Source organism: Callionymus lyra, chromosome 9 (genome assembly GCF_982586985.1).
Source record: "Callionymus lyra chromosome 9, fCalLyr1.hap1.1, whole genome shotgun sequence".
Lineage (NCBI taxonomy): Eukaryota > Metazoa > Chordata > Actinopteri > Syngnathiformes > Callionymidae > Callionymus > Callionymus lyra.
This window is the reverse complement of record NC_141826.1, coordinates 6,471,762-6,543,850: the sequence shown is the minus strand read 5'-3', so window position 1 is coordinate 6,543,850 and position 72,089 is coordinate 6,471,762. Positions and strand designations below refer to the sequence as shown.

General features: G+C 37.8%; 3 protein-coding genes, 1 long non-coding RNA gene and 2 other non-coding genes across 7 annotated transcripts; 1 reads left to right on the top strand and 5 right to left on the bottom strand.

Moving 5' to 3' along the window:
- Positions 1-28,279: 28,279 nt before the first annotated feature.
- On the top strand, positions 28,280-34,453 carry tctn1 (tectonic family member 1). The gene is made up of 14 exons (XM_087799517.1): positions 28,280-28,573; positions 29,161-29,278; positions 29,499-29,632; positions 30,360-30,508; positions 30,580-30,682; positions 30,952-31,064; positions 31,832-31,852; positions 32,071-32,199; positions 32,269-32,394; positions 33,175-33,264; positions 33,522-33,658; positions 33,720-33,873; positions 33,950-34,081; positions 34,229-34,453. The coding sequence occupies exons 1-14, from the start codon at positions 28,297-28,299 to the stop codon at positions 34,373-34,375; spliced, it is 1,830 nt and encodes a 609-aa protein (XP_087655643.1). The 5' UTR covers positions 28,280-28,296; the 3' UTR covers positions 34,376-34,453.
- Positions 34,415-38,635, bottom strand: hvcn1 (hydrogen voltage-gated channel 1). The gene is made up of 6 exons (XM_087799518.1): positions 38,420-38,635; positions 36,573-36,778; positions 36,391-36,495; positions 35,430-35,661; positions 34,777-34,889; positions 34,415-34,697 (listed from the first exon to the last, which is right to left on the bottom strand). The coding sequence occupies exons 2-6, from the start codon at positions 36,750-36,752 to the stop codon at positions 34,641-34,643; spliced, it is 687 nt and encodes a 228-aa protein (XP_087655644.1). The 5' UTR covers positions 36,753-36,778; positions 38,420-38,635; the 3' UTR covers positions 34,415-34,640.
- A 1,495-nt stretch (positions 38,636-40,130) lies between these two features.
- LOC148071588 (uncharacterized) lies at positions 40,131-41,954 on the bottom strand. 2 transcript variants are annotated; one of them, XR_015712833.1, is made up of 7 exons: positions 41,900-41,954; positions 41,620-41,713; positions 41,271-41,320; positions 41,048-41,104; positions 40,726-40,836; positions 40,582-40,639; positions 40,131-40,305 (listed from the first exon to the last, which is right to left on the bottom strand). It is a non-coding gene; the product is annotated as an uncharacterized LOC148071588 (long non-coding RNA). The 2 variants fall into 2 exon arrangements; XR_015712832.1 differs by having other exon boundaries at positions 40,726-41,104.
- Positions 41,167-41,235, bottom strand: LOC148071590 (small nucleolar RNA SNORD63). The gene has a single exon (XR_015712881.1). It is a non-coding gene; the product is annotated as a small nucleolar RNA SNORD63 (small nucleolar RNA).
- Positions 41,395-41,590, bottom strand: LOC148071589 (small nucleolar RNA SNORA74). Its single transcript, XR_015712889.1, has one exon. It is a non-coding gene; the product is annotated as a small nucleolar RNA SNORA74 (small nucleolar RNA).
- A 1,379-nt stretch (positions 41,955-43,333) lies between the features above and the next one.
- Positions 43,334-46,397, bottom strand: cfap96 (cilia and flagella associated protein 96). The gene is made up of 7 exons (XM_087799738.1): positions 46,298-46,397; positions 46,010-46,229; positions 45,778-45,915; positions 45,148-45,223; positions 44,705-44,899; positions 43,919-44,076; positions 43,334-43,397 (listed from the first exon to the last, which is right to left on the bottom strand). The coding sequence occupies exons 1-7, from the start codon at positions 46,395-46,397 to the stop codon at positions 43,334-43,336; spliced, it is 951 nt and encodes a 316-aa protein (XP_087655864.1).
- Between the last annotated feature and the right edge of the window lie 25,692 nt (positions 46,398-72,089).

Below are 72,089 nucleotides of genomic sequence, written 5' to 3'. Positions count from 1 at the left end.
CTCCTCGCCGTTAATCGGACTGATACGACTGAAGAGCTTTGCATTATGCAAATCACTGGCCGGGAACAGGTGACATTTGTTGGGGAGCAGGGTGACAGGGCGATGGAGTCTGGCTGATTTAGACATTAGTCCCTGTCACAATGCAACACACACGCACACACATGCACATCCATCTTCTCTTATCTTATTCCCTTATTCTTACTGTACATGCACGGAGCATTGAAGACTTTTCTTTATCTAAAGATCAGTTTGCTTTTAATTTAGTATCTCACATCTGTATGTTCTGTTGGCTCGTCATCATCACTGGAAACTGGAAATACCAGGTTTAAGTTGGCATACGCCTAAATATTTGTTGTGAAATTGTCTTATATTGTTCCAAAACTGGTTGTTTTGAATATGAACGCCAAATACTTTATGTTATTAAGAAATTAACTTTTATCTTGACGATACCCTGTGAAGTGCCTTTAAGAAATATCGTACAGAAGATCTATCGGCCGACTTATTCATTATTTCTTTTAAAAGTAGTTTATCCTTTAGATGAGTGAAGATATAAACCTGTTCTCTTTCCAAAACAATCAGAATATTTCAAAATATGAAGAAAGTTCAGGGAACAAGGGACAAAAGGTTAGACCATTGTTGCCATTTTCAGTATTTTACTCTTCTTTTCAAGCACAACATATAACATAAACAAAGAAACCTGCCACGTATTGGTCAGTTTAGAAAGATAGCTGCACTGTGTGGAGCCGTTCCAAATCAACTTTGTCATTTGACAAGTGGAACTTTATTTGAGGAAAACATTCAAAACCAAAAGTGACACAACTACCATCCGTTCCTTTTTTATTTATACAAAAAAACGTATTTTCATTTCAATGTAGCGAGTATAGCTTCATCTATGTCCAAAATGGCGCACTTAAAAACTTAAGAACAGATTACTCTGAAACTAATCCCGACCTCAGACCAGACCAGACCAGACATCAAGTCTGACACTGTGGTGTGCAGTACAGGAGCACCTCAGGGGACAGTACTGGCCCCTCTCCTCTTCACCATCTACACTTCAGACTTCTGCTACAACTCAGAGCTGAGTCTCGTCCAGAAGTATGCTGACGACACTGCCATTGTTGGATGCATCAGGGACAACGGCGAAGACGAGTACAGGAGTCTGATAAGTGACTTTGTGGACTGGAGTGAGAGGAACCACTTGCAACTGAACACCTCAAAGACCAAGGAGCTGGTCTTGGACTTCGGGAGGTCCAGGACAAAACCACATCCAGTGTCCATCAGAGGCGACGAGGTGGAGATAGTGGACAACTATAGGTACCTCGGTGTGTGGATGGACAGTAAACTGGACTGGTCCTGCAACACAGACCATGTATATAAGAAAGTTCAGAGTAGACTGTACTTTCTGAGGAGGCTTCGATCATTTAACATCTGCAAGAAGCTCCTCTGCATGTTCTACCAGTCTGTGGTGGCCAGTGTCATGTTCTATGCTGTGGTGTGTTGGGGTGGGAATGTGTCCAAGAGGAGTGTCAACAGGTTGGACAGGTTGATCAGGAGGGCTGGCTCTGTGGTTGGAATGAAGCTGGACTCACTGGTGACAGTTGCTGAGAGGAGATCATTGAACAAACTACTGTCCATCATGGATGATGACAGTCATCCTCTGAACACTGTCATCAGTGAGCAGAGAAGCAGAATGAGTGCACGAATGCTCCTACCCAGGTGTAACACTAATAGACTCAGGGACTCATTCATCCCTCGGGCTAATAAATTGTACAATTCTGAGTTCGGGGGCAGGAGTGGAGTGAGAGTATCTGGATGTTCTGTTCCATGTTAGTCTTTGTATCCTTTGTCTTTGTTGTTTTTCTTTCCTTGACCTATGTTCTTTGTCTTTGTCTTTAGACTTAGATTGTGTCATCTTGTTCTTCCTCTTTATGTTCTTCTTCTTATTTTATTTTTTATGTATTATTTTTTATTGTTTATGAAAAATTGCTGGCTATTGGTAAAAAACAATTTCCCAAAGGAGACCTCCTGAGGGATCAATAAAGTTTTACCTTACCTTACCATACCTTACCTTACCTTACCCTAGGTCGTGTGAGGGTGAGTAGAAAATGAGTGAAGTTTGAATTTTGGGTGAACTAACACTTATTTGAGAAAGATTGTGATCTTTTGAGAAAGAGGACGAGATTAAAGGTTCACAGCAGCACCTGCTAAAAACATGTCTGCGTAGCTGAAGTGCTAGTTGTTTAAAATCATTTACTTGATGACACATGAAGACGCTTAAGATATAAGATAATTTAAATACTGAAAATGAATGCAAATTTCATGACATTTATCATGTCAGTAAACCAGGGAAACTAATATGTTTATTTAAGTGTGTCTTCAATAGATCTTGGACTCTATTGTGATCAGTATGTTTGTACTAAACTCTATTTTCATTTAAATATTTACTACGGAAAATCTGCTTAAGCTCCGCCCACGGAAAATTCTTCGTTTTTCTAGAGATGAAGTCTTGTTTACGATAACCACGCCTACTCTGCGGTGATCGGTCAAGCGTCTGGGTTTGTCACCATGTGTCATCAATCCCAGAAGTCTCAACCTCCAAGGAACTTGTTGTGCAAACAAAGCGGGTGTGATTACAGCTGGCTGGAGGAGGACTGAAGACATGATTACGTCATAATGGAAGCCACTCTCGTAACCTTGTTAGGCAAGATTTCAGACGGTTAAGAAACTTAAAAAGTAATACCTTCAAAACATGGTCATAACCAGGGACTTACCGCATCTTGGCGTGATGAAGTCATGAGATTTGGATTTTGACATTAGCTCCCCTAAAAGGTATTTTGGAAATTATGAACTCTTGTACAGTGAGAGACAAATATCAAATGCAAAAGCCAGTGTAGCATCATCATCCTCAGTTGCAAATTTAAAAAACGCTGGTTAAAAAAAATGTAGCTTCTTCTGCCCTCTGTAGACAAGAAATGCTCATTAAAGACCGTGGCATTAGAAAGACAACACAAGGATCTCCCAGTCCAAACAACCAGCGGCAGAGCTGAGGCCTGTTAATGATCTGTGTGTGTGTGTGTGTGTGTGTGTGTGTGTGTGTGTGTGTGTGTGTGTGTGTGTGTGTGTGTGTGTGTGTGTGTGTGTGTGTGTGTGTGTCTGCCCAGTTCCGTCTCTCGTTAACAACGGCCGTACAGCCAATTACCATAAATCCCTGTTAGCCACGGCAATTAACAGTAACGAGGCAGCATTGCATGTGTTTCTACTGTTGTAATTAAGCCAGTGTGTTGTTAATTAGCAGAATGTGAGTGGGAGGTTTTATGCTCATTAGTATGACCATTTCATTCAATTAGCACCGTCATTAACAAGGTGTCTCTGTTCCAACAAACTTACTGCCCGTAAGAGGCGGCTAGGCCCGATTAGCAAACATGAAGGCAATATGGCACCTTGCCCAGTGGGTGTGTGTGTGTGTGTGTGTGTGTGTGTGTGTCTGCATGTCTGTGTTGTGTAGCGTCTCAATAACACCAATTTATTTTAATGAAAAACCTTCATATCACATTTTTTATAGTAAAGTTTAAATTTCAATTTTTATTAACAATCTTTATTCGATATTCAGTTGAAATTAGTATTTTAACTTTTAAATGATCATTTAACCATTTGTTTATATATTTAAATGAATTGTTTACTATTGTACACTCATTGTGACTACATTGTTCGTTTTTTTTATCATCAATATTTGTCCTTATTTGATGTGAGCATCTTGTTTAAACAAGAATAATGTTCATTCGAATTTTCTGTTTACTTGAAATTAGAATTGTTTTGCCTCAGAAATTAAACAATTCTGATGATACAGCTCGAGACATGTTGGGAGATAAAGATAGAACGGCACGAAAGTGAGACAATTCAGAACATGATTTGTGCAAATGGGTCATCTTGAGAACGGACAACAAAATCAAAACAATTTAATTAACTTAGTCAATAATCCATTACCTCAAACACTGGCCTCTGAAGGGGTTATAGGCCGGCTCCTCCAGGGATGCACCTGGCAATGCTGCCTCTATCAGAACCACACAGCAACATATCTTAAGTATAAATCTTTAAGCATCTCTGTCTTGTCTAATGTAGCTTTCATGATTGACCGATAAAGTTGGTGTGATGGACCGTTCATGTCTTAATTGAGAGCATTTTAGAGATTCTAAAAAAAAAGGTTGTATCAACAAAGCTGTACCAATAAGTTAGATTTAAATAATTAAATTATATTTACAAACCTTGACAACGTTCAAGTTATAGTTCACCCAAACTTATTTTCTACTCACCCTCATGTCGATTAAGTGTTGGCATTATTTTCAGAGTAATCTGTTCCTTTTTAGAGATATAGACAAAAATGTTTGCTCATTTTAATGTAGCGACTGAGCTCCCAGGGATGAACTTCCCCCAAAAGAAGCTTAAAAACATTCCTTATACCTCCATATTGCTCGTCTGTAATATCCATCTTGCATTGAAGCTTTAGCACGAAGAATTGTTCCGGAAAAACTTAAACAAGTCAATTAAGATCTATGACTCTATGTACTTTTTATGCTTGTTTGTGGCAGAATAACAGCGTTATAAACCTGAATTTGAATGTGAACTGTAGACAGTACACTATTTGCCCTCTGGAGGCGAACGTTTTTACCCATATGAGCACCGGTCGCTTCATTCAAATGGATATAGATTTTTGCCTGTAACTCTTAAAAGGAATGGATTAGTCTGAAGATAATCGCAATCCTTAGTCGACATGAGTGGAAAACGAGTGAAGATGGAATTATCCCTTTAAACTTCCCCATTGGAAAATAATACTGTTATTATTTACTGAGTAAAACATGTTTTTTTAGTATTGAAAATGAAAATTATCTACTATTGCTCTTATATTTAAACTAACATGATATGATGATCAATGTTGTAGGTTTGTTATTATATAAAATTATAACTGACATATTAAAATGAATTCCTAATTTCAGTTATGCTGTCCTTCTTAAGGCTGATACCTTCCTGCTTGTAGTCTAACTATGTCTCAAGATCAGTCTGTTACACTAGGAAAAAAACAAACAAATAGTAAGTAATTAAAAAAAAGGAATTAAGAAGAAAATGTCTGTATCGGTTAGGATTGGGTAGAATAGTAACAACCAGTTCAAACATTGCTTTGTGACACATTTAAGATATAAAAAGGCATGAGGAACGTACATTAGAGAGAGCTCTTAGGCACAACAAATGACATGTGAAGTTTAAAATAACTTAACTAGCATTATCACATGATAAAGGACACTGAAAAATTTTGTTGAAAAATGTTGTCATTGTTATTTTAACAATGCTCTTCCCTTATTGACTTTGTCTGGGCCAGAGTGGATCAGATGTGTTTTTTTTATGTGGCTGAAGTACTAAGAGAAGTCACAGGGAAGATAACAGAAATGAAGTAAAGACCCTTTTATCAAGTGGCATAAACAGTAATGATGCAGTTTCAACATGTCAACACTAGAGGGAGCCAGAAACTCTATTTCAAAAACATCAGAGAGAGCATTTAACGACAAAAAGAAAAATATTTCAGAATCACAAATACAAGATGAAACTTTGAGTGTTTGGCATGTCAATGATGGCAAATAAAATGAAAAGTTGAGCTACAGCTATGAATCCCAGCCTTTTAAGCATACAGAATCTAATATTTACACCTGCCTAGTCCTCGGGCTATCATCTTACATGTATATCTTAAATCAACACAAAGATGCTTCAATCCCTCTATATCAACATGTTCCACTGTCCACATTCTTGGGGAAGCGTTCGTCTTCCTTTCTTAATTAAAAAATGTTGTTGGACAAGAGGTGTGATTATGTACAACCATTGATGCATTCGACCACTTGGGCTTTTCCGATCATCAAATGTATTAATGAGACAAATTCCAGCAGCAGAAGATCATCCCATCTCCTCCGAGTCTGGTTCCCTCATTTCCACGCTCGCTGCTGTCCAGATCTCGGCACCAGACCTAAGTATAATGGAGATAGATAGTTTTCTGGAAATGTTTTTTAGCATCTTCTCATCCATCTGGCTGCCACACTTGAGTGGAACACAGACTGTCCAGTGATGCATAACAGAGTAGAAGGTTTCTCTGTGAATGAAGATGACACCACAGAGATGATGTTCCTCTTTCAAATCAAGACCTCACACCTTTGGAAAGGGGATGACTTTATGTGGCCGGGGATATTGGCTTTATTATCGTCTTCAGCTCTTTATTATAATTAGAAAACCAGCTTACATCAGTGATATATGCCGTCGCTATTAATGCTCCATATAATTGAGGGTGAAATATGAACAGATCGTAATGAAAGAGTCACGCTGATGGTCTCTACAGTGCGGCTCTCATGTTAAAGTATATTTGCCTAAATTCCAGCCATATTTTTCCAACAATATCTAAGTAGTTGGTTAATCCTGGAAATATATTATCTCATATATGTTGGGAAGTATTTTCCTAATCTTAATTGCATATGAAATGTAGGCCTTAGATGGTTTTATCGTGAAACAACATTTAACGTTTTCTGTTTTTTCAGTGAAATCATTATGTTGGAGGTGTATTTAAATCCTAACCATTGAAACAATGATCAATTTTCATTGGTTCTGTGGAACTATGATGATTGATTCCTTAATCATAAGAAAATAGTTCCCTCTGAGCCCAATACAAGGGAGATACAAGAAAAACATTATTTTATCACAGCTCTATTTATTGGGATGAATTTTATTCCAGGATATAAGCTTATATCTTTTTTTGGGGGGGCAATAAAAGTACTTTAGAAGAACAAAAGATCCCAGGGAATCAACAATGAGTGAATCAAAGCATCAAGGAAAAGCTTCCTTTTAGAAGGTAGAAATCTCAAGCAGAACCAGACTCAGTTCTGACGGCCTCATGCTGTGACCGACTGGGAGGGTGGATGCTGGTAGGTAGTCAGATGGATGGAGAAAAGAGTGAGGGAGGATACAGTAGGAGAAAAGAGGAGAGTACATAGTGGAGTTAAATCTGGAATCGTTGACATTGTTGTAGAGGAGATCCGGGATCTAACAGCAGCTCCAGAGGAAAAGAAAAGTGTGGGTTTAAACCACACAGGTAATGAACATAATGCAAAAAGAAGGATTTACAAGGGGAGAGTTCTGTCTAAAACTTGTCCTCCAACCATCTAAGCCTATTACAGTATAAGAAAAGGGGATTGTTCAGACAGAAACTGAGTCTTAACTATAGGCTTCATCTAAAAGTAAAGTTTTAAGATGACTAAGCATAGAGAAGGGTTCTGCCCTCTGGACTGAAGCCGGTAGTTGGTTCCACAGGAGAAGGGCTTAAAAACAGATGGCCCTGGCTCAAAATCGATATACAAAAATGTGTGGTATAACTAATAGATGTGAGTTTAAGGATCGTAATGCCCTAGAAGTTTGATAAATTTGGATTAGATCTGTGATGTATATTGGTGCTAGACCATGTCAAGTTTTATGGGTTAAAATAATCCAATATAAAGAGGACAGCACAGGAGAAATGTGATTGTGCCTCTAAGTCATAGTCAGGAAACGAGTTCTGAACAAGCTGAAGAGTTCTGAGAAACTTTTTAAACCATCCTGACAGAAGAGAGTTTCAATAGTCCTGCCTGGAGATAACAGAAGCATGGATGAGCTTCTCAGCAACGTCCAAAGGAAGGAAATGCCTGATTTTTTAAATGTTACAAAGGTGGAAGTACGCAGTCTGGGATATTTGTTTTATGAGTGAGTTAAATGATCCTGATCAAAGAAAACAACAAGATTCTTTACAGTAGTGCTAGTAGCAGGAGCAAGTCCATTTTGGAAAGCTAAATCATAAGTTAGGGATTGTCTGAGATGTTGTGGACCAACTAGTAGAACCTCAGTTTTGTCTGGATTCAGTAGGAAATTGAGGTCATCCAGGACTTGATATGTATCATTAAACGTGTACCTGAATCAGTGAACACTGCTGTAGTTGGGTTAGTTCCTTTCATCTGGCCTGGTCATGGTAGCCCTTCATACAACTCAGTGCTCAAGATATCTCCCTCATTCAGGTTGACAACCTCTGCTCTCTATTCTTGATGGTAAAGAGATCTTTAAAAATGCTTGATTTCATTCAAATATAGGCCCATGAGGGGCAAATGTAGTGCACCTATTTAAAAGCTGAAATTTTGGACAAGTATCTCACATCAGATGCCAAAAAGAAAGCAAATACAAACCAACAACCTTTAAAGTTCAAATCTCCCCATGCCTTTTTTTCCGTCAATTTCACTCGTCTTCATTTTTACACTGATAAGACTGTTTTCTTTTGCTTTTAAGTCTGCGATAATGTTCAATGCTCTGACACATACTTACTTTTAGAGACACCCGGGAACCCCTATTGACGCTTGGTAAATAAGAAAAAAAACAAAAACAATTAGTAGATATTTTAGTTTGTGTCTCCTTATCTTGAACATGTTGCCACTGGATTTATCACATTTGCTACTTCACGCTACTGAGCGGTGAGAATATAATTCAAGCGTTGACGACATTTACTAGCTAACTGCAATGTTGTTACACAAGTTCCTTGAGAATTAAAAACCTGTAGGAGGTCGTCTGCTTTATGAAGGGCCAGAATATGTTGCATTGAGGGTCAGGTGGTCAGTTCCAAAGCGATGGATTCCAAAGTTTAATATTTATTTTAAATAACAATACACACAATAAAAGAAAAAGTCCAGCAAAAAAATAACAACAAAAACACCAGGGCTCATATAACATATATATATAAAATTTTCAGGTTTTATGGGAATGACTGGTTGAAGACTCACTATACTCTGGTGATGCATTCAGGGACACATCTTAGAACGTATGTCTCAATCACCTTCAGCTGCGAGTGCCTGTGAAGAGAGAGATGAAGCAAAGAGAGCAAGAAAACAACTAAAATGAAACAGTCAACTGAACATAGTCTCTTTGTCTTAGGCTTAAATGCTTTAATTGTTTGAACTAAGAAAATTGAGTAATTGATAAATTAAGTCAGATTTTTTTTATTGAGTTTTTCATTTGGATCAAGTGTTCTGACGTCCCGATTTGTTTAACCACCATTTTAATAGTAAAATCTGAATTCACTGCTTTTTTATCTAACAGATTATTTTGAAAGTAAACATGTGACTTATATTTTCCACACACACACGCACACGCTCCAGTCCGGTGTCTGAAGTGACAGGGTGATTATAAAGAGAGGAAGGAGACTAATGTGGTCAAATCCTCGAACAATACAGTGTGTGTTTCTGTAGTTTTGCACCGAACTGTGCATGTGTGTGCGTGTGTTGCACCTGATGTGTGTGTATCAGTGTATTGGCTGCTGATAAATGGCCGCCTCTTTAGGGAACTTATCTCTTTAGGTGTAGCCGCGGTGAGGGATGACATCATTTGGATCCCCCGGCTAACTAGCTGCCATGAAGACACCCCACCAACCTATCCATTTACCAGATGGCCTGATAGTGTTTGGGCATGCACGCACATGCACGTGCTCTCCCGTGCGCGCACACACACACGCGTTATAGAAGGCCATGTGGAAATAACAGCCAGAGTGTGTGGCAGCGCTGATACATACACACTGTTCTGATAGGAACACACGCCCTGATAACATACATCCAGTCATAGATGTCGTAGACAGACACTCGCTCGCACTAACGTCAGCAGCCCTAACCCATTACTTCTCTTATCAAGGCTCAGCAGAGAAAAACACAGCAGAGAGAAAAAATTAAGTATTGATCAAATTAGTCGTGAGGTATCATTGGTGTGTGTCATTGTGTGTATGTGTGTGTAAGTGTGTGCAGGAACATCATGGGGGGCTATAATGAACCCATCACATGACAAACTAAATTAAATGACCAGCCAAAGAGCGACAAGACTCGGACGGTGGGAACACATCGAAGTATATCAGTGCCATCAGAATATTGAATGGTTGAATTTAACATTTCCCAGAAACCTTGACATATTTTTATTGAGATGTTTAGCTGTTTTTTATGCAATCATTTCTATAATAAAATATTAAATTCGTTTTTATTTAATATATATTCAATGTTCAAAAATTGAAAATAAAAGTTTTAAATAATTTAAAAATTTAAAGGAATGTACTCGTTTGATATAACAATTCCAATTATACAATAACAAATGCTCTAAATTCATTATATTTTAATTCCTAGCCCTTTAAATTCAATTCAAAATGGTGGTATAATTGTGCTACCAGACATTACTGTTACTTTCGAATCCGCAATTAGGAATTTACCAGTAGCCTGGTACTCTTTTGCACTGTTATACAAACATTTTTATATTGAATTTAAAAGGCTACGAATTAAAAAAAATTTTTAAATAAAGAACCATTTAATTCCAATTATTGGAATTAGAATATCAAACTCTATGTGTAAAGAAAAAGATTAAAATTAATAATCCAAGCTTTCTATTCAAAAGATATTGAATTAAATAAAAATAAATTCAACCTTTCAATATAAAAGTTATTGACTTATTTTGTGTATTGGGAACGTGTTTTGCTAATGTTTCCTGTTCATAACAACATGAAGCTTTCTAACACATCTGTCTTTATATTTCATCCTCTCAGTTGACATCAGACCCTCATTTCAAATACCCGACCACACCTGGACTATTATTCATTTAAAAATAAGTGGTTTGTCCTTTTAGAGTAGCCGGGCTAAACCAATAGCTGCTGTCAGGGGCGAAACAAATGCTGCTGTTAATGATGAGCTATATGTTCACGGCGGAATATTCAGATGGGAAACAATACCAAAAACACTCCGACCCCCCTGACCTCACACACAGGCAAGGGGGGAAACTTATTAGGTTATTATCTTTCCGCCTCATAAAATAGGAATAACTTAAAGCAGCACAGCAATTAATAAGCCAACTATAAATCTGAATATTCCAGGAATATTTTTCTGTATTATAAACACACAGCGATCAGCCGGCTGTGCGGGCAGCGGGAGAATGATAAAGCCATCAGAGAAGGTTCTGGTTGAAGAGAGCTAAAAGTGAGTGTGTATTCAAGAATATCCGTGTGCACGTGTGTGTGTGTGTGTACTTGAGCCTCCTCAAGTCTGTTCCGCATGGAAGCTTTATGAATCAAAGCACTGATGCTTTCTCCATTTTCATGTAGTGGGAGCATTCCTTGAGGTATGTGCTGGATGCACTGGTTAAATCAATGCTCCAGCCGGTAACCTCTAACAAACACACACACACATGCACACACACACACACACACACACACACACACACACACACACACACACACACACACACACACACACACACACACACACACACACACACACACACACACACACACACACACAGAGTACTGACAAGAACATGCCATAATGCCTTACTGACTCAAATAGTGTGCTTTTCATGAAAAGAGTAGCATAATAAATATTATAACTTTTAAATGTAAAAATACAAACGGCATTGAGTAACTTAATGAGCAAAATATAATGTTGTTAGTCATTTTAGTTTTATTTAAATCTATGAAAATCATCAAGGAGCATGTCAATAATGAACGTCAACGTGAATTAGCCACACCCATGGAAAATGTTGTGATTATCATTAATGTTCACTATTCAAAAATACTGACAAAATTGAACTAAATACCTTTGTATTGTTTTTGAGTTTTATAAAAAGTTTTTAGTAATATAGCATTCATAAGTAGCATTAACGAATAATGATGTTTTTTTTACCCAAATTAGTCCAGCTGGTAGAAGAAAAAGATAGAAGCACTTATACAAATTGTTGGATATTACATGATACAGTTAATACTTCTTGTGATGTATAGGCTATAAAAAACGGTTGATGACCTTTGCTCTAAAAAGTACCTAATGATGGTTAAAAGTTCTTAACCCTTGTGTTATCACAGGGTCAAGGTGACCCGGGGGCAGAAAACAAATGTGTTTGTGGCATCTCTTGTGTTGTATCTGGGTCAATATGAACGACCTCCACCACTGCATGTGTAGTTATGGAAGCCAGGGTGGTCGTTCATCTTGTCCCAGAGACAACACAAGGGATACCTCAAACACATTTGTTTCCGGGCCTCTGGGTCAAGGTGATGGAGAATAGTGGTATATACAGATAATACAGGTACATTTATCTGAAAATAGGCCCACTAGGGGCTGGTGTAGAGATGCCTCATATAATTAAAGTATAATTAAAAACATCAACATACAATTCAGTTGAATATCCAATACGGATGATTTTTGCATGTTTTTTGTGTTCTGAGCGTGTTTAAGTTGACTTTGACAAACCCGATTAGGAAAGTAAGGACCACAGAAGGAGTCGTCGTTATAAGAAAAGAAAACTCTCTGTAGACACAAGCTCTTGCAAAAAATAATACAAGACATTAAGAGCTTTAAGTTTAATTCAAACATGAATTATATGTTTAAGTAGTTCTTTGAGTCCTAAACTAGATTAAGTCTTCATACTGTAGTTATGTTGTAATGTGCTATGACACCCAGAACATTGTCACTTTGTGACTAAGATAACCACCACTTTATGAATCTTATTATAAGTCATCATGTATGATTATAAACGTTAATATAACATTGTCATATAATGTTCAATACATATTATATATATATATATATATATGACCCTTTACTTTTAACAGAGATGGTGAAAATGGATGAAAACAAGTGAAAACCTAGACATTTAAAATGTACTTTTTGCACTTATTGTCAATTAAACACAACTGAGATGTTTTTCTTTCTTTGAGAAAAATACCGTGTTGCTCCGGCGAGGTTTGCAGGAACCTCCACGATGTGGAATAATATATGATGACACATTAGTCTATAAATAAAAGACTGGCGGTAAAATAAAAAGCAATTCTACTCCCTTGTGAAAAACTAAAATACTCCAAATGATCAGATGCTATCGACTTGAAAAGATGTGTCCCCCTTGACTATGCGGGTGAGAGCAGCTCATTTTTGTTGTTGCTAAGATTCCATTGTCTTTCCCTTTTGTGTCTCCATCCACTCGTGCTGATCTATGTCCTACAACTCAATCTTTCTGCTCCGACCTCTAGCTCCAATTCCCCTCATACAGATACGATCAGAGGAGCAGAAGAAGAGGCCGCCTGTGCACATATACACACTCCACAGACGACCGGTGTCATGACAGATGTGCCAGGATAATAAAACAGTTTGTAATGGAGGTAATATGATTTAAAATACAATCTATTAGTGCGGATAGGCTTGTCAAGTATCCGTCTGTGTGTGAGTGTGTGAGTGTGGTTGGGAGAGAGAGATGAAACGATGATGGCCGGGAGAATATAGGGCCGCACGTCTAAATCACAGAGCAAACATAAACAATGCAATTCTCACTATTAGACAACTCAAATCTAACCTCAGGCCAAGCAGATGAAGGCAGACACACACACACACAAGCAGACCCACAAACATACACACAAAGAGTAAAGAGTTGGATTAACACGTCACTTACCTGATAAGAGAATAAAGAATGAGTTTGAGCGCTGGTTATAATTTTAGTGTTCATGTCACTCTATTAGGTTTTATGTATGTGACACTTCTCAGCTACTGTGGATGCCACACAGTTTTTCCCATGTTCTCAACTTTAATTCAAAAATGTTAATGTATACTTTGTTATCTAAGTGAGTGGTCCCAAACCACTGGTCCAGGGCCTGATACAAGTCCGCCAACGCTTGATACCAGGCCGCACAGAAGGAAAAAATATTTCATTTCTGTTGTGTTGATGACTGCCTGTAAGGGTTTTCTTAAAAAGAAAGACAGGAAGACACTGTTTTGGTCAAGTTAAGTAGTGAAAAAAGGAAAACAAAAGCTTTCTACGCGACCATCTTGTTGCGGAGAAACCAGTCCAGTTCCTGCTGATTCAGCACTATAGTGATATGTGTTTTTAATTAAAAAACTTTTTTTTTTTTTTCAAGTTGTGCGATTTAATTTTTTCAGTTTTTATTTGAAGGGTGTCATTTAAGGGGCTTGGACATTTATTTATTTATTTAACTTAACTGAAGAAAATATGCAATTTTATCTGATAAATAGAATTCATTTCAAGTCTCTAAACCTTGGTTAGGTTTGATTGAGGGCTTGTTCAGTGGGAGGGAGAAGTGATTCTTTAAAAAATAATAACTGAAAGAAGAGAGGAAGGTGTGATGACTCAATGGTGCTATCTGAGGAAAAGGTGAGGGTTAGGGTAAGCTAGAATCCATAGCTAGTCAGGTAGGTAAAGATTGGTAACAGGTTGACAGCTAAGTCAATGAAACGTTATTACTACAATTCTTTATAATAAATTGACTTTAGTTGTGATTCTTTGGTGGAACGGAGCTCAGATCCGGGGGAGATAATGTTAAGAATGATGTTAAGACAGGAAAACGGTACACATAATTTTTTTTGTTTATTTTAATTTAATTTAATATAACGAAACACATCTTACCACCATTGATCAGTCCTCTTCATCGCGCAGCAGTTCAGCCTTTCAAAACCCCTTGGTGTTCGTGGACCTCACTCCTGTGGAGTGGATTTGTTGGGGGGGGCAAAAGTCTGAGCAACTTCCTCCCAGCATAGTGGTTAGAGGGGGAGATTTAAATGGCAGAAAACAGTAGCTGCGTTGTGGCCAGCTTGATGGCACCGTCTTTTTGAAGAACTATTTTCCACAAATAATAAAATAACATGGTCATTGTTATCTATAGGTGACTGACTTTAAGACAATTGTAATTTCATTCAATGTTGAGTCTTGTGTTGAGTCTTGCGCTGACAAATTTATTATACAAAAGGAGACACTGAATACAGATCCCTCATTTACTTATGGTGCCAAAAACAGCAGCACCATTGATCGTCTAAATCTGTCTTTTTTACTACTGTTTCATGTTCTATCAGCTAACCAAAATATTTTAAACAGCAAATTATATTGGCAACATGCACAGTTACAGCAACAGACACAAAAAAATTCATCAACCCAGTTTGTAATGTGGACAATCAGAAATAAACTTCGTCTCTTCGCCGTTCCCCCATGTATGTACAGGAAACAGCAACCATCAAATTTCGCTTGACGTGAACCCTTGCTCCCCCAATCATGTATTCGGTTTACCATTTTTGGTCTGCTGTTACTGAACACATTTGTTTGTCTGTGTTTTTCTTCACAATTGTAAATTAATCGGAGAATATTTCCACATGTGCCGAGGCGTACGCCGGACCCTGAAGCCTGTCCTGATCATTATTCAGACAATTACGGTGAAAGAACCAGAAGATGTTTTTGCTCTAACTGAAACTGCACGTTCCCAGCACTGATAAGACAGAAAATGGGGGACAATTTAAAGCCAGCAGGTGAGTAACGGAGGCAGAAAATATAGTCCCATCAGCATCAGCCGGTGATGTAGCTTTTAGAGTGCGAGCGAGCCCAGCAGACATATCAACATGGACAGAGAAAATAACAAAGCTGTGAAGAAACAGAGAGTGTTTGCACAATCCAATTGCGCTGACACTTTCAAGCCACATACCATTTTCTGTTGTTTAGAGCTTTATGAGCAGCTGACCCCCAGTGTACTGTGCGCTTTCGTGTGTGTGTGTGCGTGGTTGACCTGTGTGTGCTTGTGTGTGTGCATGTGATTGAAGTTGATGGATGTTGACAGCTGCTGAGAATCACTTTCCTGTTGGTAAAACAGCTTATTGACCCTGCACACGCAACACACACTGAGGTTAGATGTGCTGGAAGCCTGGAAGACGGAGTGCGGGTGACATCCAGCTGAGGGCCAGGAGGGGCCGAGGGGCAGATGGCCCTCACTTAATCGTACCGTATTATACTGACCCACAGAGCACGCTGGACACACACCAGCATACCACCTTCATGCCGAATGACCGGCACATTTATTTACCTTGTTTTAGGTGACAAGATCAGAAAATAAGTCAGTGATCATAGATCTCTCAACGTCATACCAGAAAATACGTTGTTTATTGGAAATTAGAAGTGAGATGTTCACATTTGTACAAAACTAAATGGATGCAATTTTTTTTTTTTGTAATATAAATGACGGATATTAGTTTTAATGCTGGATTTATCATATCATCATAATAATTCATTTAGTGCACAATTACTCATGATGATCAGTCAACATACATACATCCATGTATAAACATATATAGTATAGACCATGGGTGGGCAAATACATGTCCTCAGGGGCCACATTATATACTGACTGTTATAAGGGGCCGTCAAGCAAAAAGAAAGAACAACTATAAACAAACAAAAATAAATAAAAATAAATTCTTAAATAAGCTCTATTGTTAATCTGATTGTATATTATTCAATTGTAATACATTTTAATTAAAAAATGTTTAAAAGTAAGTAAGAATTAAAGAATATCAAACACATTATGCCATAAAATAAGTTTTCGAATATTTCATTTAATACAAATTCCATATTAAAATGTGATAGAAAAGCTCTTTATTTTCTGAAAATGTATAACATCACCAATAAAAATGACAGAAATAAAATACGAAATACAATTACCTTTAACAAGTTACATGTAGAACTGTTCTAGTAATAAAATTGTTGGATAGCCATCGGAAACATTTAAAAACGATCAGTTTTATAGTATTATTTTGACATTATGTGGGCCGCATAGATTCTGGTAGGTCTGGTATAGACTGCTTGCTCCGTCACCAACCTTCCTCGATTTGAGACAGTCATAAGTGCTATAGGTCCTTAGTGAGGGACCAGACAAACAGTGGTTCAAAACCATTGATTAGAAAAATACAGTTGTAAAATCGCTCTTGGATATATATAGGTTAGTGTTATTGTTTTTGGTCACCATAGCTCTCTTTGGAACTCCTAGACTGGCTCTTTAGACGTGGAACGTCACCTTAACTGCCCATGAAAGGAGTGGAATATATAGATCTGTACATTAAGAGTCCATGTCCACATCGTCAATATCAACTGAACCCAAAATATTTTCGTGTTGGATGCAGTTTTTATATCTACATGTCGTTAAAATTTGGAAAGTTTTGTACAAGTGTTGGGTAATCACTGCAATTGGAAATAACTGGAAACTAAACAGAAATCTTACTGTGAGGGCATCAATTACATCAAAAACATCAATGGCACAAGCAGTCATGAGCTTGTTTAGAGTTTCCTTTTTTTCCATTTGTTGAAAAGTGAAAGTTATCGATACACACCTCGTCGTTGGACCAAGAGGTCCAGCATCTGGTGATGTAAAGATGAACCAGAATAGATGATTAGTGATCTGGCATGTGGTTTTTCTAGATGTTGCATGGCTCAAAGCCGCTGCTGATTTAATAGCAGGTCAAATTACCCTCTTTAAGATTTTTTGCTGGAGGAATTCAACCGATGTCCACACAAATATTTAGATCAAATGATTATTTCATTGGATCAGGAAAAGGAATAGACTATCTGGAGGAAGAAGGCCCAACGTGCTATGGACGTCTGTTGGAATCTCCTGTCAGAACATTTTTACCTACGAAGAAGCTTGAACTTTATACAGAGTAATGATGGCAATCAAATCATTTAACAATGAATTGATAAGTATTCATCAAATCGATAATTCTGAGTAAATTTGACCTTATAATTAAATTATAGTCAGTGTGCAGCTCATAGTTGATTGTATTTATTATATTACTTAAGAAAAATGATTAGATAAATGAAGACTTTTGTGTTCCCTTTTGTCTGTTTCTTCCTAAAATAATAATCTTCCTTTTTAAAATAAATCTATTAAAATTCTGGTATATTTTTTAAATGAATAATATAGTTTGATAACTACTTAAAGGCTTTAAATATTAATTGGTGATCAATAGAGTGAAACTGTCACCAGCATGCAACCTTGTCATAAATAAACATTATAATAAATCAAATTAAAACATCACATATCACACTGTTTGGTAAAACTAAGACACTTCATTTCAACAGTTGATATTTCAGGAGGTAAACTATGAGTAAAAAGGTTTGGATTTTTATATAATTCTTTGAGATTACATTTCTTTATAATGTGATTAGTGAGGGGAGTTATATCTTTAATAGTTTATGGATAAGGAGATCAAGCCAACTTAAAATCATTACACATGTATAAAGAAAAGGGCCAGAAATCAGGCATTTTAATGACGAAAAGAAAATAGAGGACACCAGATCATAATGTGTATATTTGTAGAATTTAAGTGTAAAATGTTGGACCTACCAAACAGGAAAATTAGAAAAGGTGAAAGTCAAAACTGCAAAAGGGATGACAACAAATGCAAACAACGAACTACATTGTAAAACTTTCAGTTTGAAGTAAATGTGTTTCCTGAGCAGTGAGAGTAGCAGTACCACCCCCGGTGAATACCTACTGTTGTCTTCTGCACCGGCTGATGGAAGGTCAGGCTCTGCTGCCTCTCAAGACCCCTGGGTCAGATCCCTCTGCTGGGCCCGGCCTGGCCTCCAGAGCGTGTATAACCCTGTCTCCTCGGAGTGAGGCTGGAAATCACTATTTGTTGTTCACCTGCTTGAGGGGTCGACACACTCTCGAAGGCATCACCTGCTGTGGCTCCGGAGTAAAACAGTCAGGCATCTGATTGAGAGTTGCAGGGCCACTTGGATTCATGTTGCTGCTGTGTTTGGCCACCCAGGCTTAATAACAAGCTTGGTCAGCCAGCAGGACCCCACCCGCTGTCCTCCACTCTCCCGTCTGCCTCGACCCACCCAAGGTCTGCCCAAGTGTGTCATTTCAAGGTGGCTAACAAAGTGCTCATTGGCCAGTAGCAGTGGTGCTGGTGTGTGCGATGGCAAATGAAGTGTGTAGGTGAGAGGTTATTCACTGAAAGAGTGTTGGCGTGTGGGTGTAATTTAAAACAACTAGAGCAAATCCCTCTCCCTTGCCTACCCTCGCTCTATATTACACTGACTAGCACGCGGCTGATTGGTGGAGATTACTAAAACACCCTGCCTGTCTCGGCAACGACCTGCCAACACTTTGACATGGAGTGTGTGTGTGTGGCTGGGGTTAGTCATGCCCCATCACCCCATCTGACCGCAGGCAATATGTCCTTTAGCCACTTGCTCCCTTTCCCCCTTAACTCCTTTCCTCACCTTCCGTGTTCTGGAACTCCTGAGGCCGACTCGTGTCACTGGCATCTGGATTTCTGAGCATAATTTCCACTGCACGTAAAAGGGCATTTTCAGTGGTTTCAAATTAGTTTTTTATATTTTCTTTCGGCCAGGAAGATGATTTCTTTTACCACCATTCAGACAACACTGAACTATTACTATTACTACTACTATCCGTAATCAGAGCTTGAAAAGATCCAAATTTTATGTAAATTCAACAACTATTTCACTTCAAGTTTGACTTTTTGGTGTGATTTTTAACATTAATGTCACTAGTTTCACTCAGTCCAGTAAATTATTATATTTTTGGTCTAAATAATACGCTCATCCCAGCAGTGAGGAGGAAAACTGTTTTTTAAAACATTGGATCCAGAGTTGTTTTCATTACTTACCATTTCAACATGCAGTGGTCCTTCAACTCTTCAAGAAACCCTGTCTCAAATTTTGGATCGTGTTTGTCACTACTTGGAAAAGTGACTTTTACAAATAATGGGGGAAAATTGTTGTCATCATCAGATGAGATTGTTTTTCATTGTAGCCAAACTCAAACTTAGCCCAGTCACTGTTGGCCAGAGGTGGAGAGTACAAATATCTCAATACTTTACTTGAGTACAGTATTTGGGTATCTGTACCGTTTCCTGGTTGGCTTGTTTTAAGGGAGACTCAGGACTTTTTTTTTTATATAAAATGACAGTCATCTGTTATTTTATTTCCTTAAATCAACCGTTAATTAATAGACCACTCAACGGTTTCCTTAATTAGATTCTGAAAAATCCCCCTTTTTCCTTCAAACTTGTTCCAGGTTGACTCCATTGTAACAGCATTAGCCAGTAGTTCTTCACTTATTTTTGTTAAGACATTTTGTGTAGAGCTTTTTAAGGAACATATATAATCTTTATTAGCTTTTCCATTCATATTTTCCTCTAAAGGAAAATATGAATTGGCTACGATTGGCTACGATTCGACACACTTCTGGAGCTGGTATTGAAACAACCCTCCATTCACGTGGATCAAATTGACCATCTAGTGCTGAAATGTGATCAAAACAAATAAAAAATAGCCTTTTCAAATTATATGCACAATACACATTTGCATGAGAATTTTGCTATTTGATGAAGTGAATCCATCTTTCTACACTGTCAGATGGTAAAGGAATAAAGATCATAACATAACATATCTGTATTTTATTCATACTTATTTTATTGTATAGATAAGATGGAACAAATTTTGCCCAAATTCATTTTAACTTGAACACAGTTAAATCACACAAAAATCAACAAGATTTTCACAAGTTAAACAAGTGTGTTCAACTGTGTTCTTGAAACAAGAACATTCCCTAGTCAGATGAGTTTGAGACCCCTGATAAATAAACTAAAAGCAATATTGAAAATCAAACATTCCCTTAAAAAAAAGTAAATATGAATACACTTGATCTGTGGTTCCTCACTTGGACAAAAGGTAATTGATTCCTCCCCACTTTCTCCAAGGTCTGCCAGCACCGCTGTAGACTTTCAGTTAAAGATTTGAGAGGTGCACTGAAAGTAAGAGGAGTAATAAAAGATGTCCTCCATTCTTGGCTAAGTTATATTTCCTCCTCGAGCCGCTCTTGTCTCCTCTCCTCCATTAGAGTCGACCCCTACATAAAATACCAGTCTATAATGACACACTAAACTAATGCCATTCATCATCCCCTTTGCTCTGACACCACTCTAACCTCGGTGTTCTCTCTTCCCCAGTCGAGCTCGACGCCGCTGCTTCAATTGCTCAACACACCAACAAAGAAACACACAAACTGTTCATGCGGACGTCTTCAGAGTGGAGCGGCAAAGTGAAACTGGGCCGTGTCAGAACCAGGGGTGTGATGTGTGTAAAAGTCAACGGGTACCCTTCTTCCTCACCAAGTCACTGCTTACTTTAATGGACCTGTTTTCTGCTTAAATAACTCAAAGGAAGGGTTGAGAGTTTGAGTCCCCGGAGCAGTGGCATATACCACATGCATCTTAATTTTCTCCCCGTGTAGAACTTGATGAAGACTTGACTCCCTGACCTTCATGTCACCACAGTCCATTTCTCTGTATGAACTATTGACCAGCCTTATATTGATCTTCACACAATGTAACTCACAAATCATCCATTGTCGATCAATAGAGAAATCTCCCGGAAAATTCATAGAGGGAAGCGTCGTGGTCCAGCCGCTCACATTCAGAACAGGAGATATTGAATGCTTCAGTTGATTAATCGAGCAAGTTTAAATTTGACCATGGATAACGGTGGCCGGTGTAAATCAACACGCTGCCGTTTGTGATGGAAATGAGCTGAGGTCGGCACACGGTGCTGATGAGCGTAAATCAGCTGTTGGCTTTTTTTGTGTTTTCATTGGCAGTAATAACCAGTAATTACTGAATGGAAATGTGACATGACCAAGGTCCCGGGGTATGATGGATAATTGACTTCTGACTGAATGAGATGTGGCCAAGTATTCATGTAATGTGTGTATTACAGGGAGATTGAAATATTGGACAGGAGTTGTCATATATATATATATTTATTTATTTATCTTGGACACAGCAGACATTGGGCCACCAAATGTGCATTTTCGGTTTCGCCCGAAAAAAGATGTTTTAATGACGTAAGCAAAAATTAATTAATTAAGACATACAGATATATACATAACAGAATTGCAAAATTTTAACCTGAATACTCGTGATGGTCTGATGAAGCTTCATGAAGCAGTGTTGTGTTGTTTAGTGGTCAGTAGTTGGCGCCATCAGTTTAAAAATAATTTGATTATTCATCAGAACAGTATTTTTAAACAAGAAAATAGTGCAGAGACTGCCATCTAGTGGACTCTGAAAATAATGACACTGCTTCAAGAAGCTTCATCCGACCATTACTACTGAATACACTCCGTTTTCCTCCCACATTCCAAAAACATACATAAATTGATTGGTAACTTTGGGAAATTATCCGTAGGTATGAGTGTGTGCAAATGGTTGTGTGTCTTTGAGACCTGTAAATACACACATGTATAGATAGAGCTAATATTTTCTATAAAGAGACATTATTCTTGAAATAGGTGACGCTCAATTTTTTAAATATTTTTTTCAAAGAGCTTCCCTACAACATAAAAAAAGGACATTTGTCAGTGAAAGTGATTAAAAACGTTGACCTCTGCAACAGGATAGAAGACGTCCATGTGTTGTGAAGGTTTCAATTTGGCGAGTAGATAACGTGATGGTATCTCATGTGAGAGATGATGAACTGACAGGCAGGATGAGATAGTTAAGGACGGTACAGATAAAATGACATGCACAACTCTAGAATGTTCATATAATAAAGTGAATTAAACATAAATGTCACCCGGAGGTGCAGTACAAATTAGAAAATCAAATACAAACTATTGATGAAAAGATTATGCGAATTAATATAGATCAGAGTTTACATTGCTAACGTTGAACAGCCCAGTGTTGTTGTGTCGAAGTGAATGAAGTCAATCAACCTCTTTAGCTTTGTCCACATTTAGGAAAACATTTTGTAATCTCTTTGTCGTCTTCAGTTCTATTGTCTTTGCAATTATTGACGTTGTTGGTCAGGAGGATATATATGAAATGAACAAACTCAGGAACCAAAAAAATACAACGTCCAAGGAAAAAACTTCAGAGTGAGGCCAAAGTCGTCGATGGAAGAGTCAACACAATCTGACCGAACTGGAATTGCATGGTTTATGAAGCATGAAGGTTCGATATAAGATTAATTTTAGGTTGAGTGATAACCTGTGAAGAGGGTAAGTGATTATGAGAGTAATAAAAATAAAAGCAGCACAATACAGGCTGGTTGAATATGTTACAAATATTTCTGTATTTGGGTGATTCTATGATATGGTGCTTCATTATTCTTTTAGATAATCTAGGAATTACCTGAACAAAGAAATACTTATAAAATGATTCATTTTCTGGTAAACCAGGTGTCATTTTTTTATTGAATCGAATTGAAGTGAACACCTTTGAAAATATCATTTAATATGTTTCAATTAATGCTGCTATTTATTTTGGAGTCACTTTTGAAATGTTTAAGTTAAGTAGCAATTGCTCTTTTAATGGAGTAGATTTTTCTATTAATTAACTCAAGCAATTCCAAAGTACATTTTTCATTGCTGCATCTTTATGATGTCACAACACGATCTGGAGCATATAAACCATGTGTTTGTGTCTTCTTGTTTATACTATTGTAACAGTTTATTTTCGTGTCTAAACAAGAAGGAGCTGTCTCGCCTGCAGTTCATATAAAACTCTGCAGCGAAAATTCTGACCTGCTCTGGTAGGAGAACTCACATTTCCCCGATCCTTAAAATTCTTCAATGGCTGCCAGTTTCTTTCAGAATCAACTTTAAAATTCTGGTTCTTTCTTTCAGATCGATTTATGGTCAGGCTCCTCCTTACATCAGTGAACTGATCCAGCCTTACACCCCAGCTCGGGCTCTGAGGTCTGTGGGTCAGAATCTACTGATGGTTCTGGAACATTCTTCCGGACCAGAGGAGAGAAATCCTTCCAGGCTGTTGCTCCTAAGCTTTGGAACGATCTTCCTCTCCCTCTGTGTTTGATGATCTACTGACTCCTTCAAGAAACATCTTAAGACATTTTTATTTGTGCAGACTTTTCCCTGACTTTCTGGGAATCCTGTGTTTGTCTTATGTGTCTTAACCTTTTAAAGTTTTTGAATTTGTATGTATTATAACTGTGTTTTGTTTTTGATTGTTAAAGCGCTTTGTGACCCTGGTCTAGAAAGGCGTTTAATAACCTTTACTTACTTACTTACTTACTTGATTACTTTATTGACAGTTGTCATTGCAGGAACAAAAACAATAATAAATCCATTTAAAAAAATTGTAACTCCTTCAGAGATCGTGCACACCTGTGTTGAAGTGTGTTCGTCCTGTCTATAAAGGACACTGGTATCAGAGAGATGGAGGGATGGACAGCACAGACGATGACCTGATGAGAGATGGACAGATAAGTGGAAAGATAAATGCAGACAGAGAGCAATAGGTGGAGAGGATTATCCAAGCAAAGGTTCTGTTCTGCAACACTGGGCGATGATACACTACAGCAACAAGCCGAAGGAGGAATACAGCAGAGATACAGTAGTCTAGTCCTCCATGTCAGAGATAAACTTTTCCATATTTGACAGTTATGACAATAATATGTTCACCTTGTACAGGGGGTGACATAGCACAGATGGTAGAGTAGTTGCCTGCAGTCCAAAAGGTTGCAGGTTCAATCCCAGCTCCAGACAAGCTTGTGTCGTTGTGTCCCTGAGCAAGACACTTCACCCTGATTCCTCCTGATGGTGAACTTGGCGCAAGTGTGCATGCCTACTCACATCAGTATGTGTGAATGGTTGAATTTCCCCTCGCAGGACTAATAAGGGATTCTAAAAAAATAAAATAAAATAAAAAAACATGGTTCCAGTGGAGATGTGCAAGAACCCAGAACCTCCAAGATGCCAAATCAGTGACTGCAACTACACAACATCATGATCAAATATTCACAAGTGAAAAGTGAACGTGAATTTTTCAACATATGGAGGTTCTCATTTTTCTTGGATCAGGATAATATTCAATTTCCTCTTACCCTCAAAGCAAATGAAATGAATAATCCAAAATAAGTTAATGTCTGCAGACATGACAGTGTAAACAGGTAACATACTAACAGTACGCCATGGCAAACCAAGCTGTATTTAGCCCAAAGCTAACTGGTTTAACTAAATCCCCAATTGAGTTCTTTAACAGGTAAAATGTATAATTATTATTATTATTATTTATTACTTTTTTTTTAATTTAACAACCTGACCCCGTCACTGCAATGTAAAGAAAAAGATATACAACCATATGTTTTAATCAGGGGAACAATTTGGATTAATTGACATTAGTAATGTTAATTCATATTTTTGGGACAGTGTTTTTTTATGTTAATTACGCAGAGACTTTGTCAAGTTACCAGGAGGATTACCTGTTACCACAACAAGAGCTTTCATCTTGTTTTGTAAACAATACATTTATGACATTGCTGTTATACTTTTACAACACTCAGAGGAGCCAGAAGCAGTTTTTTTCAATCATTGTATCGTAATGATGAAGTAATGAATGCAATATCACATATCAGAAACTTGTATCGTCGTAAACACTAATATTAATATGAAAATAAAATGGTACCTTCGTGTTTTCTCTCTGATACAACCTTGTAAAATAAATGTAGTGTGAGTGTAGTTTAGGAGTTTAAGTAGTAGGTAATTGATCATGAAATGTTTGGATTTTAACCACATGGTAATGAACAACAAAGTAAACTTATTTGTTATGAGAGAAACAATATTCTCTGCTCTAGTTCACAGTATGATTAACTGCACCCATGTTTTTAAATACACCCATCCTGTTCAATGTTACATTTAGACCAAACAAAGCCAAATAAAAGAAGATAATGAACAGCAGTAAATGTAAGCACAGGGCTAATGAAGGCTCAGAAAACACAAAGATAGTTTGTTTGTAACAATTTGTAACATCACATATCACCATAAAGATGATTGTTATATTCATAAAGGAGGTGCTGACGGTGACCCAAAGGAAACTTTTAGTCATTCATTTATTGCCAGTGTTTCATTAAGTGGTATCAGAGCCAATCAAGGCTCCATTGCAACACATTTCAAAAAAGATTTTTGTGCTCATTTAATTTTATTCTATTTATGACTTAGTGATCAATTAATGAGGTAAATTTCCAAAACGGTGAGTTGTAATAATTTATTTTTTTTAAATATATAAGTAAAAGTTTATGCTCAATTTAAGTAAGTTAGTAAGTAATTTATATTTATAGAGCGCTTTTTATTTAATTTTTTTTATTTCTTGAATTTTGTTTATTTATTTTTAGAAAATGAATGTTCAAAAAAAGTTCAAGTTTTATGTTGTTTTTTGTTTTTTTTAATTATGGATAAACATTTGATTGTACATTAAATATTTCGAAATAAAAACCGCATTTTTATTTTCTGTATTTAAACATATGTATTTTCTTTTGTGTTTTATTATTCTATAACAAAAGGAAATAATAATTACATAAAAAGACATCTTTATGATTTTTTAAATGTTTTTCCAAGGCAAGTAATGGCACTTTCATAAGGGATCATACAGAGTATTTAATCAATTAATGCGTTATGAGGTTAAATCCCTTTGTGAGGAGACTCTACAGTAAAAGGTCCTGAAAGGTGTCAGAGTGAACCCATGGTACTCTATGATAAACTCACATATAGGATTAAATATTATTGATTTTTGCCATTTATTAGAAAATAAAAGACCATATAAATGTGAACATATTAAAACATGATCACAACATAAATGCAAGTTAATTAAAGTATAATTGGTAGATTCATTTGTACGAACAGTTTGTTGTCTCAGTGTGAGATCACAGTGGTGAGAGGACACACACACACAGACACACACACACACGCACACACACACACACACACACACACACACACACACACACACACACACACACACACACACACACACACACACTCACACAGGGAGGATGACTGTGTGTGTGTTGTCTTAATGGCCGCCGGATTTATTCAATAAGCCGTTTGCTTCTTAATTAATGCTCTAATTAGACTTCCTTCCTCTAACTGCCTGACACACTTACGCGCACGTTCACACGCACGCAGAGCAACTCAGGTGTTGACCTTGCGATAACCTGTGTGTGTTCATTGTATTCTGAAGGCACGCACACGCAGGTACGCGCGCGCACGATTCTCCAGGCCCAGTAGCTGTTTCCTCGCCTTGACATGTTGATGATAAATCTCGTGCAGAAAATATGATAAATATATTTATATAAATATATAATTATTCATTATTTTTTTCTAGACTGACATAATTGTAATACAAAGTCAAAGAGTCTAAATGAGAAAGAAGAGGAGCTGCATAAGGAGGAACTGAAGCTGGATCAAGATCAGATCTATACGTGAACGAAATATATTTAAAGCAAAGTTCGGGATTTGAGAGCAGATTCGTGAACGTTGTTTTCGGATTATTTCGATTATTACTTACTTACGTTATTAAATTACCAGAATCAATGTGATGGAATCTGAAAAAAGTATGTGTTGCATAGATATAATGTAGTGGATGAGGACCTTTCATGACAATTTTTCGGATATTTATTTATTTTCGTCTATTTTAAATGTATATAATATCAAGCAGAAGCTTAATAAATAATAGTGTCACGTGGGGACAGAGCCGCGATGTGGACGATTCTCGAGACACCGTATTGATTCTCGGTACTCTGACGCCATCGTGTGGTCATTTTGCAACACGTCTGCTTTTGATTTTTTTCACGAATATGCCTTGTAAGTAAGTAATAATTGTAGAGTTGTTATGAACATAAATCAAGTTCGCTGAATGTTAACTTGTTAAATATATATATATATATATATATATATATATATATATATATATATATATATATATATATATCATTATTATTATTATATATTATGGCTGATATTGTTGTTATTATTATTATTATTATTATAATGAATGTTGTGCTTACATATTTGTATGTACTGTATGTTAAATCTATTCTATATAATATATATTTTTCTATCTATTTTTCTACTTTAGGCTTCCTGCTGTAACAACTCAAATTTCCCCACTGTTTATAAATACAAGTAAATATGTGACATTTAACTTTTTATACTTGCATTTCTCTTCTTCTCTCTGAGGCTTGGTTTGAAACTCCTTATATCATATTTCCACACCATCATGTGAGAACAGGTTAGTAGGTAATATCATTATGTCCTTATGTGTGTTTTGAAAGGCGCCTTATAAATAAAATGAATTTTATTACTATTTTGTTCTAACACAAATATAGTTTAACTCAGAATTAGACTCACCAGTTGAAACTATTTATTATTTACGATGTAAATAGCAGATAGGAAAGTTAAAAAAAAAGACTCAAATAACAAAAATTAAAAATAAATGAACTTTGGAGAACAATGTTTTCCATCCACATATTGTCACTCCAGTCCACTAGATGGTAGTAATGCGCCTTTATTTTGCTCACCAGCCGCTAATGAAACACCAGAATAAGACGACATCCATAGCAACCGATAGCAACCATGTAACAAAAATGGCGTCTAATCTTATATTAGTTTATTTTGGTTGTTTATTTTTCTCTATCAACGTTCAAATCGTGTCATGCTTGAATGATACCCTCTCGTTAGACGAAGAATATTTTGATAATGCTACAGTTGGTGCTTTGAACGTCACAGGATTCGAAGATGGTTCCGAGGTTCAAGTGGAGAACACTACTGGACCACCAACAGAACCAAGCGGTACCGCAGAGCCGAACACCCCCGAATATCTGCTTCCTGTGTCTGGACGACTACCCATCCCCGTTAATGATGGTAATTCAATATTATAGAATAGGATATAGTTTTGACACGTCTATAGTGTATCTTCTCACAGGCCAAATCTTTTTCAGTTTATCCGAATCTGTTCGATAAATATTACATATTGTTGAAGTTTTTAATTGACGACTGTTGTTTGTATTTATTTTTTGTGTTGCACATGTTGTTGATTCTTACAATTTTGATGAATATCCATCTCATGACTTGCCTATCAGGCCAATACATGTATTGTTAATGGGAAGTTGGAGGAACCATACCATGTACAAATGTTAAGGGCAGGGTAGATTTTTATCAATTCTGCAATATGTTTAACACATACAGAGGATTTAAATGAATCTACTCAAAGGTCATGAACCTACTTTCTTCCCTATTCCTCCTGAGGGATCAATAAAGTTCTATTTCCTTACCCACTTTATTCCCAATGCTTGTGAGAAATTCAGCAACTATTCATTTTGATGCTTAACTGCATTGAGCTGATGCCGTCCTTTGACTTTAAATGCAACTCAGCTGGTGTACTTAATGGATTAGCCAGTTAACAAACGCAAGTGTATTATATATTTTTATTATTTTCATTTTGTTTTCAGTTGGAAAGCTGTGTCCATGCGACAAACAGCAGGATGTTTGTGACACCAACTGCTGCTGTGACAGAGCATGCAAGGATGACCTCTCTCTCTTCACTTCATGCTCGGTGGACTCTGTAAGGTCAGTGTCTATTAACATTTTCCTCTTCAATAGAATGCTTTTTATTTCTGCATTTCTGGGCACTTAACAGAATAGTGGATAAAACATGAGGATAATATTACGGTTGTTTATTTAAAGTTTATTTTCCAAATGTTCTTATGACAAATTGAATTACTGTAAATCTATTCCATTTTAATAGATATTTGGTTATTTTACAACGTGCTGTGTTGTGTCTTTTCAGGGGAAGCAGACAACTGTGCAGGCAGGAGGTGGCGCTCTATTCCCTCAGAACCACAATAGATGGATACTCTGAGTTGCAGTCTGATGTTCAGACAGAAAATAACCAGGATGTCTTCTGTATTCATTCTAAGAACCGTGAGTCTATGAAAATAAACCTAAGCCTTCTACTGCTTTACAAACCTCAACTTCACCAGCTCCTCCCCTCTTGTGCACCACAACACATCCCCTGAGTCCAGGTTGTCTGGGCAAAATTACTTCACAATTTTCAGAGCTGCCCTCACTCCCGCCATGCACATCCTTTTAAACTATCTGAATCACAATTCGGTCTCTCTTTTTCTTTTAATGCCTTTCAAATATGTATCTCACATTCTCTCTACTTGTTCATCCTGTCCTTACTACAGCGATCCATACTCAAGGCATCCATAAAAATGACCCCAGCCTTGACTACATTCACTGAGAAAAATAGTTACAACTTTAGAATAATGGCAACAGGTTTTAAGCTAACTCAAAATATTAGCATACGAATGACTCCTCTTTCAGTTCCTCTTTCCGTTTTCCCCTTAACTTTGACCAAAATTGTTTCATTCTAATTACTATCCTATGCTGCCTGGCCCTATCTAACAGTCACCTATCCTATACACAAATGTTTACTGCAGCTATTTGAATGCTTTAAATAAAATCCCCCACAATCTTTCCCTCTGTGCTTCCTCGTCTGCCCTGTACCCTTCATCTACATGCTATCATTATTCTCTTTCTTTAAGAAATGATCATGATTTCCTGTCATTAACATCTTCTCGACTGAAATAATGTCTGTTCTTTACTTTATTCTCTAAATCTCTAACTGAATATCTCTTGTGTGCAGGTGTGGACAGTTTGTCACATCGTCCTCCTATCCTTCCAACTGACCGAAACTTTGACTCGATATTTGATCAGTTCTCTGGCTACCTGTTCGGCCAGCAGGACAGTCCCCTGGAGCCTTCGGCAGAGACAGAGGAGACATCAGGATATAAGGAAACTTTACCTTTTACCTTCCTCTGATTGGTGACGGAAGTAAAATGTATGACTCTTGGTTCTTTTTGCAGTTTGGGGACATAATACTGACAGTTAAAAACAACGGACAAAAAGGAGAGTTCCCGCTGCCTGCACCGGGAGTGTCTGCTGACTGCCTGGACAGCAGTCCTGCAGGTAGAACAATTTTTTTATACTTGAAATCCACAGTATGTTTAAAAAATAAATATTGTAGTTTCGGAGTGAGTCTGTCAGTTTACAATGACTGCTGCCATCTAGTGGTTAACTGTAAAAAAAAAAATGTATACAGTTCTGTTTAAAATATCATTAGGGTATAGTAAAAACGAATATTGCGATATTCAGTTGTATCAATATTTCCTCACACCCGAGTTAAATGTCTGTGCTGTAGATTAGTTTCAGTAACTGTTTATGTTGTGTCATGCCAGGCTTCCTGATGGAACAGATCAGTCAATGCTCACGTCGCTTCTCCCTGGAGCAGGACTGCATTTCCCTGCCAGCCCTTAGCATGGACACTTTTACGAACATCCAGCTGAGTGGCGTGAGTCCAACCTCTACTCGCTCTCTGTCATGCACACACTCATACTGTGTATTCTCACATTATGTAGAAGACACTATGTTTCTCTTTCTCGGTTTGTAATGCATCGTTGCCTCATTCTGAGCATGGGGCTCTCCACGCTCCAAGGGGCAGATTTACATGATAAAAGTACAATCTTTGGTACTTGAAGCTGACTTAAAATGAATTTATACTTGGCACAAATCATCATGTTGAACTCTGGAGAGATACTTTGACCTCTTGGTCTCGCTGTGCAGATTTTCAACCGAGAGTGATGAGGGTGTGATGAAGTTCTACTCTTCTAAATCTATTTCCATGGTGCTCAGTCTGGAAAGGGTGAATTCAGTTTCCTTTGTGTAAGAGTTCAGGGTCCCAAAAGTCCTGTTCAAGAGTAGCAGAGAGATAAATAAAGAAAGTTACTAGCCAAAATAATCTTACTAGGAGGAGGTCCCGAGCAGACCCAGGTAAGCTCAGATGGCCTGGAAGAAGTCAGTTATTCCTTTATGCACTTTTAAATATATATGCATGTTATAGCATACATTCAAGACATCTCAAAAACAATTTATATTCACAAAAAGCAGAGTTAATATCATACTTTATCCTACCTAAAATTAATTTTGGAAGTTAATTTAATGTGTTTTTACTTCTTGTTCTATTTATAACTCTTGATGCGTGTCTCGGGAAGAGATCTTGTTGTGTTTGCATAATAACAATAAGAATCTTGAATCTAAGAGTTCTTTCTTTCTCAACAGGGGAAATGGGAAGGTGCACCTGTGAGTATACCTGCTGTTTAAAATATATATACGTGAAATTGTATTCATTTATTTATTCATTCATTTAATCACGTTTATTAATAAATTGAAGGATTGTTCAGTGAATCCCTCAGGATTTCTCTTATAGTTAACCAATAATAATAACAGCTTAAAATAATAAAAAAAAACGTAAAAACATCAATTAAGACAGTTGTTTATGCGTTTGAATGTGTTTTTAGGTTGTTGATATAGAGGTTGTTGCAGTCATCATACAGTATCCAGATGGAATTCTGGATGAACTCAGTGTAGAAGAAATCCACAAACCCAGCCTTATCAACACAACAGTGTGTGCAAATGTTGTTAAACAGGTGAGTTGTAACACATCTGCAACGAAACAACTGAGATCTTGATTTCATTGTCTAATTTTGTTTCCTCAGGTTGTGTATGTGCTAACATACAATCCAGCAGGTGAAATTGTGAATGCATCAGTGTCGGTGAAGCTGGGCTTTGTCTCCGAAGATCAGATTCCTCTTCAGCAGGACTTCCATGTGAAATTTGTTCAGGTCGGCCATGATCTCTGTCGGATAACAAACATCGTTATAACACAATAACACAATTCCAAAAAAATGGAGGAAACTGTTTATTGTTACTTGTTATTTTAGACACCATGACATAACTTTAAGATGAAATTAATTTTCTGCTGGAATAATACTAATGGATACTGCCTTACTGAGAAGCATAAAAGCTTAAGCTCATAGCGACGCTGAATTTTTGTTGTTGTCAGGGTCCTATGCACTGTAAATACACAGCCAGCTCTAGTGAATTAACCTGAGCTGTTACTCAACGGGCAGCAAAATAAGATAATAGCTGGGAGCTGAATACCGCATTGCTGCAGTTCCAGTACCATGTGATGAGGCTGTCATATCAATAAAAGATAATGCAAAAGTGCTGAAAAATCATGCATTAAAAAGAGAATCTTATAAGAGTTTAGGGAACTGCTCTTAAAATAGATATTATCTATTTGAAAAAGGCCCAATCGAATATATAAATGTATTTCTAGCTCCCCTGGTGTCAAAAAACCTGCAATGTTGTACATTCTGTTTCGTCTCAGGCGATTTTCTGTTTCTACCCATTTTTCACAAATAATAGAAAGGCACGTGTTGTGCTTCTGGTTTTATATTCCTTCTCTCAGTAACTTGTATGAAAACACTGTCTCTGAACATCGTTAAATAATAGCTGTATTTTTCCACTACATCAAAACATAAATGGCGTAAATAAATAATATTAATATCCTAATGTTGATTCTTGTTGCTTTAAAACAATCTTGCTTTCTGTTTTAACAGGAAGATAATGAGAATGTTGAGGTCAACCAAAGTGGGAATCCAGGTTACCAGGATGGACTGCCTCTTGTGTCTGCAAGGTCGACAGCTGCATATCCTTAAACTGAACCATAAATCTGTATGCAGGGTAGTCTGATGAAGCTTCATGAAGCAGTGTCATTATTCTCAGAGTCCACTATATGGCACTCTCTGCATTCTTTCCTTTGTTTTGGAAAAAAAATATCACATCATTTTTAAACTGATGGCGCCGCCTACTGAACTCTAAACAACATGACACTGCTTCGTGAAGCTTCATCAGACCATCACTAACTCACATCCTCTAGAACAGGTCCTTAACTGGACTCCTCACAGGCCTCACAAGAAGTATCAAACCTGAAGACACTTTGTCTCTGATACAACCTGGTGGGGAACAAAGCTGTCTGCGGGGTCCACATCAGTACTCTCCTGTCCTGTTCGCCGTGGACTCCATCTCCGGTTGCACACTAAGGTGAGCATTTATCACCAACTGTCTTCGCCTTTAATGAAGATCATTGTCCTTTACCCGACAGTTTGGTGGATGTAGCCGACTGCACCATGCTGTTTGAGATCATGCTTGAGGCTCTGAGAGGACCCAACTACCCTCAGTTTGTCGCGTCATTCGGCAACTCTCCTTTGGAAAATACCCTGGACTGGGTGCCTATCAGAACCTCAAAGATTCCTGCGGTAACTAATGCAAACAACAGTGATGTTCAATACTACAGAAACTAAACACAGTTGCAAAATGCTTGGTGTGTTGCAGGAGAGTGAAGGATGCAGCATCCCACTGGCACGCCATATTGAAATTGAATGGACCAAGTTTGGCTCCTTGATGAATCCCCAGGCGCAGATTGTTAGCGTCAAAGAATTCATCTACACCAACACGAGCCGCTTGGTAAGACCGTGACGCACATTTTCTTCAGGAGTCTCACTCTATATTTAGAAGAACATTTTCTTAAAATATATCTTGAAGAGAGCAATGAGAAAGATGGATCAGGTACTTCAGGAGATCATTCAATAATCCTTCTCTTCTACCACACAGGATCTGCTCAGTGGAGGCAGTAACGTGCTGCCAATCGTGAGCTCCGTGAGCTTCGTACCAGTGTCGAGCCCTGCTAAGGCTGGCTACAGAGCCACGCCCACCATTGACGCTAAACTTCCTGTTGACTTTTTCTTCCCTTTTGTCTGATCCAATGACCAAAACTGTCAACAAAGTCTACCATTAACATCACATTTGATATTTTTTTTAATAAAAATGTTTTTTACATTTCTTCTCCATCAATACAACACATGACAGTCAAACACACATTTGTGAAAAATATTGTGAAATTTATGCTTTAACGGATTGTTTTACAAGGCTAAGATACTTTTTTTTTTTTTACAATATAAATCTTACAAAAGGGTTTGATTCATTTGATAAACTGTATTTACATAAACATCTTCAGATTCATGATTCAGAAATCAATGCCATTCTTCCTCAGCAGAGCTTCAAGCCTCTGGTTCGTTTGCTCCTGTGAAGGAAAAGGTTAATAGTTTTCAATGCTCATCAGAGGTCGGACCTTGAAATCATCATGATTTTTTGTCTGTTACCAGTTTGTCGGTCTGATCCTGAAGGTAGGTGACTCTTTGCACAAGATGGTCGTAACTCTCTTTTAGCTTGTGCAGCTGCTGGTTTGCTCGAGTTTTTATTGACACCAAGATGCCTGGAAAACATTCAAGATTATTAGGTTATGTTCTTGGCAACAGTAATACTGCAACAATCGGCAACTAGGGGTGTAAGAAGATATTGATTTTTTTTTTCAAGATACTGTATCGATAACAGCCCTGTATCGATTTTTTTTATTATTATTATTGGCTTTCAGATCATTTTATTGTTAATAATAGTCTTATGGTTTATATTTTAATAAATTGTGTGTAAAATAAAATATATTTAATTAACAAGTAACATTCACAACTTTCAGTCAATAGATGTCATTACGTCCATTCCGGTGACTAAGGACAAGAGGATACAACTGCTTTAAGATGATGTATGGCAAGATTTTGGTGTCAATACTAAAGCTAGTTACGACTTTGTCAAGAACCATGCAGTCTGTAAATTCTTCGATGCCAGAGTCTAGTATTCGGACAATACATCAATGTCTTTCTGTCTCAGTGGCAGGAAATTAACTTCAGCCCATAGAGATGCTCACGTTCACATCCTCTCACCAGCAACAACAACGATGAAAAACAAACGTGTTACTGACCGTTGATGATCCGGGCCACCCTCCACAGACGAAGCAGGATGAGGAGTCCCATGCCATCGAAGGCATCCTCATGGAAGAGGAAGACGACGTCCAGCACAAACGATACCACCACAACAATCCCGTCAAACACCTCAAACTTGTGGTCAAAGAACTCCAGCCGGTACGCAAACAGCTTCCCCACTAGTTCCACCATGAAGAAGGTGAGCAGGGCCAGACTCAGATAGTGGAACACCTGAGACGACAGGTCACATGACAGCACATTAGTGTTGAAAGATAAAGGTCAAAAGAAAAGGATCCATTTACGCAAACCACCATTTATTTTGTTTCCTGTTGCCATACCATCCTAGTACTTTATATTTATTATGTTCTAGTGAGTGTATATTAAAGTAATTGAGGGAATGAATCTGGATTTTGTTGTAATTTCAAGCCCCTAAGTGACTAATTTTTGGACTGGAACCAACTTTTTTGATATAATACAGTTGATGACACTAGTTGGGTAACTTTATGGTAGATTGAAGTATTGTTGGTTGTTTTTTTTTGAACTGCAGCGTAGTGTCAGTCCTTAGATTCAACCTCTTTAGGTTGGTACAAGTCACAGGGATTGATGAGTCCAACCATTAGTGTTTTCACCTGTAAAAAGTGAAATCCAAGAAAAACTTAAAAATAAACCCATTTCTATGAGGTACAGAATTTTCCTTATCCTGATACATTTTACCATTTATTTGTTGGATTCTATTGAGCAGTTTTAAGTGTATAGATAATAACTAATCTAGTTAGGAAATGTTGATCCTAAAATAAACTTATTTCAAGTAATTTATATATATGCATGGAAAGAGAATTCCACTAATATTAGGCACGATTAAGATAAGTAAGTATTTGTGCCTTAATGTTTTGGCCAAGCCTGTAGTCTGTGTCTGTCAGAATCTCTAACACGTAAAAAATGGTCGACACGATCTCTGACCTCAGGTACAATATGTCCGTGCTCCAACTTGATCACTGACAAGTCTATGAGCAGCTCCGCCAAAACAAAGAAGGCATCCAAGACGACCAAACACACCACCAGCACCTGCAGGACACAGTCAGAGTTACCAGCTGAAGTATCGGAGGTGATTGTCAAAGCGTCCAACCCAACTATGAGCTCACCTGGAAACGATCGGAGCTGTAGAGTCTCCGCAGAGATGCTCGGAAGGTAAGGGGCGCGGGTAATTCTGCTGATGCTGGTTTCAGATCATCGCTGGCCACATGAAGCTCTTCTTCCTCTTCCTCCCACTCCACCTGGTGCTTATCACCCACCGTGGTGAAGTGCCTCAGGTACCGGGCCATGATGGACAGAACCCTCCTTCCTCAGTCTGAGAAACAACAATCAAAGCTGGACATTAAGAACTGATTGAATGAATGAATTTATTTTCAACCACAGTATGAACTATGTAATTATTTGTACATACAACAAAACAAAACAAAGAAATACAAATCAAAATAAAACCAAATAAAAGAAACATCTGTCATGATGGGCTGAATATAACACTAGAACCCCTTTCAGTCCATTCAAGCATGTTTAAGGGAAAATAAAATATTTTAAACCGTTCCAAAACTGCTCCAATTTTACCACCAAGAGGCACAACAAAGGAACATGTACGGAATTGTGAAAAACAAAACTATCAGACACGTATATTAAATGACGAATTGTGTATTCATTATTATTCAAATGTTTTAGTTCAAGATCAAATATTAACATGAATTGAAAAAAAACAAACTGTGTAGCATTCTACTCAGAATTTTCCACATGAAAATCCTTTACGTCAGTCAAGTCTTTCAGAACTCATTCCTTGCAATCCATTTCATCAGCGGACATGAATATTTGCACATCAGACTTCTGCTTTACAGATGCAATGGGTTCTTGAGAAAGTCAACCCGACAGATGTCTCGACACAGGAAGAGAGTGTCATAAGAAAAAGAGGGGGATCCAGCCGAGTGAGTCAATAACTGCATTTACTAAACCACTTGTTTGATAATTTTTAATAACAACACAAAAAAATGTCTTTTAAATAATGCTGAGCCTTGCAACAAGGAACATTAACTAACCACTGCAGATTTAGATAACTACATTTTAACCTCGGTACTTTAGTTAGGGCTTTTTTTCAGTGCTCAGATTATTTTATTCAATAATAATATACAAGTTAATGAGTTGCCTCTGCAAGACAAAAAAAACAATTAACATTGAGCTGCCACCCAAAAACAAATTAGACAATAAGGACACATTTGTCAAAATGAGACAGAAAAACTGTTTAAAAACTAAAGATAAGAAAAGGAAAATGTGCTGAAACCTAGTGATGGTCTTAAATATATTTCCATATTTTAGAGGGAATGAAAACCCATAGCACGCTTTATGTTTCCTTTTGAGCTAAACACACACACACACACACACACACACACACACACACACACACACAAAATTGTAACATTTCCAAAAACTTAACAAAGCCCTTTAAAATGGTATCATTTAATATTATTAACATTTAATATTAATATTTGTTTTATGCTCATGGTAGATCAAATCTTTACATACTTTAGAGCGGATGAGAACACACATACACACATGAAAGAAAAAATACACAAAAACTCATTCTCGTTTTACATAAATACGTTTTGTTATCCTTATATAATACATTTAGAAACTGCTGATATACTTGTTCTGTTTATACTTTATATATACTGTATATATATCATTTTTTTCATACTTTTTTAATTTTGTGTTGCATTTACAATTCACAAACGTGTTTATTAATTTATCTAAAATACAGTGAATTTCTTCAATTACTTTGTCTTTTTCTCGTAATGGGGTTTGTGAGAAAAAAAAGTGCATAATGTTACTGTTTTCAAGTTAAGATTTAGACTTGACAGGTTTATACAAAAACGAGACTTCGACCGTTTGTTTTAGCGTCGATAGATCGGAAACTTAAGATAAGTTCATAAATCCAGGAGAAACTCACTGTTCTGGTGTGAAGCGTCGAGATTTCTAACGGAGCTCCTGCTTCAAGTTTTCACTGAACTCGTGATAAAAACATCCGTCTTGTTTCTGCAGACACAGCAGCTTTGACTACACACTGTCGAGCGGACACTCTTCCTGCGACACGGACTGTTGTTGGTTGAAGATTTACTGCACTAGAGTTTAAGTGCTTCTTACTTTGACTCCACCGTAAACTTCAGATGCTCCTGTCGTCTTAAACCGCGCCCTCTTTACGTCAACATCTTGGACGCGCTGACCAACTCAACGAAACAGTCTGTTTACACAAAACATATTTTCATTGTGCGTTTCATACTTTAGAATAAAGCATATTTATAAATACGGTTTTCCAGCCTAAAAATGCTTTTCTCGTAGGTTTAATGGTATAAACTTCAAAATTCTTAAATTCAGTCAATACTAATTTTCCTTTTTTTAAGTGAACCTAACGTGTTTATATAGCTTCAGATGTATTTTCTGTTATCCCATTAACGGGTATGTTGGAAGTATTCTGAATTTTAAAACGTATAAGTCAGACTTGTTTCCCCAGAACACCCGTATCTTTAAAACTAAAGTCAAATTTAAATACAAACGGTGAACTCTACTGACATAACATGGATACCAATTTAAATGGGTCCAGTGCAAGTCAGATTATATAATATATATAAAAATATAAACGTATCCACCCTCTCTCCATCAGGGGTCGCTACTGCTTCATGTATTAGACCACCTGTGGAGGCTGTAGATACGTCCCCTATTAAAGCAATAATGTAAGTAATATATATTTGCAGAGCGCTTTTCTAGACCAGGGTCTAAATGGGATTAAACAATCAAAACAATACCCAATTAAATATGTAAAAGGTCAAGACAAGACTGAGAACACAGGATTCTCAAAAAAATCAGGGCAAAGCCTGCAAGAAAAAAAAAATTGAGATGTTTCTTAGACTCCATCCAGCACAGAGGAAGATCTAAAGCTTAGCAACAGCCTGGAAGGATTTCTCTCCTCTGGTCCTGAACCGAGAAACCATCAGCAGATTGTGATCAATGTGCCCGGATATCAGTTTGATAGTTGCTCTTAAAGTTTGTCCTGAGAGTATTTGTAAACTGCAGTCTGGTACATTAAAGGTTTTGAAAATAAATCAATGGCCCGAGGCTCTGGTTAGTCTAATACAGAAAAATATTCAGCAGGTGCCGCAGACATTTTAAATGTGCCACTATCATAAAATGGGCACAGAAAAAAAAAAAAAAGGGTTATTGCAAATAAAGATTTAATCAACTGTAGAAAGCTTACATCTCAGGGCTGGTCTCACAATACAAATCCTGAATTATGTTGCAGAAAACTTGATGTAAACTTTAATCGGTAACATTTTACAAAAGTAGCATTCATAAATTACTCTAGTTTAAGTGCTGGGGGTTTCTTCATTAACATTTGAAATTAATGTGCGATTTAGACATAGATCCAGTCTAACAATGTTTGATGCATTTTGAAATGTGCTGGGCAAACGGGTCATAACTATAAGTTTACTCACAGAAACAAAAACCTTTCTGCATGAAATGCATGGTTTCACCCCATTAACATCTCAACAATAGACTGGTACACCCACCCATCAAGTACCAACAGATGTCCCATCATTGAAGTGAAGATACAAAATGCATCAAGTCGACTGGACAACAAGTTAAATATGAAAAAAGGAAACAGATTATAAAGGCAACTTTATTAGTCATTTATTCTTCCACATTAGGGTAAAGCTGTAGTCACAGTCATTGCAGATCCAGAATCACATCAATTGCCTGTAATGTGACGGTGTTTGTGGTGAACAGGATGGCGTTCCAACTACAGAGGCGGTCATCAGTAGCACACAAGCAGCTTCAAACCTGTAAGAACGAGAGGTGGTTCAAAATACAAGTCAAGCAGACAAAGCTTATAAGGTAAGGCAAGACTTTATTGATCCCTAAGGAGGTCTCCTTCGGGAAATTGTTTATTTTATGATGGTGTCTCAGATCTTTAGTCAGATTCTGGTAAACGGTATTTACTGAACCTGTGCCAAAAGTTCTGAAGAATTTTCTCCCAATACTAAAATTCCATAAACAGAGAATAGTCTCTTAATATGGGAGTACTGATTGGGTTTCGGTCATGATCAAGGTACTTACCCGATATAAACCGGTCATCTTTGCTTCATGGCCAGCATTACTTCAGTGGCGTTCACTGCTATAAAGAAACCATTTTCAATTAAACCAAACAACAAAGAGGCCTAAACAACAATCAGGTCATCTGCTCAGACTGAAATTATTCACCATGTTTTGTAACGTCACATCAATTGCCTGTAATGTGACAGTGTTTGAGGTGAACAGGAAAGCGTTCCAACTACAGAGGCGGTCATCTGTAGCACACAAGCAGCTTCAATCCTGTAAGAACAAGGGAGGTGGTTCAAAATACAAGTCAAGCAGACCAAGTGTCTCAGATCTTTAGTCAGATTCTGGTAAATAGTTACTGAACCTGTGCCAAAAGTTCTGAAGAATTTTCTCCCAATACTAAGATTCCATAAACAGAGAAGAGTCTCTTAATATGGCAGTACTGATTGGGTTTCGGTCACGATCAAGGTACACTTAAACTTACCCGTTATAAACAGTCATCTGTGCTTCATTGCCAGCATCACTTCAGTGGCATTCACTGCTATAAAGAAACCATTTTCAATTAAACCAACTAACAAAGAGGCCTAAACAACAATCAGTTCATCTGCTCAGACTGAAATTATTCACCATGTTTTTTGTAAGAATGATGTGTTAAGTTAGACATCACAGCAGGAGGAGTGTTTAACCACAGCAAAGTCAGTTTTTACCTTCAGTGAGCACTAGTGTTGGGAGAACCAGGTCTGGGTTTGCTGCCATTCTGAAAGCAAAGAAATGCAACGATTTGAGGAAATTGCAGTCAGATTTAATACATGGCATCCAATGTTAAACGAGTTTGTGAAGCCTCTGACTAGAACAGTACTGATGGGACACAGAACAGATCACTCTCTCAATAGGCCTCCATTCTACAGATGCAACATAAGCCCACTTTAAAACAAAGCAGGCTGAGCTGCAAACTGTAAAAACTTGCTCTTCCAGCTCTGTAACACTGTTCCAGGCATAGAAGCTGGACAGCTGACTTAGAACTGGATCATACTTAATTTAATAATTTAAACTCACCACTGCCTCGAAACTCCTGAAACTTTGATACACAACGACAAGGCCAACCAAGTGTTTAGGGTGGATTCCATCTTTGCCAGTGATCGTCGAGATGCTTGAATAAAAATATACACAAAATATTTTTATAGGTATAAGAGAAACGCATACATCATACAATGAGCACGTGGTGGTGAAATGTTAGCAAAGATCGCTAATTTGTGTCAAGTATGGAATGAAGACGTTACATATATTAATATAATTAATTAGAAAACGTGTTATAAAGCATAAATGTAGTTCTCACCGAAATCCAACACATATCAGAAAGTCCACGCAGTTGCACCCGCTTCATCTTTGCGTGGAAGGAATGAACGGAAGTGACGCGAATATTTATAGTTCAACGCCGCAAAGCATTTCGGGAAGTCACAATTAAAAATGAATAAACGAAAGAAAAATGTTTACTAAAATTACTTGACGCAAAAATTAATAAAACAAAATTGAGATATTTTATTTTTCAGCGTTAGAAAACTAGAAACAAATATTTGTCGCCTCGGCGCACGCATGCGTAGTGGTAAATCTCCTGCCTCCCGGTTTCTATGGCAAAACGACAGGGTCAAACCAAATGGCAACTCTTGAGGAGACGATCCAATATGGTTGCCCCGATTGTAAAATCCATAGGACGTTATGACTAAGAGAGATGACGCCGTTTATCAAAATATCTAGGTATATCTAGGAAACGATGAATTTTACAACATCTGAAAAATGTAGTGTACATTGTGTAGCAGTTATTAGTAGAAGATTAACTGCCCCATACTGACACCTGCCGGTCATTTGTCATACATCAGTCCCACCAATGACCGAATATCATTGACCATTTATAATACTGTACAGTGCTATCATCTACAAATGTAGATTTTGTTCATATGGACTGCTTGTATTTTGAAAAAAAATACAAACTGAATCACTTATGAAATGGAAGAAAAAAAAATATTATTATATATTATATTATATAAATATATATGATAATTATCAACATCAGTACAGAAAAGAGGTTTGAAGATTAGATTACAGTTTGAGGGCACATATAAGCTTATTTCAAAATGTTTCAACTTTACTGTGTCAGTGATGATTTATTTCCCTATTTGAGCAAGCTTTTCCATAACAGATTAAGATTATTTGTAGACCAATAAGCCTTAAAACAACTCAACTAGTCATTGCTAACAAAGTGTGAGGCTTTGTTAAAGCTGTTGTCACCGTGGCTAGAATCTTCAACACCACTGGTAAAGTGAGGGAGCTTAAACCTGAGCTGCAGCCACGTGAGTTCTACCCAACAGAGGGAGTAATGGCAGCACCTATTGATTTCTCCTGTCTGGTAGATTCAGAAAGTGTCCAGTTTTGAGCTCCCCGGTGAGTTAAACAAACCTCTGTTATCTCTTTACAAAACTAAAAACAGACTTTTACAATTATTGTGGATATATATTTTTTTAAAACACCTTGTTAAACCTTATATTACGAGGTGATTGATTGTTGTTACAGCAACATTTCAGCAAGTGACGCTTGTCTAGTCTATAAACTATTTTGAACTACAGTCCTAGATTCAGAGATCAATCACCAGTCAGGGTTCATATTGTATTTTTAATTCATGCTGTTTTCCAACCAGGCCTCCAACCTGACCTGAGAAAACATTGATAAAGTAAAAAATTGACAGCTCCTTGTATTCTTTATATGCTTCAATAATTCAGAACTCCAGTCCGACCCAGGCAGACATCCAATTGGTCAGGATGGCAGTCGTCTCAGGCAATCTGCAGTTATTCACAGCATTAAAGTGGAAGTGAAATTTCCTGATTTGGCTCTCCTGGACACAAGAAAAGACAGACACTTGCATGGTAAAAAAAATTACCTACAGGAACTCATTCAAGATTTCAACATCACTGCAATGTAAATCTCATGTCATATGTCAGGGTCATATTGTCTACCTTTTTCATCTATTACCGACTTAATTAACTCCACAGAATGTGCAACAAGAGATGTTAATAACAAGTTTTATATCACTGTCATCCTAGTACTACAGTTACATGTACATACAACAGTATCAATGAGTATCCGCATGTAATGTCAGAACTAATTGTAAACAAAGAAAACATTTATTATATTGGTTAGATTATTCTAATGAGTAGAATAATGTTAATAATAACAAGCAGGATTTATACCAGAAACCATTATAATAATGGGATTCATGAAGCCGTTTCATATTTTTAGAGGTCAATAGGTATCGCCTCAATTAAAAAATGAAGTGAGGTTTGGACTCAGCCTGAGAACAAACCTGATAACATTTGTGGAGATGATACTCTTGACTGGAGTGCTCTTAGGTCCCGGAGCTGGATGAAAGACTGGAGTGTTTTCTTTGGGTCCTCTGACGGTGTAGGGATTAGAAGAATAGGATGGATAAGGATCAAACGCTCCGGCCTTCATACCTCCTGCCTGGTATTGTTAAAAATACTGAATTAGAAAACGACTTCAGATGTATTTTTTTTACTATAGACAGAGGCAGTCTGAATTGTAGTCACTGTTCCTGAGATGATTCAATCCAATCCAATTCTGACATGTAATATACTTCCAATCAAAATGTTACCGACAAGAAAAAGTAATTTCCATGGTCTCACTAACCTCTTCCCACACCTGAATATTTGCTTTGTAGCAGTGACTACTTGACCTCCTTATATCTACCCCAGGCAGCCAAAACAGTCTGGCTGCAGACCTGTTTTTTTTGGCCCCTCTGCCTCATGCCAGTACGAATATCACGGAGATGTAGCGACTTCAGAGAGGCATGCAGCTGTCTACAAAGAAGTGGTTTGAGAAAGCAGGTGTAGGGGCCTGTAGCCAAACCCCTCTCAGAAGATTCCTTGCGACAACAGCTCAGACTAACCACCTTTATTAAATTTGGTTGTAACTCTGCTTGTAGTGGGATTTATTCGGCAGTGGATCAAGTTTACCACAAGGTGGCAGCACAGCATCTCTCTCTCTCTCATACATGTTAAATATCCACACACTCTAATTTCCTTTAAAGTCAAATCAATGTGTGATTTGAAGTATAACTGAGAGAACTCACCCGTTTCCCTGGAGTGGAAGGTTTAAATGGAACGGGGGACACTTTCTCTACCTTTGGCAGGGGATTCGAGTGGCTCTTTTGGGACGCCGAGCTGTTCTTGTCACTGTGGAATGGGTTTTTTTGGAAATAGCCTTCTGAGTGGTTGATCTTAAAGGGCTCACCCTTTACTTTAAGGTGATCATCAGCTGCCTCTTTCTGTAACACAAAACATCCCAGTCATATATAATATTAGCTTATATAGACTAGTATTGATTGATATAACAGAACACTAAAAACAGGTCATTTTCCAACTATTATGGTTTATTAGCCTCTCTGTTTTAATGACAAAACATGAGACATTTTAGCTCCAAGTCTGAACACAAATAAATACACTTAAGGTTCAGTGAATACAGCGTATGAGCTTAATGCTATACTTGTTATACTACTTCATGAAAGGGATTTACCTTCAATATTTCCCTGGCTCTGTCATATGGGTCAGCTGCATATAACTCCATCTTGGACAGGGTCACATTAGGGTAGCTGTGCGAGACAACACACACTGTCATCCAGTGAAACATGTTCTTTCAAAACTCAAAAGTGGAAAGTGGTCTGACACTCTCTGCCCCCCTGTGGGTTCAATTTGGACCTTTGGGAATCATAGCCTCTAAGAACTACTGATGTCAGGAATCTGATTCTGCACCGTCGAGAACAAAGACTAGTCCAGTGTACCTACAACACCAGGTCCTAATATAGTTTTAACGTACAATATGAACAACCAACTTAATGTACTAGAGTTGTAATTTAACTCACAGTTGCTAACCTGACAAATCTAGTTGCCTAAAATGAATGAGAGAACCCTGGCAACAAGATTATACTTATATCATACCTGGTCAAAGTGGCCCGGGGGTCGGATGTGGCCCTTTGACTGTACTTATATGGCCTTTACGAGGTCATAGATCAAATAGTAACTAACAATTGTATTTAGTATTTATTCCTTTTTAAGCATTACTAAGTTTTAAATGTGAATTGTTTGAAATAATTATTCATTCAGATTCAAAATGATATATAGATAAATCATTTTCTGTAAATCACACCTGTAACCACTGCCTTTTTTAGATGGGGATGTTACAATGTTGCGTCCAGGTAACTGACGAGGCTTCCTCGGTAGTGTCAGAGGACTCATGGCTTCCACTGGTCCTGAGAGAGTCCCGTAGTAGCTTCCAGATCCACAGCTGGAGGATGCAATAGAAGTGTTAATGATCGCTCGGTTGGCACAGATGATTAGCTTGTCTGTTTGTGTGTGTTTGTGTGTGTGTGCATCCTAACAGCTTTGTAGCACCACCACTTGGCAGAAAAGCCTTTCCGAGGTTCCTCTTGGACATCTGCAGCTGGTTCTGTCGGGCCAGTTTCAGTCTGTCACTCAGAGCCTCCTTCTCGAACAAGCGTTTGTACGAGTTGTCAAAAAAGCCACCCTGGAGAGCACAGGACCTCTTTGGGACTCCAGTCTGGATTTGCCTGCCCTGATAGGCCGACGTGTTGAATGGACCTGGGATCAGTGAGAGGAGAGGATGGAGTGATGTCGAGGATGATGTCAGGTGATGAGCAAGAGCTTACGGTTATTATGTGATGTGTACTTGTCCCCAATAGAGATGTAGCTCATCTCCTGGAAGATCCCCAGACGCTGCATGTCGTTCTTCTGCTTCGCTGAGGCCATATGTCCAAACTTTTCTCTTTCCTCTCAGAATTATTTACTGTATATTTTGCTCTGCCTTTCTCTGTGTATCTAACTCTATATCTCTCTGCCAATAGACTTCCTGATCACATGTATGTTTACTGGTAACCTTGGCTATGAGTTGTTAGGCTATCATGTGTTGTCTTTTCAGGAAGTGGGGCCTTCAAAATAAAGGTTGTTGCAACATAAGAGCAGATTGTGTTTCAACATTTATTGCAGAGAAAGTTACACACCAATATAAATGCTGATAACATTAAAAGGATACATAATTATAAGAAAGACCTTTAATGAAGTTGAATTCCTCAACAAAGATGATTCGTGTAAGAATGAGCTAATAATAATTAAAAAAAATATATAGCAAAAATGAAATCAATCATGCATTTTAAATGTATTATGTAAGTGATCATTACCAGACAATATACTGCATTTTATTACGTGTAAATAAAATAATTGGGCCACTAGGGGGTAGTCCAGACTAGGTGGCAGACAGGAACGCTGGAACGCGTTGAAGGACAATATGGTCCTCATCCTCCACTGCTGCTTAACCTCAACAGGGTCATGGGAGGCTGAAAAGAATCCCAGCTCAGTAAAGGCAGAGATCACATGCAGAGGGATTAAATATCATGAATTGAAGTGTTCTACACATGTGTTTTTGAGTCACAATGTCATAGCTGTGTAGTGGTTTTACTGTTGTGTGTTTTTTTGCTGATGACATAGTTGGATCACAGTTTATGTTATTCCACAAATCACATCACTTTTATTTTCTGTTATATATTAGAAGTTCTTCCTGTTGAAATGCTAAGAAATCCAAAATGACACGAGTAAACAAACTGAGCTTCTGGATCCAAACAGTTTACATCATTTAAATAACGCACTGTGTAAACTCTCACTGCTGTGCAGGTGCCTGGAGCTGTAATGATGTTAATAACTTTGTAAAACCGAAAAACCCTTTTTTAGATGGTTAGTGTTTTCTAGGAAAAACATTAAAGGATTTACACTCATTAAAATTGACAAATGTCAAAACTTGTTGGTGGCAACATCATCTTTCTTCAGTGAACGTGTAAACTTGCAAGTTTCTAAAAAAAAACAGTGATGTGACAAGATGCTCGACTTGCTGCCGGATAAACATCTTAAAAGAATTAATGATGCTGCAGCTGGATCTAACTTCTCCTAATTTTCTACTGGTCATAAAGCTCAATTTGAAAAAGAGAATATAGAGGCTCTCCTCGAAGTAATTCTAAGACATACATCAATAAACCATTTATTTGTAAATATTAAGATACAAAATCCAACATTATGGGATAAAATGACCTAAGAAGCAAAGAGGGCGATAATGTTCCACCATCTTATTTCTGATGCAGTCACTAGAAGCCCAAATGTCAATAAATAAAATGAACAAAGGGGGTTCTAAACAATCAATTCCTGCATCCCCCCCAGGAGAATGTGGTCAATTGATATTTCACTCGCCCATCAGATTATCAGACCTCGCAGTGGTATATTGACAGGTTTTACACTAACCGCCGATGACACCTCCAAATAAGAGGCAGCGTTGTCTCAAGGGGGGACTTGGTGTTCCCAGTAAGTATGAAGCCGATCTGACCTTTAGATTGAGGTTGATATGGCTACTTGACAGGTTGTTTGATGGTCACAAAGAGGGTGTTTTTCAAATGAAGATCAAGTCATGGCTCACGGGGAACTCTGAAGCGAACATCAGAGAAATTGCTTTTTGTTATGATCATCATTAGTTTGAGGGCCATTTTCTGATCTGAAGCTCCAGAGCATGAATCTTGAATAATGTGCACAAGAATGTTCCTCAAATGATGTATCCACATCTATGAAGGTAACGTTATTTTAGTGCTCAATTTCTTTAAAATCATTGACATTTACACTGTCTACTGCAAACTTCTAAACATGGCGACCAATCATGAGAACAGCACTTAACTTTATCTTATCAATGATATAAGGTGGGGGGACTCGGTAATTTCTAACATGGTGTGACTCACCTGTGGGCGCTCTTCAACGGCCAGATAATGCAGATTCTTGCCCCCTGCTGAGATGATGCTTGGCTGCATCCCCCAATTTCCGCCTCCTCCTATTCTCGCTTCCGCATCATCCCACTGGGACTACAGCCTCTCTTGCACTAAAGAATCATATTTTTATTTTTATTTTTAAATCTTCTAGTTTTTCAGTAACCATTAAATTTGATTTTTATAAAATAAAATCCCCTATTCAGAGTACATGTTACAATGGACATATTAGTGGGACTAGTGATGTCAACAATACATTTTCACTGAGATACAGAACAAACTATCCTGAGCAAAAATACCTTATTGAATGAGAACAAAAAGTGGTCACCTTCAGTCTATGTGAACGGCTACCCTGTATAGAAGATCCAAACGTGTGGTCTTTTGGGCCAAATCTGGCCCACCAAGTCATTTTATGAAGCCAGCCAGATAGCTGGCTCAAAAACAGAGTAGCTATTCGTCTTGTCATAGTTATCTATAGATAGTAATGGTCTGAGCCCACTAGATGGTTGTCTCTGAACTATATTTCTATGTTTTGAACGACTGTTCTAATAAAACATAACATAATTTTTAAACTGATGGCGCCCCCTACTGACCTCTAAATAACATGACACTGCTTCATGAAGCTTCATCACCCTATCAATATTTATAGAGATACCAATGTTTAACATAAGATCAGGAAAAATCTCGTTTTGAGAACCAGAGTTCACCGCGGACCTCCGCCCCAACCTTGTCCGACAACATTTTTTGACAAAAATGCAATATATTAATCAGACTCATGCCTCCTGTTGAGTGTTAAGTGAATATTTGGCCGACAACATAGACATTATACACACTACAAGAGTTTCAAGAGGAATTGTTTTGTGGCTACTTTAATTTCACTACAACTGCTGGCATCCATCTGAACTTTCATCTGCTGCATTTCTCGACTATCAGTGCAGAATTAAGAATTACATTTATTGATTATCTTTTGGGAGAAAAGGTGTAAAGCTAGTGATAATCTAATGAAGCTTCATGAAACCCTGTCCTATTTTTAGAGGTCAGTAGGTGGCGCCATCAATTCTTTAAATGATGTGACGTTTCAATAGAATAGCTGTTTAAATCAATTGATTATATAGAGCAGAGAGAGACATCGATTCTGCTCTGAAAATGAAGATACTGCTTGATGAAGCTTCATCAACCCAGTATGATAAAGGCAGCGGCCGTCATTCGAAATATGTAATTTACAAATTAAAGATTTTATGTTAATTCATCTCTGAATATATACATTTGTCTACTTAAATTAATTTATAAAACATATTTTATTTCTTTTTTTCAGGAACTGAGTTTTCCTTTATCACAGATGTCAGAGTTCTATGGAGTTTAAAATTAGAAATCAACTAAATAGACAGATGAGTGACCAGGTAGAGTCACAGGAAAAGAAATTAACAGCAACTTCTCTGCTTCTATTGATGATCTTATTCACACAGCTTTTGTCTTCAGCTTTCATATTTCCCAAATGATATTCCCTGAGACGACTCAGGCAAGAAGAGATATTGTCTTAACACGACACTCACTTTTTCAAAAAAACCTCTCAAGTATTGGCACGACCAGCGCCTGAGTGATCAAGCTCAAATTATTATTGTTGTGCTCGGCCCTCAGGGATAAACACAGACGCTGATATTATGGGATACTTTACAATAACGGTCAAATCAGTTATTATTGATTTAAAAAATGAATGGATTCTGTGAAAGAAATCAATTTTTTGAAAAAAGCAATGTTTCATGGCAGTGGATCCAAATCCCTTTCTTAAAGCCTTTTTCACTGTTTCTTTTTTAACAGATGACAATAGAATAGAATAGAAAAGCTTTATTCATCCCCAGAGGGGAAACACACTTTTACAACAGCGCAATTTAAAAAAAATAAAGTGCAAGGAAAAAAATTAAAATAAAAGAGATAATACAAAATAAAATAAAAAGATCTTAAAAATATACAATTATTTACAAAATTAGAAATTTAACACTATTAACAAAATACAATAGAATAAAATAAAATAAAAATAAAAACAAAAAAAGTAAAAAATAAAATAAAACACACGAGAGGAAAAACACACTACGGATTAGCAACAGGATATTTAAAGTAGAGAGTTAAATATCCTGACACCAGTTGGGATGAAGGACCTTCTATAACGCTCCGTCCTACACTGGGGGTGCCTGAGCCTGCCACTGAAGGAGCTGGCCAGCTCCTCCACGGTCAGGTGCAGTGGGTGAAGAGCGTTGTCCCTGATGGAGGATAGTCTGGAGAGTGTCCTCCTCTCTCCCACCTCCTCCACCGAGTCCAGCGAGCGGCCCAGGACAGAGCCGGCCCTCGTGACCAGCCTGTTCAGTCTCTTCCTGTCCCGGTCCGTGCTGCCTGCTCCCCAGCAGACCACAGCGTAGTGGATAGCAGAGGCTACCACGGAGTCATAAAAGGTCCTTAAAAGTGGTCTGCACACTCCGAAGGACCTCGGTCTCCCCAGGAGGTGGAGGCGACTTCGGCCCTTCTTATACACGGCGTTGATGTGTGTGGACCAGTTCAGTTTATTGTTGAGGTGAACACCCAGGTATTTGAAGCTGTCCACCAGCTCAATGTCCGAGCCCTGGATGCTCACCGGTTGATGTGGTGGGGACTTTTTCCTGAAGTCAATCACCATCTCCCTTGTCTTACCGGTGTTTAAGCAAAGGTAGTTGCTCTCACACCAGTCAACAAAGTCCTTGATGACTGACCTGTACTCCAGCTCGCCCCCCCCAGACACGCAGCCCACAATGGCCGAGTCGTCAGAAAACTTCTGGAGGTGACAGCTGCTGGAGTCATAGGTAAAGTCCGCCGTGTAGAGGGAAAAAAGGAAAGGTGACAGCACTGTCCCTTGAGGCACCCCGGTGCTGCAGATGGTCACCTCAGACCTGCAGTCCTGCAGCCTCACATACTGCGGCCTGTTGGTGAGGTAGTCCATCGTCCATGCTGCCAGCTGTGTCCCAACTCCTGCGTCCTCCATCTTCTTCCTTAGCAGCGCCGGCTGGATGGTGTTGAAAGCACTTGAGAAGTCAAAAAACATGACTCTCACAGTGCAACCGGCGGCTTCCAGATGAGTCAGTGCCCGGTGCTGCAGGTAGATGCCGGCGTCGTCCACCCCCATCTTTGGCCTGTAGGCGAACTGCAGCGGATCCAACGCAGAGCTCACCGTCGTGCGTAGCTCGCGGAGTACGAGCCTCTCCAAGGTCTTCATCAGATGGGAGGTCAGGGCGACTGGTCTGAAGTGGCTTGGTTCCTTCGTGTGCACCGCCTTGGGAACCGGAACCACACAGGAGGTCTTCCACTGGACCGGGACCTTCTCCAGTTTGAGGCTCAGGTTGAAGATGTGTGTGACCAACTCACAAAGTTGATCAGCACAGTCCCTGAGCAGTCTGGGGCTGAGTCCATCTGGTCCAGCAGCTTTCCTGATCTTCAGTCGCCTTAATTCTCTCCTCACCTGTTCAGATGTAACAGAGAGAGGTGGCTGTGGGGGGTTGGGCAGCTGAGGCAGTAGGGCGTGTTGGGGGGGAGAAAGGTGGCTTGGAGGTGAGAACAGTTGGGAGGAGGGGGCTGAAGCAGGGGAAAAACAGCTTTGTGAAGAGTGAGGGGCAGAGATGGAGGGGGGAGGGGGGCCCTGATCAAACCGGTTGAAATACTGGTTAAGTTCAGTGGCCCATCTTTGGTCTCCCCCTGCTGTGGCTCTGGCTCCACTCTGGCCATGACCTGAGATGTTCTTCAGGCCTTTCCACACATCCCTTGTGTTGCCCTGCGCCAGTTGTTCCTCCAGTTTCCTCTTGTATTCCTCCTTGGCCATCCTGATCGATCACCTGATCAAGACACCATATGATATCTTTAAACCAACATCCATCTCTGACAAACACTGTTTATCAGTTTTATTTCTACATCAAAAGGAGGTTAAGGATGGGGAGTTGTCTAATGAGATGGATTTTTCCATCATGAACCATTACTGATGTCACTTGTTAGTTCATCTTTAAAATGTCCCTAATTTCTGTCACGGGAATCGAGACACCCAGATGCGGAAGAACCCAGAGTTCCTGGTTAGATCGAACAGTTTAAATCACAGTAATCCAGTCCATAAAGTCCAAAACAGTCCTCAACAATTTAAAAATCTAAAATGTGTCCAAGAAAAGAAAGTATCCACAACTCAAAACCAAAATCAGACAGGAGGAAGGGGCTGGCCACTAAAAGAGATTAAAAAAAAGTCTCACGTAAGAACTGAGGAAGCTGACAACGTCAGAAGTAAAGTCCATCAAGACTCGCAGAGCGGTGCAGGGAAAAACGAGAGAGCCAAACCTTGGTCAGGAAACATAATCCTCTGGCGGAAGAGATGCTCCTTTTGAATGAGAGAACCCGCCAATCGATCAGCCCCAGTTGTGTACACCTTGCTGTGTCTGAAAAAAAGTGCGGCAGGTTGTTGACAAAACGAAATCTTGCTTAGCCTTATCCACACAGCAATATGTTGTCTATGAAGGTTATTGCTGGTAGCTTTCTTTTAGAATCTTTTTTTTTTTTTTTTTTTTTTATATCCCTTGTGTTGTCTCAGGGTTAAGGTGAAGGACCCTCCTGGCTACAGGATGGACATTGTACCACAGAGTTGTTTGGATGTTTTTGGGTTTGCCTTTTTGGACAAAGAAGAAAACAACTGAGCTCCAGTCACTGCTTTAAACTAGGCATACATGTTTCCCTATAACTCTTAAAGGAACTGATTACTCTGAAAATAATCCAAACCCTAAGAGTAGAATATAGGTGAAATTTATTTTTAGTCTAAATATCATAATTTCAAGTTATCTAACTGTTTGGCTCATATATGTTGTTTTGTTGAGTTCCAGCCACCAATCCTCAAAGTCTCCGAGTTTGACATTGTGGATTTTTTGTCTGTTGGGTGAAGGTCACTGGGGATCTGAAGTGGAAGATGAACATCGGTCTAATTGTGAAGCGGATGTCCTTCCTGCGTCAGTTGAGGAAATTCCACTTCCCACGGACAATGCTGGTGCAGTTCAACACTGCCATTGTGGAGTCCATTATCTCCTCCTCCATCACTGTGTGGTACTCTGCTGCAACTGCTACGGCAGCGGATTATCCGTTATGCTGAGAGGGTGATTGCCTGCCTTCTTCCATCTCTGTAGGAGCTGATCGTCACCAGCACATCGAGGCGAGCAGGCAGGATCATAGCTGACACCTCTCACCCAGAATACATCTGTATACAAGTGTAATTAATGAAAAATGTGTCCTTGATCATTCTGCCTCACAGGTCTGTCCAGAAGCAGCTCAAGATGTTATTGTAAAAGGAAGGTGCTTAATTCGATCAACGCCACGTACTGTTTGGGTGAATCTTCCCCTTTTCTGTTTGAATGTATGACTTTCCAGATGGTTTCACTGATCAAACCATCTGGAGAATCAAGTTAACGTAGTTCCCTCTTGAGCACCAAATTAAACAACAGACACCACGCCGCAGCAGGGAGATTCAGTTACTGTTCAGTCAGGTGACAAACACAGATGTTCATATATAGGTTAAGAGTAAACTTATAGTACAAGCGATAGTACGAGCTCCCCATTAAATGTATGACATAAAATCACAGTATTCTTAAAGGGCAACTAATCTGAAAACCCAATAATTCTGATTTACTCACATATTTCAAATGCTGAAGTCTTTTTCTCTAAGATGCTAAATCTTTCATCATTAGGATATTTTTAAATGATTACTTTATAAAGTTCTCCCTCTTATGAAATCTCTGTGAACAAGAGGTTATGAGAGTGGAGTACATTATGACATAATAATGGCTTCACTCATCGTCCAGCAAACTGCAATCACACCCCACTTTGTTTACACAACGAGCCCCTTGGAGGTGTAGAATTTAGGGGTTGATGTTCGACCAATCACAGCAGGGTGGGCATGGTTATGGTAAACAAGATTTAATCTCCAGAAAAACGAAACGTTTTCAGTGGGCGGGGCTTAAGCACATTTTCCAATCCAAATATTTGAATGAAAAGTGTTTTGTACAAACAGACACATACTGATGAGTACAATAGAGGTTTGAGATCTATTTAAGAGACACATCAGCTGCCCTTTAATCTGAGTGGTTCCATGTTTATTATATTTGTGCCTTAAATCCAAGCAAAATATAAGAAATCATGAAAGAAAACTTTTGGCACACACTCTTTAGCCACTTGCAGTCACTTCTTGAAACTATTTAAAATGTGCAACAACCACCAATAATTTATTCATGTCTTATTTACTTTTTGCTTGTCCCTGAAGATATCTTGTGATGCTCAGACATTCAGAGCCAAAAATTTCATATGCGAGCGTCAAAACTAATCAACAGTGAGTGGAAGCTAACTTTACATGTACTTCAGACGAGAGCTGTAGATGATAGAATCTCTCGAGCCACTGCAATTAGTCAAATCTGATGGTAAATGTGTCCGTTAGATTTTAATGATGGGTCAAATTTAATTCGATGTGAAAGAAAAGTGACCTATTTATGAATTATGTTTCATAACAATTATTTAAAACATTCATATAAACAATAGCATGGGTTTACACTAGGAGTGAGTGTTGGCCAGAATCTGGCAATACAGTACATATCACGATACAGGGGCAACAATAAGATATTGCCATAAATTTGGATACGGTTGGAACATATATTTGTAGTATTGTCCGAGTACTTGACTCTGGTGTTTCATCCAAAGTCTTAAATGTTTTTATTTGTTTTAAACCCCAATTTTTTCCAACAACAACTATAAAGCTGCTGGAGTCCTCAGTCACCATAAAATAACTATGGTGAAACACAAATATGAATTGCAAGCCAATTATATTATTATTATATTAATATAAAATTATATATATATATATATATATATAAATATATATATATATATATATATATATATATATATATATATATATACACTGTATATCGCCATGTCATTGTCAATAGAGTTAACGTGACCTCCAGCAGGATGATGTCAGAAAGCGTACTTAATCTCAGACCTGTGTCTTGACCATGACGTCACTTTCCGAGGGCCTCATTTATAAAACTGTACATAGGAAGATCACTCAGTTTAAGTTCATAGAAATATATACATTTTCTCTTCAAACTTCAAATTTAAAATTCAGTTATTTGGGTATCAGATATCAGCGGTTGACCCCAGAGACATTATTTTTTTGTTATGATCTTTTATTTCTTCCTTTACGACCTCCTAGCCTTCAAACCTTCTCCCCTTTTCCTGCTCTCTCGAGACGTGATGATGTCATGTCTCGGTTCCTCCCCCATCCCAGGGGAAGATAACTAATCAGCCAGAGTGCCGTCCACCCTCTGAACCTCTTAACTCTCCAACCCTCCTCCCAGTTTCTGACCTGTCACCTTACTGTTATCTCTCTCCTGGGTAGACTCTGTGGTAAGAAGGGGTCAACTACCACTGTCAAGTCAAGTCAATTTGTAATAATTATAATTTTGCACGCATTTCACTGTATCCTTGGGACACTAAAATAGTTTTTGCAGAACTGATTTTGGCACCACTTTAGATTGAAGTCGGAACAGTTAATTCATACCTTTGAACTACCAGGGACCTCATTTGTAAACATTGCAAATGCAAATAAGACAAAGTATGCCTTGTGTACAATGTTTAGGAATATATTTGAAGAGAAAATTGGCAGGAGAATATGTGACTCTCCACCGCAGTGCCAGCTTTGAATATTCATCACGGGTGTTCTCATGACCTTACATAGGTACCACGTTGGCGGGTAAAGCACTTCCTTTTAAAAACGGTTTATGAATAAAACAGTTGTAGAACATGCTTGCACACTCCGTTATAAATCTGAAAGTTTAGTTTGTAAGGAGCTTTCCCATCCATAATTTATGAATGAGACCAAAGCCCACAGACGCACGATTCAAAAAAGCAGCTATTACAAAACAACAAAAATCTAAAATATGATAGTTTAAAGCAATTAAATTCCACTCATTACCACTCCTTGGCATTATTTTCTGAGTAATCCTTTCCTTGTTGGAAACTACAGGCAGAAATCTATGTCCTTGTTACCATAACGAATTGATCTGAATTTTCTTCTTCAAAAAACATCCACGTACTGTACATTCTTACTGCTCGTCTGTAATGTCCTTCTTGTATTGAAGCCTCAATATGGAACATAGTTACAAGTTGTATCAAGAATATAAAAGGCTAACATGGAGGTGGTTGGATGTTTTTAATTTTTTTGACAGAGGATGAAGAAAATGAATGCTGTTCGCGATTGTCATACAGTGGTGTGTTTTTGCCTTTAACACCGCCCCCTCCCCTTAGTCGGCATGAAGGTAGAAAATGACTTTGACTATCACTTTAAGTCAACGTTAAATCAGAAGAATACATTCAATAGAGAACCGCAGATTTGGCTTAAATACCATGGTTCAGCTATAGGTGGATGAGGTCACACACACTACAGCTATATTTTATACAGTCTATTATGCAGCTACAGCAAAACAAAACGAGCCACGACGTTGACTCAACATAAAATTAATCTTAAACACTTTGGGTTTTCACTTTGCTTTGAATTGGACTGTCAAATTATTATTGTATCCTGTTATGATCATAAGATTTAAACCCAAGATGCTCCGCCATGATGCTTGAAATTGACTGAAAGTTGAAAAATAATTTCAGCCAAATCAAGTATTTTATTCAAATCTGGAATCTGCAACCATTACCTTGACAGCTTATGTGTTCCAACAGCAGCTTGCTATCAGTCGACGCAGAGCATGGCAGAGTGCTAACATGCAGCCCACTATCTCCGCTTCCAAGGTTGGGATTACTGGAGCTCTTTTGTCTGTCTGAGCCACAGAATGTAAGTCATCTTTTCTCAGGGAGCTTGCGAGTGAGTGGACAGTGACAACAATGCCGAGAAGAAGCGCAAAGCTGATAGCATTTAGCTACCAGAACATGCCAAGAATTAAAAACAGTGTAGTCTTTTTATTTTCATCTTCTTTCGATCCATTTTCCATGAGAGAAAACCCCACTGATATTTCCTTTTTTTTGTTTTTGTTTCTACCACATATCCAACAGCTATGTGGCATCAAACTAGATACATTTCAGCTTTCCTAGAAGCATCAACAAAGTTCCTAAGTCTCCGGCATAAGCTTAAGGTCCTTCAATTTAAATTGTAATTCAGGTACAGTTGGGTTTGTCCGTACCTGAGTCCTTTAAGTATATGATCTTCCAGTGCTTGAGTTTGATCTCGATCAGGGTAACAGAGATTTTTAGCTCATTGACAAGATTGACACTTACTGTTGATCAAATATATATGCTTGAGAAGTTTTTTTATACTGTATCCAACATTTGCTCAATGGTGTTTAATCTACAGTATCTCAGTGTCAGATTTGAGAGCAGGATCTTTTTTATACCAAAACCTCTGCTTAGAAAGGAAATTGCGTCGTGGAGTGACAGAGAAGTTCAACCATCGCACTCTCTACTGTCCAAGGCAGCTGTAGGTCATATCCAATAAAAAAAAACTGGACGGAGGGAAGCTTGTGTGGGTGGCACAAACAGCGAGTTTAACTAAATTAACACCTGCCTCTTCAAAACATGGCATAACAGATGTGGCCAAATAAATTGTAAACTTAACACTCGATTGACCGGACAGGGAAATATACAAGCGTTAACTATATATTGTTCTGAAAACCAAGGGTGCATCGTCACTAGAAAGACCAATATAATCCTTTAGCTTCATTCAATACTTTCAATTTTATGATTTCTTTATCTGGTTTAGATAGTGCCCAGTAGTTGAATGGAACAGAAACTAAAAAAAAAAGGAGATACTCACTAAACTAACCACGGAGAGGCACTGTAAACACTCAAAAGCACTCACTAGTCCTACAACTTACATGACGTTTTAGTTATTTGTGAAGACCTGGAAATGTTTTGCTGTCGTTTTTATTGCGAGCTGACTCAAGTAAAACCTTTCTTGTTATTCATTTGTCTGTTCACTGAAAGGGTCTGCGAGCCAAGGACGAGCAAACATCATCCTGTCCAGCTGTGAGACTACAACACTCCCTTTTGTTTGGTCTGGTTCATGGTCGAAATGATACGGCTTTCCATCGTCAAGCACATGGCACGGGTCCTGCCTGCAGCATTCTCACAACACATACCATACACCAGCATGTTCTTTGTCTGTGGGAACCAAGGTTAACCAAGAAGACTTGACGCAGACCTGGGTCTGTTTAGCCTCTTAAAAAGATCTTGGACCTCTATTGTACTCATCAGTATGTGTCTGTTTGCAAAAAAACTCTTATTTAATTTAAATATTTACATTAGAAAATGTGCTTATGCTCCGCCCACTTAAAACACTTTCTTTGTTTTTCTGTTTACCATAACCATACCCACTCTGCTGTGATTGGTCAAACACTAAGGTTTGTCACTGCAGCTGTCACCTCATCAAGCGAAGGGACTCATTGTATAAACAAAGCAGGCGTAATTATAGCTGGCTGTAGAAGGAGTGAAGTCATTATTACGTCATAATGGGCTCTGCTCTTGTAACCTCTCGTTCACCGAGATTTCATGGGAGAGAACTTTATAAAGTAATAACTTCAAAATGTCATCATGATGAGAGACTTACTGCATCTTGGAGAGGAAGACTTTGACATTTGAAATATTTGAATAAGCCATGAGAGTTGGGTTTTTACATTAATAGCCCTTTAATGAAATTTGTTAATTTGATACATGAAATTAATAATTTTCCATTTTTGGATGTACTGCAAAGTTATTAGGGTACTATTCTTTTTGTTCTGTTTTATTGAAACATGCATTATTTTTTTTTATAATATGTGTCATTCACAATAAAACACACTGTTTTTGTTTAATCCTTATTTCTGGCTCAAGGTGACCCGGTAGCCAAAAAAAAAAAAAAGGTTTTGTGGTAACCCTTGTGTTGCTCCTGGGTCAAGGTGAAGGGACATTTGTATTAGATTCATTTTTTGTGCCGCCCACATATATGTAAAGACACCTACTTACATAATAATCACACACATTTTAAACACAGAGATTAAATAATAAAGCTATACGTTTTTAAGTTTGTCTGCATGTGTGGTGAACTATAGTTTTCAACATTCTCTCTCCAAGCATGGTCATTCATTTGCAGCTTATAATTGTTATAATCTCTCTCTCTCCCTCCCTCTCTCTCTGTGTTAGTGCTAGTGTCCTCTCGTCCCTGCTGGCACCACATTTAAATGAGAATACACAGGGGACCAACAGAATAATTAGGTTACAGTAGATCTGCGTGTTATTCTTCTCATTTCTTCTGCACACATGCATGTATGTTTGTTAGTGCTTGTCTGACTCTGTCGGGCGATCCTGCACCTTATCTTACACACACACACACACACACTAGGCCGACTTCCAGAGACTTCCAGATAGCATCCATTACTGTCATCCTCATCTGTGTCTAATTGGTTGTGATCGGAGTCTGTGGCCCTCGGGAGGAAGGGCCTCAAATTCGATTAAACGCATTGATTGGTAAATTTTGGGAGGTCAGTCACATGGTTTGAAAATAAGGATAGACAGCGGGATATGTTGAGGTACCAGGTTTAAAGAAGTAGAGGACTTCCAACAAGGATCATATGATCATTTTGCTAGGAAAGGTGGGGACTTTAATGTTAGTTGCAAGGAGCTGATTATGACAGGAAATGCCGAAAGACGAAGAAGAAGCTTAGTTCTTTACCCGCTCTGTCATGTCTGATCAAATCAGACTTATTTACAACTAGTGTTCTTATACCATCATACATACATAAGAAAACTTGAAATAAAAAGAAAAAATTAAACATTAGGATGCATTTTCTTAACCCTTGTGTTCCCTCTGGGTCAATGTGACCCGGAGGCCTCGTAAATATTCACCTTGACCAAGAGAGGACACAAGGGTTATTTCAAACACATTCGTTTTTGGGCCAGCCGGGTCACCTTGACCCAGAAATAACACAAGGGTTAATTAGAAACTTTCAGGTTAAGAATCTGCCTTAAAGCTGACTTAAAACATACTTTTATAGTTGTGCTTTTTTGTTTAAAAGAAGTATTATTATATTATATATTAATAATTACATCTTTCAAGGTTCTTACACCTAAAAATGGGTAAGTAGAAAGTAGTTTGTTTTCAAGTTCATCTTAAAATACTTCTTATTTCCTGTTCATAATCAGTAATTAAGTTGAAATGGGAAATGCGATTCGGAACACACCTCTAGTGTACGATGAACATAGTGTGAGTTAGAACTTTATGATGGTTAATTTGTGACTGATTTTAATACACATGTGACTAAGTACCTTATACATATTAATATGTTTTCCACATTCTAAAGTGTTGCCACCTTGTATTGTACAACTGAGTTGTTTCATCAAACTATGTAAATAGCCAACTTTAAAAATAAAGCAGAAGTTGTCAAACAAACTACTACCAGCAGAGAAGCGTGAGATAAGAATGCAGCTCCACGGTAAGTAGCCATGCACTCGCAACAATAGCAACATGCAGCCCATAAGCTATTGAGCTATTCAGAGCGAGGGTCCTTGATTCCATCCCCCAGACATGCCGACACAGAGAGGAGGACAGAAGGCGGAGGACGATAGGACCAGATAATGAAGCCCCCCGTCGGATAAATGGAGTGGCAGATTAAAGAGGAGAGGAGTAGATTGAAAGTATTGAGTGACTGAGAGAGGAGTGGAAGGTCACAAAAGCAGTTGTGATCCCTTGTGAGTTTGCACTCAGCCAAGGAATGAAAAGCAGGAAGTATTGAGAAAATAGAGTCAAACTCAGGGAGAGCAGGATCTCTGATAAAGCTGAGGAAGTGGTGATGAGAGGGAATTTTTATGGTCAACAGAAAAAAATATAATTTAAATTTGTACTTCTTTGCATATTTGTGTGGAATTACAATTGTTGCCCATTTCATATATAGATTAAATAATCAATATTTTGATTGTTCCATTTTTAGCTTTATCCCCCTGAACAGTTTACTCACAAAATATAAAATTATATTCTATTAGAAACCAATAAGACAGTGTCAGACATTGTTATAGCAGTTTGACACTTAATCATTTTAACTTTAATTGATTTGTTGATCAGGGAAGCATTTTTTCGTCTCATTTTGAGATTACAGTATCGAACATTAGCCTCAAGGATTTTTGGAGAGCTTCAATTAATGCCACCCGTGGAAGATTTCAAGACACTGATTGTTGGAATCTGAAGCAGCAAGCGAGAGCACTTCTCTGACACATCCACCTGATCAGTTCATCAGAGATAAATCAGCTGATTAAATGGATGAGAACATAGAATCTAACAAGTGATGGAAGTAAAGGAGAGCTGACATCATGTCCCCCCCTAGAGTAAATGCTTCACCTAGTTCTGCAGCAGGATTTTAATTCTCTTTTGTGTTGCTTTTAAGTGAAACTTTACTGATTTCCAGCTGCTACTGATCAAGAGTTCTATTGTTTAAAATATATTCACCACCTCCAGACTCCTTTGCCATATTTCGAACATACTCAAAGATATACTGAAGCATCCAAGAGCTTCAACAAGACTTGACATCTTATTCGTATTCCATTACATGATGTTAAAGATTATTATTTTAAAGCCACAGCTTTACAGGAAAAGAGATTCCATTGTCTTGGTCTAGTAAATGGAAGAGTTTAAACAATAAAATCTATAATACACTCAGATTGTAGCTCATATATGGAAAAACAAGTGCGACCCGGGCCACATGCTGCCCTCCGACTAGAAAGGTACTTTACAAATAACCTTTACTTACTTAGTTACTTACTTATCGATGAGGTTTGGTTTTTCTTAAGGATATTTTATCATACAATTAATGAAAGAATGTGAAATTATATTTATATATTGTTAAGTGCACCATCATATTAGAGCCCCTTTTATAGGTTCCTTATTGGCTAGAGGGCCTCTTACAACAGTCACAGTATATAATAAGGAAATCAAAAGTGCCCAGACCTGCTATAGTACTTTTAAGTTCAAGGAATGACGACTCAGAAATTAGAAAACATGTTTTTTATTTAATTCATTCAACAATATTTAGGATCCAAATGTCAGGACAAAGAATAGAGAGCATCTGCTCATGTTAGGCTAACAGGCAATGAAACTGCTGACAAGAGGCCACAACGAGAAGTGACGTCACGTAGAACACAACTGAAGACAATTAAACAAGAAAACGTGAAGGAAAATTTGCTCAAAGGTTTGGAAGAAGGACTGGAATCCAAGAACAAATGAGAAACCGGAATATGGAGAGAACAAACAATTATATCATTTGTTATGATCAAGTTATGACACTCAGGACTTGACTGTACACTTTCTGAAAATGAAGAAACACAGATCAGACAGGTCAGATCAGAAAAAGTTAAACACATATTAATTAAAGCCAAGTGTTGTGTATAATTGTCCATCGTCTATCTTTTTAAGACAAAACCAGCCTTGGAAGGTGCAGAGCAGTCTTGCTCCAAGGTAAAGTTGCTCCAACTGTGAGATGAGATGAGGATTTGGGGAATTTTCCATACATGCTCTGACTGACCATACCATGAGGAGGGATATTAAGTCTTCAATTGTTTGGGGTTAGTGTCCAATAATACAGTGTAACAAGGGGCGTTTTCTTTGCACTTTGTATTTGAAGACGTCACTGTGACAGATTTCTGCTTTCACTCTGGGTTCATGCTCACGTCAGTGTTATTTCTGCCGGAATTTGAATTATTTACCAAACATGCATTTTCTCTGAAACTTATTCCAGGGTCTGTGACTTTATTTACCTTCAGCATCACACTCACTACTAGGAGAGAGTTGGTTCTGTGGAACAACTCATCGACCCGGTGCAGTGACCCGTGGTGTGGTCGGTGGTCTGAAGGCCTATTCGATCCTGAGAAGAACTCTGAGCTGATTGTTCTCCAGGCAACCAGCTTTAACTTACTTCAGATATCAGGTGAGAAATATTTATATTCATTTTTACATGTTTTAGTTTGTGTTTTTTGTTATATTTTTGTCCTATATAGGCCTATATGTTTAATTTGTTAGCTTTTTGGTTAACTCCTTGTTGGTGGGAGTGTTTTTTTAAGGGGTGTATCTTTTAGGACTTTGATAACTAAAGCCTGATTTGTGTTGTACTTAATCAATCTGCTGTTTCTTTTAATTTTCTTACTTTTATTATTTCATTTTTATATATTTTTTAGAATATTTTATAATTTCTCTTCTTTAATTTTATTTCTCTCGAGTATATGCGTTGCTGTTGTCATTTTTCTAAGAAATGTCCTTGTTGATTTTTTTGTTAATTATACCAACAAATAATAATAATATTTTTACATATCCAACATTTCTCTATTTGTCTTGCATAACTTTTTTTAAATTTATTTTAGAGGTTTGATGGATCTTTCTTGGTTTTTGTGTGGTACCAATTAACTTTTGACCCCACTGTCTTGACCTCTGTCTCATTCCATTTCCTGTGGACAATTGATCAATTCACAATTGGTCACATTGCTTTTCACTGTTGGTGTTTTGTTCAACTATTACTGCTTATCTTTGAACATGTGTTTAATCGATTTCTCACACTTTGTACGTGTTGATATTTATTGATGTCTATTTCCTGTTTCTGTCTCTCCTAACACTCTTAGTTTCCGATGTTGGCTGCTGTGTTTTTTGTACTGCGGCTCCTGCTGTTTCAAATATATAAAAAATTGTTTTTTCCTTAATAATATCAATTCTTTTTATAATTATTTAATCGGATCTTATTACATAATTATTTTCCTTCTAATTTGATTTCAAAAGTATTAGTATTTATAATATTCTATTACAATTTTCTCAATATCTATTTTCTTCCTTTTTTATTCTCGCAATAGTCTGAATTATTGTTAATTTAGGTTTGTGTTTTTCCAAATAATTAGTTTTTTTTCGATTTTTAAATTATTACAAATTTGTAGCGGTTAATTTGTTTAATTTTTTCAGATTATTATTGTTTTTTGTCTTTATTAGCATTGTTTTAATTACTTTTTAATTTGAGTGTTTGATAATGTCCTTCAACTCCTATATCTACATTTATTCATACTCTCTCCTTGGTCTATAACTGTTTGTTGTATCTTTTTCTTCTTTGTTATTTTACCTATAATGGAGAGCCCGTCAGTCAAACGCACTTTTGGCGCTGTTGTGGCACGGGCATGCATTGATAAAAAAGCAAAAGTTCTACATAAAAAGAGTGCCAAGGTTAAATTTAACAAGTGGATCAAACAAGGTGTTGTATTTTTTCCCTCATGACGCTGGCAACAATGCTATGATTTTCTGCGGTATGTTTGCGATGAGGAGAAACGTTGTCTCTCTGCTTGGGTAGCGGCTAACAAACCAAGAATTGGTAAACTCAAGTCTGCTCTTAACAATGCTGTTAAGTGGAAAGCTCACACTCACGTTTACCTTCCATAGCTTTTTGCCGCTGCTGGTTACGGTGAAGTCATGAGCAAAGCGACTTTTTTGGATGTTGACTAGTCTAAGTCTAAGTCTAAGCTCTCTGACGTGGTAGAAAAGAAGGCCCTAAACGCAGCGGTTCTTGTGGCTCCGCCTCCTACTTCTTGTAGCACTTCTGCACTGGCAACTCAAAATCCTGGCCCTTATGAAGAAGCTAATGCTGCTTGGCCAATCAACGTTCTTTTGTTACAAAATGTGATTCCACCAGCGACTCAGATAAACCAATGTACTGAAATCAGAACAACATATATGAAATCAAAGGCCCAATTTTAAATATTGTGTCTGGGGTGCCCGCCTTAGTTAATACTTTTGAAGAGGGAAGAAACTCAAGGCAAGGTTGAAAGCTGAAACCCCACACGCCGAGTTAGCTCATGAAGCTTTACAGAAAATGCTACTTCTTGATCCGATTAGTAAAGTGTGTGCACGAGCTCCCGATTATTGTTTTACTCCCGCAGGAAAAGCTGAACAATCCTCTGCGGATTATCCCATCAATGACCGTGAATCAATCAATCCTGGTGCGTCTGGTGGTGTACGTTCTTATCGCCTCCCTGCCCCAGATAGTTCTTCGACGGCTAAGTTTGGACCATATGACTTTGCTGCTGATGATGTTAAAAATGACGTTTTTCTGACATAACCCTCTGGCATCCACTCTGTGGTGCAGCTGAGACAACATTCAAATCCAATGTTTCCTTTTCCTAACGATCGTAGACATTCTAGATACGTCCTTTACAGTCGAAAGTATTTGAATACAATGGTAGATTATATGCCACCCCTTTTCTTTTCTGGGCGGTGCGCCTTGGATTGGTAACCTTCAACATCACACAATAGGCGTGTATGAGTGATTTTAGAATCATTATTAGTAGAGCTGTCGGTATGAAGGACGCAGCTGCTATTGAACTTGAAGCAAATACTAAAAAAAGCGGATCCTTTAGGACCTTTTTGAATGTCATCGTGTTCATCTGTATGAAGCTATCAGACGTCTGTATCCTGTCTCCTTTATGTCTTGGCAGCTTTCTTATCTATCGCCTAAGCAAGGGAAGAACCCGGCAAATACATCAACAGGTGTATTCAGGTTTGGAAAGAATTAACTGGAGCTGATCCTCGTAAAGATCAGACCCTCCCAACTGAGTTATGAAGTCTACAATTCCCAAGGACGAGAAGGCCCAACCATTTGGAGGGGCTGCACTGGCATTCATCGGACTTCAAATCAACATCTGAAGCCGCAATAGGGAAGCCTGGGAGGCTTCTCTGAGGTGCTCCCAAAAAACACTCACAGAGCTCACTGTTGTCTGGCAACCCCATCTCAGTTGTTGGCATCTCTGGGATGCCATATATCCTCCATTTCAGCAAACTACCATGTGTACCCACTCAATTCTGGGAAGATATGTTCCATCACTCGCTGGCAAACACTTTCACGCCCTCAGGAACTTTGGTCCAGTTCCCAACTGGTAACAACAACAATCGCAGTGACTATTCCCAATCTAATAAAAGGGACTCAAACTTTCTAAAACTATTTTTGTTCCCAGACAAGGAGTTAGAGCTGTTTATAAGTTAAAAGTGATTACCACCTGATGTTTTTTCTAAACTGGAAAAAACTTTTGAGGCCTGGAAAAAGTGGATTATGCTGTTGCATCCCTGTGGACTCCCTGTTGAACCCTTAAACTGAACTATGAACTCTCTTTGGGATGATGATGATCCTGACGTTGACAGCAAATGGCATGACCTGGTTGTCGATATGAACCAGAACCCTGGCTGCTGTGACATTTTTGCGAGACCAGATGATGTGGAAGTTGAACTGACATCCCAACATGGCCGACTCTATGCTCTCTCTGACTCTTCTGTCCCCCATGTTCCTCTGGCTGTGGTTGCTGGTGGATAAGCTAGGAGCCTGGGACTCATATTTAAGAAATGCAAGGCTGCTTGCAACATTTGGATCTAAAAGATATACATCAATTAAAAATTCCAGTAAGACATGTCCTGATGTTATTTCTTATGTTGTGCTAGATTAAAATTATTATATACGTATACGCCATACTTAAATTAATGCTAAAAGATAATCAAAATATAAAGTATAAATTACTCTTACTGCTTGATCTAAGAGCGGGAATGTTTGACTACAGATTCACAATCAACATTCCACTCCAGACTGATTCACACTGTTTCAAGACAAGTTTGAAACAGAATTAGAGATACGACACCGGAAAATTCACTTTAGATTGTATATTAAAGAACGTGGGGGGGGCCAAAGACGGAATAGAAGATGACCCCCACCCGAAAACATTTGAATAATTGGATATATAGGAAGATAAATTAGGACGTCTCTCAATGGGGGATCGGTGACACAGGGAACTTGAAAGAACAGTTTGGCCAGAAATACACGACCTCCCAGGCGGGAATTTTGACTTAAATATAGCGAACTATTTACAGCTCGGGACCTTTCTGCCCGGGGCTATTGATCTGTGAAGTCGCCAGGAGAAGTGAGTCTGGTCGATCGTAATTGAAAGCTTGTATTTTCTTTGACTTGAAGCGGCGAATAAACGACCCGTTACACACTCTGGATTGTTCATCTTTCTCCACGAAACGAACTATAAGACCCGGGACGTAAGTGATGTTGTGTTTGAGCGACGGAAGCGAATCCGTGTTTTGATATTTTAACACATAATTACTGTGTGAGTACAACAGCATACTTTAGCCAAGACTATGCTGGACAGCATTCCTTCCTTGTTGTGGAGTGTGGGCGCAACAGATGGTTGGTCTCATTCATGTTCCACCAGTTATAATCAATCCTGAGGTTGTCACTATCTGGCATCCTCAGGATGAACTTTCTTTTGAGAAAGTCATGGGTTTTGATGCTATTATTAGTGGCTCAATCAAACTGAACGGAAGTTTCACTATCTTCGTCCAACCAATCAGGTTATGGTTCCATATCTTTTTGCCCTTTCTTATCATTTTGTCAGACATAACTCCAGAACTCGAATATATTTTATAATATTGCCAACACAGTTTTCTCCATCCCGTAGCATTAACTAGACTTTCAAAAGTTAACATTGATTCACCTCCAATTTTGAACAATTGCTTAAAGAACATTTGAAGGGACTCTCTTTACCCAGTGTTGCTGTTATCAGTGTGTAAGGATATGACAACAACAACTGCAGCATCTATAAAATAAAATAAATCAATATGACATTCTTTTCTCTAATTTAATGAACCAAACATCTAAAGACAAAGAGGAAATCTCCATCAAATTAATATTAATTAAAGCAAATAGTTAAGAATAAGCAAAAGAGTAAACTAAAATAGATACTGTATTTCTGTTGCGGGTGGATAAATTCAAGTCATCTTCATGGCAGAAACCATAAATGTGATATCATAAATGGGAATTGATAACACGTTTTGGGATACATCAGGTGAAATATCATAAAATGTTTTATAGTTTTCCAATTTAACCTTGCAACAGTAGAAAGTCAACTAAACAGAAGTATTTTTAGAAAACTCCAACAGGTATCTTACATACGTGTATGAGTTGATCACTGCAGTACTCCCTGGTGAATTAAACCTTACAAAGTCTTGCAGAGGTGACGACCTATTGCGTCAAGGTCTGACTGACACCTGATCATATTAACAATTACATTCTTATTTTTCTTAAATAAATTATAATAGAATACGTTTATCTACATTAGTTGCAGCCAATGATACAATACACAATACGAAAAGTGAAACTTGGAATGGAAAATTTAATTGATGAATTGAAAAAGTTAAGTATTAGTTAGTCTTTTATTAATTGGTTAAACTTAGGTCCAGAAATCCAACAACAGAAATGCTAACACCAAAAACATAACTAAACAAATAAACGGCTGCAGAAATGGTTGCTCATAGTCACCTTTTTTCTATTGATATTATTCATTGAACCTTTTACTTCAGCAATAGACTTTCAAACCAAATCTAAAATCAATTATAATGATTGAACTGAGCTTAGAATAACTTTGTAGGTGATAACGTCATATCATTGATGTCAAATTTAAGAGAGTCAATACCAAGGGTGTTATGATTAATGAAATTATTTGAAGATACATTGGAATATAAAGTTTTTCAAGAAATCATTTTTTAAATGCAAATAAATTAGGTTGTTTTATTTGTCCCTCAGGGGGAGGACACAGCTGAATAATAAAGGTGGTGTGATTTACATTTTTGGTGATTCTTGTTGCACGGTTTTCTCGAACAAAGGGGGGCTCTCTCCAGATTGCATTCAATAAGTTAAAAAGTTATAAAAAAAAGTGTTTGTGAATAAGGTACAGCTAATCCTGTGTTTGACTATCTCTCTGACTTATGTAGTAAAAAGGAAGGGGTTAATTTTGTCTACATGAAGAAGTATCAGTTAATTATGAATATCACGTACGATTTAAAGATGTATTGTTTCTGTTTTGTCCAGAGAACGCAATGCTGTTCATCTCTTTCCTATGATGCAGGACAAACTCAATGATGCAATGTTGAAGGGAGTACGTCAACAACACGTCACATGAAGTGCCAACATCCATGGTCGCCGATTAACAGGGCTGCTTTTCCTTTTTACCTCGTTAAAGAGGTTTTTCAAGGAAGTGGATGCTGGCTCTGTTTAACTATATTGTAACACAATTATGGTTCTTGATCAGAATATATGTTCAATATAGGCTTATTAGATTTTTTAGTTATTACAAAAAAGTTGGCATGATTTGGCATTCAATACTGAATTTAGTTTTTAGTTTTCTTTCAACAAGGAATTTGGCTTATTGTTTTTTTTGCCTTTTTTGATTTTAGAGGAAATGCTCACTTTATATAACCTTTTCATTTTAAATACATTTGTTAAGTTTTGAAGCTCTTGCTTTTTCTACTATTGTTATATTTTGTGGCACTTAACGGTTTAATTTATGATATATTTTTGTTGTTGTATTGTAACCAAACTCATCTTTATTTCATTACATCATGGGGGATTTGAGAATCAATTTAGCAGATGAATTAATCACCTGATTTTCATCTTATGTTTCATATTGACGTTAATTATATGTTCTTAGATCATTTTTACTGTGCATTATATTATAACCATATGTAAGATTCTGACATGTGCTTAACTTTACCTAAGGTCATATCCACTTGCACAAAATGGTAAAAAAAAACAAGCCAGTCTCGCTCCAAGGTTAGTTTTAGGCAATCATCCTGATAATCTAAGTAGCACAAGAGGTGCTGAGAAAGGCTATTGAGTCTCAGGATACAATTGTTTGGGGTTACTGTCCAATAATATGCTGCGATAGATCTTTTCTTTTGCTCTGGGTCCACAATCATTGAAGTGTTTTTTACCTGACTTAGCGTTTTTCACTAAACAAGCATTTTCTCTTAAACTCATTCCTGTGTCTGTGTCTTTCTTTACCACCTACATTACACTACCTTCCGGGGGAACAACTCAACAGGTCAATAAAATAAATTGAAAAAAGAAAATCCTCCTTCTGTGATCTGTAAAGTGTTTTTTGCTAGCTTAACATTACTAGTGTGGGTTGTTTTATCCTCTGACAAGAAACAACAATGGTAACATAATCCTGTATATGATCAGATCAGACCAAATGAATAAAGATACAATGTTCTGGTTAAGGAAAAGGATCTGCATGGCATTATTTTACAGAAGCTCTTTCATTTGATCCCACAGCGAAAACACCATTCCATCATTCTATTTCCTCTTTGCCACTGCCTTTTCAAAAAACATCTCTATTTCTTTATTTCTTTACAGAAGACCTCTGCCATCTATTACCACCTGTTTCACTCACTGTACCTCTTTACCTCATTCAGTCTCTTTGTGCTACTCTATGACTGACAAATAACAAGTACTGTTTTCAATCCCTCTGCTTTGCTGGGCTACTGTATATGCCTCCCTTTCATTTACACATGTATATTTTGTATTGTGTCTACTTATCTTTATTCATCTTCTCTGCAGCTTCTCCTCAACCTCAGAAATCACAATCAGTAAATCATGGTCAATGAAGACTTCTTTCTTACATTGTCTATCAGTGTCTAACACCATAGTGGATGTAACCATCCTCTCATCTTGAATATTTTGTTTGTTTTATGGGCGGTTGTATGGATGTCATTCCAAGGCTAACTTGGCTCCATTCATATTGAGTGTAATGACCATAAAATCCTTGAATCCTTGAATCTTTGAATCTTTGTCATTCTACAGCACACCTTACCACTGTCCCACTACCCTCATAAAAGTCTAGCACATCTCTCAAATACCCTTCCGGCTCTCCTGATGGCCTCATACAGTATCTCAATTCATCTCTAGGGACTCAGTTGTAGGATACCGAGGAGAATACCTTAATGTCTTTTCCTCATCATCACTGATATCTAGTTTGCTAAGACTACCTTTTTCCATCTTCAAAATGTACCGGGGTCTGGTCCATCTAGTATTCTAGTAGTTTATTTTTTTGCTGCGCACACACACAAACACATGTGTTGTTTTCTTATCAGATGAGTAGCTGTAATAATAATTTTTATTGATGAAATCCAATTAACAAATATGTTACACTTGCACGCACAAGCGCAAACAAGAATAGACTAATACACATACATCATTACATGATTGCATTTTTATCCCTCACCAAAGATTATGTCATTTATGTTACGTAGGCCTGTAAAAGATGTTAACTGTAGTTAATCATTGGTCCCACATGAAAATGAACAGCCATTGGAATACATTATTTTTATGTCCTCATGTCACAAATTTGGACAAAAGAATATGCAATTAAAGGCTGCTTGGGCTACCACACTTTGAATCAGTTAAATAATCTGTGATATTATTTGAGCTAATGTTACAACCAAGAACAGTGAAATTAGTTACTGTGATTACTACTTACCACTACTCTGCTTGCCCAGAAAGTTGTTTGAGATCAAATGCAGATGAGCATGTGGAAAACAGCTTGCATCTTTACTGTACAACTATTTAAGGAATGCAAGTCATGCTATTTCTACCTATAACTGCCTTAAAAGTTCCTATAGGGTGGGGACTGTTAATCCTTCACAAACTCGCCCTCTTGGCTTCCTATCTGGATTCGTCTGAGTTTGACAAGCATCTGGTTGTTCAATTTATAAACATTTTAAGGAGTCTATACT

Excerpts from the sequence above, each read along its gene's own strand:
- tctn1 (XM_087799517.1), top strand. The coding sequence starts at position 28,297 with ATGGCGTCTAATCTTATATTAGTTTATTTTGGTTGTTTATTTTTCTCT. Across the intron at positions 31,853-32,070 it reads GGAAATGGGAAGGTGCACCT|GTTGTTGATATAGAGGTTGT; the intron begins GTGAGTATACCT and ends ATGTGTTTTTAG. Across the intron at positions 33,659-33,719 it reads ATCTCCGGTTGCACACTAAG|TTTGGTGGATGTAGCCGACT; the intron begins GTGAGCATTTAT and ends TTTACCCGACAG.
- hvcn1 (XM_087799518.1), bottom strand. The coding sequence starts at position 36,752 with ATGGCCCGGTACCTGAGGCACTTCACCACGGTGGGTGATAAGCACCAG. Across the intron at positions 35,662-36,390 it reads ACGGACATATTGTACCTGAG|GTGTTCCACTATCTGAGTCT; the intron begins GTCAGAGATCGT and ends CTGTCGTCTCAG. Across the intron at positions 34,698-34,776 it reads AGGATCAGACCGACAAACTG|GAGCAAACGAACCAGAGGCT; the intron begins GTAACAGACAAA and ends TTTCCTTCACAG.
- cfap96 (XM_087799738.1), bottom strand. The coding sequence starts at position 46,397 with ATGGCCTCAGCGAAGCAGAAGAACGACATGCAGCGTCTGGGGATCTTC. Across the intron at positions 46,230-46,297 it reads GTACACATCACATAATAACC|GTCCATTCAACACGTCGGCC; the intron begins GTAAGCTCTTGC and ends CACTGATCCCAG. Across the intron at positions 43,398-43,918 it reads ATCTCCACAAATGTTATCAG|ATTGCCTGAGACGACTGCCA; the intron begins GTTTGTTCTCAG and ends GAATAACTGCAG.